The 72,089-nt window shown below is 36.6% G+C and overlaps 1 protein-coding gene across 1 annotated transcript; it reads right to left on the bottom strand.

Moving 5' to 3' along the window:
• Window positions 1–5,845: 5,845 nt before the first annotated feature.
• Window positions 5,846–46,309, bottom strand: SLC17A6 (solute carrier family 17 member 6). Its single transcript, XM_079103255.1, has 12 exons — window positions 45,541–46,309; window positions 42,631–42,883; window positions 40,997–41,115; window positions 25,419–25,533; window positions 24,385–24,472; window positions 21,981–22,067; window positions 19,092–19,234; window positions 14,507–14,656; window positions 9,771–9,903; window positions 9,227–9,337; window positions 8,705–8,832; window positions 5,846–7,937 (listed from the first exon to the last, which is right to left on the bottom strand). Exons 1-12 carry the CDS (start codon window positions 45,624–45,626, stop codon window positions 7,602–7,604), a joined length of 1,749 nt encoding a protein of 582 aa, XP_078959381.1. The 5' UTR covers window positions 45,627–46,309; the 3' UTR covers window positions 5,846–7,601.
• Window positions 46,310–72,089: the final 25,780 nt, after the last annotated feature.

Here is a 72,089-nt window from a genome sequence, read left to right on the forward strand (position 1 = left end):
CAGGGCTAATTCACACTCCCCTTTCTCATGTTACATACCATATTCTATAGGAAAATTCTCAGCTGATAGATTGGGTCAAGGTCCTGTTTGATATTTTAAAGCACCTAACTTCTCTTCCATGGTATCTATCATAGTTGTAATTGGTTTTAACTTCATTTCTTTACTGTTTATCCACATTTCATTAAGAGTTCCATGGAGACAGAGTCTATTTAGTTTCCTTTGTTCCTTGCATCTGTCACATAATATGTTCTCAATAAATATTTTTGAAAAACTAACTTACTGAATGAAAAAGTGTTTTTCAGTTATTTCAAAAACACTGCTATGAATCCCAGAATGTAAATTCAAGCTTCCTGCCCCCACCACTGGATAGCTGGGTATATTTAAATTATTTTGTATTTCAGATGGGGACACTGAGGCCCAAAGACTTTCCTTAAGATAGATAAAAGAGAAGTGGCAGATATAGGCTCAACCCCGAGCAGTCTTGCTTTTTCCTCCCACAAGGGAATTTGAGAGTTAATGTGCCTTTGGACTAATGGTGACATACTAATTTCCACCCCACACTTATGGAGATGGACTTGCCCTCCCCCCATTCCCTTTTTATAAATCTTTGAGGAGAAGTCCAATAGCCTCTGATGGAAAGATGACTTTCATCTGTGACATTTATTCTCATGCACACTTTTGTTGGCTTTGTGCAGAAGAACTTCATTTAGATTCATAAACCTGTTCATAAATGTGCATAACTCCTTTTTTACCTTGACTTTATAAAATAAAAACATTTCCCAAAGCTACTGCATTGAATTCTGTGTATTCAGAAAACTGTCAAATGTCCTTGAAGATTATGACAATATCTTCATTGGCAGCACAGAGATTAAAAACTAAACAAATTAAAAGACAGGAGAGCAATGAAACATGTTTTCAGGGAAGAGGAGAGTCATATTGACTTGCATATTTTTGTTTTTTAAAATGCAAAACCTGTAATAAAATCTATGTGTGAATTCCCAGAATAAATAAATATCGATATTTTATATTTGCTTCAAATCTTTTTTTCAAATTAAAAAATGCTATATTTGAAATGTGCTATGCTTTGCTAAATACATTTTCTCCCCTCCTCTCCAGAAGAGAGGAGTGTGTTCCTCTCCAGAAGAGAGGAGTGTGTACCTCTCCAAATCATGTTTTTTCTTTTTACTTCAAAGTATGTGGTGGTATATTTTTACAAATATATATAAATCATTATATTTTACATAAATAGTATTCTATAATATCCATTGTTCTATACTTGTTTTATATCATATGACATTTATAAAATACAAGTAAATGTTGTCAATAATCAATTGGTAGTGCTAAAAATACCTTGAGATAGTTTTCCAAATGGTCCATTATGATGGATCTGACATTGAAGACATATTTGAAGAGTTAGCACCTTGTATTTACTTAGCATAATGGGATAAAGGAATAGGCTAATGACATCTGTTAAGCAGTTGACTAATATGCAGGGTGCTGTGTTAAGCATATATGTCACTGAGTTTAAACAGAAAACGAGTTACAAATTGGGTATTAGAGTATTATATCAGAGATGGAAAATGGAGGTTCTGAGAAATTGACTCCCCAAAGTCACATAGTTATGCACACTATGAATTATAGTGATGAAAAACACAGGATCTCCAACCAGACAGCTTCTGTTCACATGGTAAGTCTATATTAAAGCTGTAGGACATTGCATACCTGACTTTCCTTCTCTGTGCCCTAAGTTCCCTCATCTATAACATTGAATTTGAGTATCTACCACAAAAGTTTATTGTGAAAATTGAATGTATATATACACCTGTTATTATTCCTAAATCCCTCATTCACATCCTTCTTTAAAATAAAATCAAAGACACATAACACCTAAACACAGAGAGTAAAAGGTAGAAAACCAACATGATAAATAAAGGACATAAAAACAACAAATGAGCCCAAAAGTGTTGAACTCCCAAGGGAAGGAGACAAAAAAGAAAACCTCAAGAGCTTCAGGACCTTTCATATCCAATTGTTGCCTGTCCAATAGTGTATCAGGAAAAATATTCTCAAACTCTTAAAAATACAAGGATTTTTATCCGATGCATAGAGGGAAAATTAATAAATCATGTCTTCAAAAATGATTTAATAAAACAAGAAAGATTTCTTCATTTTGTTTTAGCTTGGTGAAAGCCAAGGTTTTTATTGAAAGGAATGTTGCTGAGCGTGGGCAGAGCACAGAGTGATGTGTCTGGATAATACTGTTTTTAGGTGCCTGAGAAACCTTGGAGAAGCTCAGTCATTTTAAGGGAATGAATAGCATTAGACCAACCTTCACAGGTTAAGTGTTCTTGACAGCATCTGAATGAAAATTCAGGTTTGAGCTTTGGATAAGGAAGGAAAAGAAAAAGAAATGAAAATCCCTTCCAATTACATCAGTGCAAAATGGATTAAATCTCAGTAACTACTATTTGTGCTTACAATTTAAGGAGGTGACATATAGGGGAAGGGGAAAAAGGGAAAGAAAAATACACAGGTTATAAGAAGCCCAGGGGAAGAATACAACCGAGAGAAATTTGAAGAACTGGAAAACACACTTAGAGGCTTAGACCAAATTGTGAGCAGAAGGAATTCTGGTATTGGAGATAGTATATGTTGATTATTGTGAAGGCAGCCTGTCTTTGGGAGTTTTAGGTGTTAAGAAAAACCCTTTCTTAGGATTGCTAGTGAGAGCCTTATGTGCAGAAACTGCTTCTTCTGGTCATAATTGCATGACCTCATTGGGCAACTGGAAGACATAGAGACTGGATCTTTCTTCTCAGCACTGTTTCCCCAGGGCTTCAAATAGTGTAGGTGCTTAATAAGCAATTATCAAGTGAAACCCCAGGAAAGTCAATTGCCAGTAGTATTCTCTGTAGACAAACTCAGGAATAATACATCACAGATGGTAACTTGATCATTCATCATAACCATAGTTAATGTGTGCATATGCGATTTTGTATATCTCAGAGGTAATCTACACAAGGAGAAAAATGAAGGGAAAGGACTGCAAATATTAACACATATGGTTGTGAAAATACTGGTTACAGTAGCCATATATTAAAAATAGCTAAAATATTCATAACTTATGGGATGAGTAATTTAAATATAAAGTCATGTGTTGCTTAATGACGGTGATATGCTCTAAGAAACACGTTAGGTGATTGTGATATTGTCATTGTGTGAGCACAATAAAGTGTACTTACACAAGCCTAAATGTAATCAAGAAAAGCAGTCAACCAAGATATGTGATGCTGCTGCTAGAGTAACATGGTGTATTGCATGTATTGCTTAATAATAATTTTTTTTCTAAGAAAAAAGGAGTAGACTCTAAAATAACAATAAAAAGTATAAACTGATGTGGTGGCTCATGCCTATAATCCCAGTGGCTCAAGAGACTGAGGAAGGAGGATGGTGAGTTCAAAGCCAGCCTCAGCAAAACTGAGATGCTAAGTAACTCAATGAGATACTGCCTCTAAGTAAAATGCAAAGTAGGACTGGAGATGTGGCACAGTGGTTAAGTGCCCCTGAGTTCAACCTCTAGTACCAAAAAAATAAATAAATAAATAAAAAAATATATATATATACACACACACACACACATACACACACACACATATATAGAGATAGTAACTACACAGATCCGTAGAATATTAGTTAAATTTTTATACCTACTAAAACTGCAATAGGTGTGGTTACACTGGAATCACCACAAAAGTGTAAGTAAATGCTTTGGTGCTGACATCGTGTAGGCTCTGATGCTACCTGTCAAAAGAAAATTTTCAGCTCTTTTGTAATTTATGGAACCACTATTGTATTGGAAACATCTTTAGGCTACACTTGACTATGGTTGGTATCACTTACTGGAGTATTAAATGAGAGAACTCTATTCAAATAGGGAACTATACACGTCATGTTACTGAAAGGAGAAAGTAGGTTCGAACAGTAAATTAAGTATAATTTCAAATTTGCAAATTACAAAATAAAAATTTAAGTTTCCTATGTGTTTTTCATATTTTTGAAATGTTAATAATAGTCCTTATCTCAGGATAGCAAAATTATTGGTTACCTTAATTTTCATCTTTTTAAATTTTTTTAGATGTTGATAGACCTTTATTTTATTCATTTATTTAATGTGGTGTTGAGAATCGAACCCAGTGCTTCACACATGCTAGGCAAATACTCTACCACTGAGCCACAACTTCATCCCTTAATTTTCACTTTTTTAATACTGAATTCAATTTAATGAAGCTCCTTCCCACCAAATACTACATTTATATTCAGAAAGGTATTTAAAGTGACTTAAACATAAACGGAAAATGCTTTCTTGCTGTGGCCAGATTATATGTTGTCTGGTTCCATTCTTGCCTAGAGAATCTTTAAGAAGTAAATTACACTCATAGATCTGGTCTCCTCATCTAGAAAATAGAAATACTAAAAGAGAAACATGATCTTTCAATTTTACAAGGCAAATGTGGGGATAAATTGGATAAACATGTTGCAAATTGCAAAATACTAGATACCTTTAATGGTGATGAGAAAATGAAGAAAAAGGAAGAACAAAGAGTAAAAAGAGACAATGACTTTGTGTGGTTGGGTTAAGAGAAAATGAATGTAACGGTATTAATATTTGAAGACATTAATAGAGCAGTTCTTACATGAAATATGAACTTCGAGTCATGGAATTGGGAAAATTACATAGTTTGGAGTCAAGATAACTTCATTCCTGCCATCAAATTATGAGGAGATGATACATGAAGTCTCCTTTAGAGTTAGGTTGGGTCTCTTGTTTCTTTTTGCAGATGTTGATAGGAAGAGAAACCGTATCCCTTCAATTCCCACCTAATCCACCCACACATGCTTTAGGTCATTTGAGTGGTTGATACAGGGGGCAGTTATTGAAGCAATAAATACTTATTTAGTCAATTTCTTAAATGAAAACCTGGTTAAAAATAATATAAGCACATAGCTAATATAATAATTTATTTTAAAACTATAAAAATCTCTGTACCCCCAGAACAAGTGGGTTTTCCTTTGTGATCTTCAGTTTCATCATGCGTTAAAGAAGTTGTGTCAATTAGCTCATTGTGCAAATCCTTTGAGCAGTAAATTTTTTTGTGTCTCAGATTCTATCTATTCTACACACATAGATTCTATAGATTGCACTTAGATATGTAGATTTTATAGGCTGCATATAGCTTTTCTTTTCTACACATCTGTAAAATGAGGAATCAGAGCTTAATGAACTCCTTTCCAGTGGCAGACACTCAACTGGCTGCCTTGCTCACTGCCAAATGATTTGGTTAAAACATTGAAACATAATGTCATTGCTCCATTTTACCTAAGGAAAGTTATTCAGATTTTCCAAACTTCCATTTGTTTCATTTTTTAAGCTGGGAATAAATGAGTACCTACTTTGGAGGATCATTTTGGAGTTACATAAGATACTATAGAAAAATGAGTGGCAGTACCTAACATCAGTTCTGTGCGCAATGAAAATTAGGTGGTAGTCCTGAACTGACATGTTTCAAGTTTGTTTCCAAATCTTTAAATTTGGCAGCAGTTATAACAATACTGTCATTGAATGATAGAATATGACTCAGAGAACTATTTTTTAGTCTGAAACTCTCCCTACAAAACCATGTCTCACACAATCTAAAGAATGCCATATTATTTCATTAAATCCCAAATGGCTGAACAGGTTATTATTCTTCAGCCTAGACTTGGCTTCATTGGAGCATCCATCAGTCAAATTCACATCAAAGCTACCAATTAAATGAGATAAAAACAAACTAATGTACTCCTTTTTACAAAAGGATAAATAGAGCATTTTATTAACACTTTTTTTCTGCAACAAAATGAGAGTTTATGCTTTTTCTATTCATCACAACAAAAACTATGATCACATTACATCACTTTGAGACACAAAGCAAAAGATACTTTTATTTTCTTAAGGTCAAGAATGGTTTGCATTTTTGAAACAAACTTTATGGTTTATATTTGCAGTAGCAGGGCCTCCAGTCACTAGCACAATACAATGAACAGATCAAATATCCAGAATAGACAATTAAGTACAACAATATTTGGAATTGAATGGAGAAATGCATTATTATTATTTTAGAACATTATAAAGAGATTTGATGTTAACTTTTTTAAAAGAAAAAAATCATTCCAACCATCCAAAAAGCTACCACAAGCAAAATGAAGATAATATAGAGAGGAAATTTTATGCATTGCACTTATTGCTTGGTACACAAATGTTGCAATTCCTGTTGAATTATATTAAGAAATGGCAAGCAAAATGCCTCTTCCCCATCTAAAATTCTACGACTCTATGAAAGTAGAAATTGCAATTCCCTAACCCAACATTAGGTGTATGCTATTTTTGGTTTTGTGTGACAATTTTTTATAATGTTTCTGTGTGTATGGATATGTATAAGATATATAGATATATATATAGATATAATTTTAATATAATTTGTTGTCCTATATATTTAAGACAAATATCTCTTAGGTGGGAATTTAAATAATAAAATTGTCTACTTACAATATCTCTATTAAGTTTATTTTTTCATATTACATATAGCTCTGTGGCACAAGTGTCATATAGTATTTAATTATTAATAGGGATATCTAAACCATTTTCTATTCCTTTTGTTGTTAATATTGCATTATAAGGGCTATACCTTCATAGTAAATTCATTAATAGATTCTTTATGGTGTATATATTTTTTCCCTAATGCAAGTTACAACCAGTACAAAGTTGTAATAAAAAATACATTGAAGTCTATTTCTTTTCATATTTTTTTGCAAAAAAGTTATGTGATATGCTACATGAAAAGTTGAAATTTATTGAAATGTGAAGTGTTTTATACTGTTAGGTAATGAATGGAAGAACATGAAGCATACCCCTCACTTTACAAGTTTTCTTTCACAAAAATAAGTGTTTGTGCCCAAGCATTTCATATAAAACACTGCAAGATACTATTCCTTTTGAGGATCACAAAATATTCCACATTATGCAATTCTAATAATTGTTCAGTTCAACTTGCTAGTTACTAGTACATAATATACTTTCTTCAATAATTTACACATAATTGGTTTTGTCAATTTCTGAAGCAGTCAATTTGACAGTTTCATTTTTTTTAAACAACTTTCTGTATGATATCTTGCAGTACAGGGAACAAATATTTAAGTGCATTTTGCATGATCAAGTAGCTTTGGCTTCCTAACTTTTGTAGGATGAGATGTGCCAACTGTTTTAGTTGTGCTTTATTAAATGGTGATGAGTTCTAGCATATATGAATCCAATGAATACTACTTGTTTCTATAGTGAAACCCTAAATCACAAACACAAGAATGGCGGACCAGAATGGAAATGATGTAACTTCACAATTTCTACAGATTGCACTTGATGATAATTTCATGAATTTGTCTGATTTCATTTTTACAGCAAGATTTGCCTTGTTGATATGTTTACATGTTTACACCACGTTTTTAATTTTTTGTGCAATCACAATCAATTTAATCACAAACACTAAAAATAAATCCAGCAAGTAGTTTTGTTATGAATAATCATCTCGGTCCTTATAGGTATATGAGTTTTGTATTTCTTCTTGTACGAATTCCTCTTTCTTTTCCCAACCATTAGGCCAACCTCCATTGGCCTGTGTTGTGGCTCCATAAGACTTAGTGGTACCATAATTTATATAATTCTGAGTAATGTCCCCTGTTTCTTCATCAAGTTCATCTTCATGGATAAATCCACATTTTTCTTCACTTGTTTCCTCAGGGTCTGCCCAGGGTTGCTTCTCTCCTGAGGCAAATATTGCATAAAATATAACTCCACCATAGTGCACAAGGGCAGCAATCAGGAAGACATACTGCCACTCTTCACGTGACTGTAGGGACAAGACGTGGTGCTGTGAGAACAAACTCTACACGACTGAAAAGCCTAATATCTTATCTGAATGCTCTGCCATTGCAGTTCTAACTACTGGACCTGATCATGCAAAGCAAACGCTTTTATAGAAACTTTTTATAAAACTATTTCTTTCATTATTTAATTTTTTAATCTAAAACGTTCTGAAGTGAAATTTCAAATATATCTATACCCTGTTGATTTAAAAAGCATCAATATTTTATTTTCATTTCCATTGATTTACTTATCTTTTTTCTTACTCCTTTATCTCCTCTGCTAAAACATAATTTCAAAGCTCTACATGTATGTATATAAGGACAAATAGCTAATATTAACATTCTCCCATGGACAACTGCAGGAGACTCACAATTGAGGTTTACAAATAAAGCTGAGAAGTCTTCTGCTTACCTATGTGAAGAAGCTAAGGGCGATTTTTTGTCACCCCAGAAATACCAGAAATACATGTTATATACAAGGACCTGGGTACAATCCCTAGCACCACAAAAAATTTTAAAAAGAAACAGATGTTAAAAGTTGTTGGGAAATAACTTGCTTATTGATTGGGAAAGTGTGCTTTTTAAGAATTCCTAGAAAGAGATTTTCCTGTGGACCTCAATTAAACTTTCCTACTCAAATACAGTGACCGAACTGCATTCAGAAGGAGCATGCCAAGGAGGCCATAGTAACTTTTTTCCAATCATGATAAAGAGTCTTCTATAACTGAACATCTGTTCTGGTCCATCTTACCTTATTCTTTGTCATTGCACCAACAATGATAGGGCAAACCATTCCTGACAATGTGCCAACACCATTCGAAATGCCCATTAAGATACTGGCATATCTTGGAGCAATATCCAAGTGGTTGACATTGAAGCCTGAAATACACAATAAGCTTTGACTCAGGGAGTCACAGACCTCTGAGAAGTAAGTACCTGTAGAACAGCATATCACAACTCAGTACAAAGCAGGTGTTTATCACATTCTGATCGTTTAGCTCAGGAATACAGTGAGAGTGTAAAGAGTTATGATTTCTTATCCAGTATTTAACATGTAATGCTTGCTCTATAGAGTAAGGAAAGTGTTCTCTTAACAAACAACATCAAGAAAGTACATGAGGGGGAAATGAAATAGTAACAAATCTAAATAATATTTTCTACATGTTTTGACTGATACTCAATAAACAAAATTTAGACAAATGTATTTATATAATCACCAGCCAAAACCAGGATGTCACACATACAAGGAAAAAAGAGAAAAAATGTGTCTTACCAGATATAGCAAATCCGCTAAACCCCACTGCAAGTACCAAGAATGAGATGGCTACACCTCTAGTATGAGAATAGCCGACAACCAAAAGTAATGTGGCTTCCATGCCAAAACCTTCAGAAACAAACACATGGAAATATTTCAGAAACATGAATGAATTTTACCAGTGAGCAAAATTCACTAAAAATGTGCATACGTATTGACCTAGACATTCCACATCAGAAAAGTTAAATTTAATAATGACAATAATAGCAATAAATTATCCCAGATATTGCAGGTGCGTTCCTTGGGTTTTAATTTTAAAAGTACCCAAAACAACATAAAGTTTTAATGGTTGGAAAGGTTTAATTACAATTATGCAGTGAACTAAAACTAGGAGTTATAAAAATTTGAAGTAAGAAGGGAAGTAAATGCTTTAAAATGCTCAATGAAGGCACAAATTTAGCAGCAACTAATTTGTTTGGTATGTGTGAAGGAAGTTATTCACTTACATAGGTTAGAACTTACTGAACTAAACCCATATCCTTATTGGAACACATGCACTTACCACCACAGTTCATAATCTTTCTCACTGTAGTTGTTGAAAGAATTTGCTTGCTTCTTAGAAAATCTGCAATTTGTCCTCCAATAGGCACAATAATTGTCATGACTAAGTGTGGCACAGCAGAGAGCATGCCAACCTGATGAAAAACAAGAAAGGGGAAAGATGGATGTGACCATAAATATGTGGGCAATTCAATGGCCATGGTATCTGAATCCATCATCAAACCTACATAAAAGAGGAAGGCAAAACACTGGCTCTAAATGACCTCTTACTCATTCCTAGAAAAAGCAGTAACCTCCACACAATAAATAATAAAGACTAAGCAAGTTACTTTGATCCTTTCTGTTCTCTGTGAAGAAGGAAATTGTTTAGTGCTGTGTTATGACTCAGTAAATTTTGAGTTCATGAATTAACCTACCTGGCTCTTATCATTGAATGATTTACATTTGTCTATCATTTTATATTCCTACATGTGTTTTACACAAATTCATCATTAACAAGATGAGAGAAGAGGAGGAGGGAGAAACACAAAGAGAAAAAGTGCTTTTGATACACAATAAGGAGTCTGTATTTTGAAATTCATAAAGTTAAACATTTTATATTTGCATTTTAAATATTATATATAAAATCTCATTTTATAAAACATATATATACAAAATGGGATTTTATAAAACATATATATGTGTGTATACACTTTTTATAAAATGGAATTTAACTCACATAGACTAAAAGACCAGATAGTGCAGATTGATTCTTCAAATTTAGGTATTTTCTGTCAAATATCAATATGTGGAAATATTGTCAGACAGCAGTACAGAATTTCTGAGCTGATTTTATACTATTTAGCCCAATCCGAAAACAAACCCATGAGCATCAATTTGACATTAATTATTTGTAAGGTACAGTTCTCTAGGCATTATGGGGGCTTTATGGGGACAGAAAGCACAAATAAAATGTGTTTAAGAAATATTCTACCACATAAATAGATAGCAAATTTTGAATGTAACATATAAGGACGTTTCTCACTAAGTATACTTTGAAGCACAATTTGGGGCATATAATAAGTAATAGGTAAGTGTTTAGTATTTGTGCTCAAGGATGCTTTTCCAATTAAGTTACTGAAGATGTGAGACAAGAATTCTATTTTATTTTAGAATAGTGTATGGTGGAGCTTAATGATTGTTGTGATGACTAATTGAGAGAATGAAAGATTCTAAGATAACCTAACTGTTTACGCTATTTAATTCTCTCTTCTCCTGATGGAAGTCAATGATATTATTATTAAATGAAGAAATTGAGGCTTAGAAGGGTTAAATTTTTGCCAGAGGCAAATTCTAAATCAATTCTACCTAAGTTCAAAGACTGAACTTTTAACCCATATGCTTAGCACCAAATTTACTTGAGAAAGTAAAATCAAAATCAGATAATATACATGAATGATTAGTTTAGTTAAAACCTAGCATTTTGTAGGAGCTTAAAAAATGCAAGGTAAATAAACATATAAGGCAAACAGACAATAGGTGAACATCATTGCTTTTGAGGATAACATCCTAGAAAAATATAATGGTTCTTTCTAAGTTGCAGTTAGACCCATTTCAAGAAATCAATGTGTAGAAATAATCCACTGGGGAAAATAAAACATTTTTAAACACACCATATGATGATTTACACAGAATAACAGGCAATGCCTTTGATATTCATGAAGACAGGCTCAAAGGTTGGGAGTGACTACATTTCCTAAGCCTACAAAATTAGAATGCATTGTATCCCAATATTTGAGACAGCTGAAAAGTTTTTAAGTTGAAAGTTCTCTGCTATTTTCTATCTATTCAAGTAAACATTTTGATTATTTTGGATAAGAAAAGAACAAAGGTGTAATTATCATTTATTCTCTCTGAAAGGGTGTTGTAAAGCACTGTGAGAAATGCGAAGAACTACAAACTAGAGGTTCATGAGACAGAAGTTCTGAAATACTTTAGTGCACTGACTTAACATTTAAAGATATGAAATCTCTTCTCCCATAAGCAATACGCAGAGGTAGTCTGTATGTGACTTCAACAAGGACACAGAAGCTTCAAACTTCATGGAAGTTTTTCAAGTGTCTTCTCATCTTTTAGTAACTTATCATCATGAATATGCACTTGACACATGATCAGAATGATCAAACCTTTCTAAGAGTATCATGATTTATGATGATCACTCAGAAGTTTGCTAATTTTTTCAATATGGCCCAAGACGAGGCTAAATGTTTTAGTTCTCTAACTTGATATTTTATGAAAACATCAGGTCATTAGACATTGTCACATCCTCTTCATTCTTCTGGGACACAGTTTGGATGGCAACCCTCTGATACATGCTCTGGTTAGAAACTAGAAGGATGCACAGCAGCAAAGAGCACCCTTTCAATACTGTTTTTCTCTTCCCTGAAATAGGATGTTTAAAAGAAACAAATATTCTCTCTCATTTGGCTGATCCCCAAAATGTGAATTAACTTGAGCATTGGTGTTCCCCTAACGTGCCATTCTCAAAGAGACTGAAAATTCTTACATATTAGCATAAGCTAATATAATATTATATATATACATATCAGTTTAAAAACAGCACACACTTACATAGTTAACTTATATGTATATACATGTTAGTTCTAACATATAAAACTATATAATATAGTTAACTTATGCGTGTATGTATATTTATATGTATACACATATATGTATTCTGTCATAACTGAGTCAGTAGATTTGGAATGAAGATTAAGCCATTGAACTTACAGTTATATCTGTATGACACCCAATTTAATGAAGGTTTGGGAAAGCCAATTTCCATGTGAATATTTTATTTCATTTAAAATTTGCTAACCCCAATACTATGTATAACTATAAAGTCCCAATAAAAATAAATTAATTAATTAACAAATTTTTTTCAGTTTTAAAAATTGGTATCAGTACCATTATTTATACAAAAGGAAATCAAGGCTGAGAATTATTCAAAAACTACCCCAATACTGTGTACCAATTTTTCATTCTAGACCTTTGTATTCAAAGTAACATCAGCCTCAATCCAAAGTCTATGCTCTAAGTCCTTCTCACCTCTTCTGTACATTTTTAAGTAAAACATAGAGGTTTTTTTCTAGTCTAATTAAGAGATTTAGACCAATCTCTGTGTGTAGAATTTATCCATAATTTTAGCTAAAAACATAACAGGTAAATTAAATGCATCAACCCATCTGATTATGTTTAGTTTTTGCTTTTAAACATCATTGATTTTACTTATGCTTTTTGAATTAATTGGAAATAGAAGGCCACAATGACCACACAGTTTCATTAGCATCATTTGGCTCCTTCACTCTCCCACGGGAGACTAGACTTTATTAATAGCCTTTCAGTGTCATATTTGTCCTAGATTATGAAAATGGACTCACACCTCCAGCAGCCTTTGTTGAGAAGTGTAACACCTCTCAGAGTTCCCAAAGGCTACCCTGCAATGTTTGATCAGCTCCAGAGAGAAGAGCCCTGTCTAAAGCAGTCATTCTTCTCAGGGATGGAGGAAACAGTTTCCTTAGAAACAGGGATTACAAAAGAGCTCTTAAAATAGCTACTCCTAAACTAAGGTTTTCTTCAGTTCCAGGCCTCAGATAGTCTTTCAAGTAGAGACATAATATGAATAACGAGAGCCCAGCTGGACTTATGTAACGACATGAAATAAAAATGGCAAGACCATTGCCAGCACAGACGAGTGTATTCAGGACTCAGCTAAGGACTTGGCACAGAGCTGGCATTCAATGATGTGCTAAATGTTTGAATGGATCTAGGGCTTACCTGAATTTAAATAGCATAGTAAAGGGAAATGAAATAGAAATCAAATAATCAAGGTCTAAATTTGATTCTGTCACTTATTACTAGCATAGTTTTAGGTTATTTAAATAATGTCCTTAATTTCTGTTTCCCTATCAGTTGAATAGGAATGATGACAGGTTATTCAGCTGGTCAACCAAACAATATTGTTCATGAATATGAAAGAACCTTATAAGTTTTAACTCCAGATACAAATATAAAGTAGTATTTGAAGTTCATTTCAACCCTACAGAAAAGTCTGAAAATCATTGTGCTTCGTAGTTGTAAACAAATGTCTGCAGCACCAAACATTCTGTGATTTAATTGGTAACTTAGTTTTTGTCTACGCCACCAAGCTGTGAACATTTGGGGGACAGAAATCATGGTTTTATTTCTAAACAATCTCACACAAAGCTTCATATTCTATGCTCAACAAATGCTAATTAAATTATATAATGTATTAACAAAAAGAATATTCTCAGATTTTTTTAGCTAAACGTACATCTTTAATTGGACAGAAGAAATTACATAAATACAATTATGTAAGTAAAATCTTCTTGGCTTTAAGTGAAATAACTTTTTGTTTACTGTTGATTGACTTCAGACTTAAAGGAAGTTGTGTTATTAGAGTCAAAAAGCTGCACTATTGCTCAGACCAACTGAGATATAAGTACTGTACAATCAGACAATAGTTCATTTTGCCTGTATTCCCACTACTGGAGATCAATTTCTCACAGATAGCAAAGTACAGTAGTACACTCAAACACTTTACTTAGCCTCTATGTTCCAGCAGTTATTTATGGAATGAATAAAAGAATAACTCAAAAAAGTTAGAAGACTTGGCAAAAGTACTTATCTTAAATACAAAAATCATTCACTATTTAAATAAGGTTAATTTTTACATACCTTGCTGATTTCAAATCCAAAGACTTCTTCAAAATATGCTGGCTGACTAATAAGCAATAAATAAAAAGTCCAGCTTCTGCAGAAGTTTGCAACGATTATTGCATAGACTGGCATGGATGTAAAAAATTTCCTCCATGGAGTCTTGAATTTCTGAAATCCCAAAAATTCAGTTATTCTGACCATTTTTCATATTTTCTAATTTGATGGGAATAATAGGTACTGTACATTTTCAGGATGTATATGATGGGGCATGAGTAGGAGTACCAGGAGATAGTGAATTGACAATTCCAACAATCAGTTAACCTTATCTGTATGAATAATCTTTGGAAGAGGAAAATAAAATACCAAATTCTTCTTCTGGTGAAATTGTTTCACTTTAAGAATAAGCAAAATTCCATTTATAGAAAATTAAGTCCAGAAGCATAGATTCTAAAATTCTTAGCAGATTTATTTCAGCTGAATACTCATTGCAAAAATCAGTGTACCTTGTGATATCTAAAATAATTTATTTAAAATATTGCAAATTAAATGTAGTTTGGAAAAGAAATAAAAGAAAAAATTAAGAATTGCAGTATTTGAGATCCTGTCTGAAACCAATTATTGAACTACTAAATTATAAATTCTCTTGATAACTCATGGATATTAATAAGTTCTGTGACAATGGAGTACAAGGTTCTATCAAAGTCACATGGCCTGCAGCTAGGTTAAAGTATTTGACCATCACCAGCACTGTGCACATCATAACCAGTTATGTATGATAGCTTAACATTCAAAATTGACAATCTGAATATGATTGTCTTTGCTTAGGATACCTTTTAAGAAGTTAAACCTAGCATACTTAAAACTTCAAAAATATCTCTCATATTCCCAAATACTTTCTCAAAGTATTTATTTTTCTAAATTTCTCTTTAGTTGTAGATGGGCACAATACCTTTATTTGACTTATTTTTATGTGGTGCTGAGGATCAAACCCTAAACCTCACATGTGCTAGGTTGAGCCACAACTCTAGCCCCAAATACTTTATTTTGAATACCAACATACAGTTTGTAAAGAAACAATAGCCTAAAATAACGGCATTTAATTTTAGGTTGAGGTTCTCAACCTAACCAAATTACTAAAGTAGGGATAAACATTTTTGTAATGTAGACTCGTAGAACCACAGAATTCTTAATATTAATGTGACTATAATTAGCTTTTTAAATGCATTATAATCAGAAGTTACATAGTGGTGATAACAAATATATGTAATACAAAGAAGAATCAAAACAAAGCCAAAAATCTAACCTAATAATATGTAATGAGTACTATGACTTTAGACAAAATTTATAGTGACAGCACCACAGACTGATTCAAAAGGTATAATTTCAAAAATAATTCAGTATGTCTAAGGGAAATGGTGCCTGATGAGTATACACATTTCACAGATAATGATTAAAGAAAAATGTCTTCCTTGTTGTTTGTTTATGTAAGGAATGACTTCAGAAAATTAGAAGCAACTAAATTTTCCCTGCTGGAAAAGTCTTTCTTTAATTCATAGCAGAATCATCTCCCCTAAGAATTCTGTTCTTTAGTTGGTAGAGCATGTGATGAAGTGTAAGAGGAAATATATAATTTTATGCCATAAAGATCCTTGGGAGTTAGAGGTGGGTTTATGGTATTCTGACTGTGCTCCATTTATGAAATTGGCTGTTTGCTTCATAGATGTGTTTAATTTATAAAAATTCAGCAATCTGTTTAGGATTTATGGATATTTCTATCTGCATGCTACATTTAAATATTATTTTTAAGAAAAAAAGGAGATATAAGAAATGTTAAATAACCTCCTATATAATGTTTAAGAGATGTTATATAGAGGTTATAGGTTAACTACAACCTGTGATACTTAATTAGATCTGAACTCCAATAACTGTCAAAAATATGAATATAGACTGGGTATCAGAATATGGACTGGGTATTAGAAATTGGGATATGATCTAGGTATGAGATAATGTTAGGGAATAATAGCTAATTGCGTCAGCTTTGATAGTAGTACCAACATTGTGAAGAAGAATATTGTTTTTTTCTGGAGATGCATGTGAAGTATTCATGAATAAAGTGCTATACTTTGAAATTGTTCAGCAAAACAAAAGTGAAATAAATACAGCAAGACTTTAACAATTGGTACATCTGTGTGGTATATAAATCTTCCTGGGTAGGGTATCCCTAGACCCTCCTCCCCATTTTTTTCTAGGTCCTAACTGAGAAATGCATTGATCTGCTATGGTCCGGCTAGCAGTATGTTTTTCCCACAGACTAGAACTCAAGCACAAGCCTTGAACATTCCCAGGCACTGATAAAAATGTCTAAGTTAATGCCCAGAAAGAAAGTGGCCCTAGTCTTGAGCAGAATTCCTTAACCCTTACATAAACTCTACACGGAGGAGCTCACTGCAGTCATTACATAGAACACCTGTTCTCCTGCAGTCAACCCTAGCATAGGCTGCAGCCCTATGCAAGTTCACCTAATAAAGGTTTTGGATTGATCTCCCTGGTATTCAGTGCATCTTTCTTTGGAATTGTAAAAAGTTCCCATCTGTAAATCTTTAGGCCATTCCCTTGTGGGAATTCCCCTGCTATCACTCTTGGGCATCTCTATACACTGGTTAAGTGGGAGCAATCTGTTACTATTTTTTCTGCTTTGCTATTTATTGAATTTGTTTGCAATTATATGTTCAAAATAACTATAATCCAAATTCTACTTCCATTTGATTACATTTTCAAATTTACTTTGAAGCTACAGGAACACAGAAAATATCATTAAGAAGTAAAATACTGTACTTTTTAAAAGGAATAATGGGTAGGACATGGAAGTTTGGAGATTATTTTACCAAGCTACTTGCTTGTTTTGGGGAGTTTTATTTCTTAGAACTAGATTACACAGTCTAAGTTTCTGATTTTTTAAAAAATGTGTATATGATCTGGACACATGGCCTTTTAAGAACTGGTAAATTAAAGAAACATGATATATACCAGTGAGGAAATATATTGATCTAAATATTTTTGGCTAGAAATTGAGGCTCAATTCAGAAATGGTCAGAGATCAGATTCTGTTTGGCTTCTGCTCACTGTAAATAGTGGTGGTGGGTACCACAGCACTCTCTAAGTCCCTACCCTACCTCCCCGCATCACCACTTATTTCTCAAGTAGCCACCAACAAAAAGAAAATTTCAGGCCATTTACAGAAGGAAACAGAATAAGAAAAGTACTAATGCCAAATTTATCTAGTTCTTAGAATAACTAGAAATTAAGGTGGTTTTGTTGTTGTTTTGGGGTTTTTTGATTTGTTTTATTTTTTGGTTTTTTTTTTTTTGTTTTGTTTTTTGTTTGTTTTTTGTACCAGGGATTAAATCCAGGGGCATTTAACCACTAAGTCACATCCTTAGATCTTTTTTATATTACAGGGTCTTGTTGAGTTACTTAAGAGTCTCCCTAAGTTGCTAAGGCTGACTTTGAAGTCAGGATCCTCCTGCCTCAGTCTCCTGAATTGCTGGGATTATAGGTGTGTGCCAGCACATTCAGCAGGAATTTTTTAATCATGAAAATTTTGCTTCTGAAAGATTGGGATTTCATATTCACTAAAGGCCAAGGTATGCTCAACAACAATGGATGACAAGGCTTTTTGCCTAAAATATGTTAAAAACAAGGGTACTCTAACAAATAAGTGGAAAATAAGAACAAAAAATTAAACACACTTAAAGAAGGGAAATGAGAGTGTGTTTTAAAAACGTAATGCAGGCATTGGTTCTCCGTCAGAGTTCTATACTTTCCAACTCTTAAGCATAAAAATTGGAGTAACTCATTCAATGGACGTATTACTGAACATCTGTAGAAAACACGACTTTTGTTGACCACTTTTCTTCCTTTTTTAACATGAAATGGCTATTTATTAATTATTCTGCATTGTATATTAATATTACATGGGATGAATCATTTATCTTTTCCTTCCATATATGCAAATCCTAAGAAACCAAATTGTAAGAAACATATTCAAAACATTACAATATTTGACACTCATAAAAATCCTTAAAGATGACATTTTATCAATGAAAATATTAAAGTACATTAAGTATATATTCCATGTAAGCTTTCTATTTATGGCATTTTAATGCTTTACTATTTACTAAATCACATGTAACTAAATATACATGTGTAAAGCCTACATTTTGAATATTCAATATGTAAAAAATAGACCTTTTCATGGTCAATTTGAAATTTTCTATAACTTAAAATTACCAAGTATTAATGGAACTTGTTTAAATTGTGGATAACACTGAACTAAAATTTGCTGAGATTTAAATACAGCACAAGTTTTAAGATGCAAAAGATAAAGGAAAAAAAAGAAATATAGATGAAGTAGCAATCCTTCCTAAATGAATCAGGAAATATTAATGAACCCGCTCTCAAAAAAAAAGAAAGAAAGAAAAGAAAATGTGACTTTTGATACCACGTAAGTTTTACTGAATAGAGACTTATAAAATGTGTGGTTGATAAAGGAAGGTGAGATGGGGAATAATAGTAGGAATATACACCATAATAAGGTTCTTACTTCCATTGCACCTAAAAGATTTGCACTCTCTCCAATGCTTTCTTCTATGTACCTACGTTCTTCATCTGTAATGGTAGGATGTTTTGCAGGGCTCTCATAAGACACCAAAAGCCAAAACATGTACCAGACCATCCCAAAACTTCCTGGAAGAAAGATCCCAAAATAAGGAAGTCAAAGAAAGTCATTACAAATACTTCATTTAATAGTATGTGCTGAAATAAAAATATAGTCATCTCATGACAACACATTCTTTACAAAGGAGAGTTTGATTTTAAATATGGCTAATTGACTTTGGTCACTTCCTATTGTATTTTGCCATTCATCTTCAACCTTCCTGAATGCTGGTCCTGTGGTTTTATCTCTCTAGGTATTTTGAATGCACTGATAGGCAAACAAATCACTATAACTATTGAATGCTGTAGTTTGGAAGGTATTCACATGCCCAACAAGCGTTTACTGAGCATTTCCTACTCCAGAAATTCTGCCAAGTGAGAGAAATACAATGAATAAGACAAATTCTTACCCTCAAATAATTTTCTAAGGGTGAATCCTTTTCACGTTTGCCTGCTTTAAATATATGAAAGTCATCTACATTTTCAGAAAGGAAAAATGTTCATTCATCTTCTTCTCCTGTTAGCAGTTCCTAATAAACAGACTACTAAATAAAATCTAGAAGATTATTTTCACCTAAGTGGTTATCTTGCATACAAACTGGGCCTCTGTAATCAACGTGATAACACTTCACACTGTATGTGACCACATACCACACTATTTTCAGCACTACTATTGCCTATTGATCATTCTTTGCACACACAAAGTTATAAATTCAATGTCCATAAACTGTTTGCAAGTCTTTTTTCATCCCCTTCTTTATTTAGCACTCTCACCATCAAAACATGTTTTTATTGTGCAACATAAATCCATCTGCATTAAAAAAAGAAATAATTTCAAGTGATTTATTCTGTTTTCCCAGCAGCTGGGCATTTCATTTTTCCCTCATATTATTCTTTTTGTCCCTTGGGAAAAAATCTAAATGCCCTTGATCTCTCCAATGCTTTATTTTTTGCTTATCCAATCTCTAAGAAGTGTTCCATAATACCATACAGAGCTTCTGATGTGCCATGTACCTTTTAATTACCGAACATGGAAGCAAACATAATTCAGGACCAGACAGTGTGTGAAAATTTGGAATAATGTACTGGTTTTAGAATAGATCTCTCCCAGATCCAAATGCAGGTGGTGCCCCTAGTTAGCTATATAATCCAAATAGTAACTAAATCCTTCTAAACTGCCACTATAAAATGGAACATATTTCATTTTTGTAATATTGTGACAAAAAGAAGTTAATGGTGGTAATTCTTTAACTGTAATCCAGAACAGTGGAGGGGCACATGTTAAGTATCCAACAAAGGAGAGCACCCCATAATTCGGTAATAATTACCATTACCACTAACTGAATTCATTGTATGTGCCATATACTCTCTTCTAATTGCTCTGTATGTATTATCTTTTTCATCTTACTCTACTGTACAAGTTTTAACCTTGTTAATTTTAAAAATATAAATATTTAATGTGTAGCTCAAGACCCAGTTTTTCTTACAGACAGCAAGTAAGCAAGTACTATGAAATTTTCAGATTACAGCTTTGTATCATTCAATGATAAATGTTAAATTAGATAAAACTTGAAATGAAGAGACTAGATTCATGATACCCTACCTGAATTAGTATTCTCCTTCCCCATGAAAAAACAAATATAAAGATTTGAAGAGAAATGCTTATTACATTAAAGACACATCATATGTTCAAGTAAGTAATGAACAAAAAAGCACAAAGGACTTATAGGGCTTCATGCAAAACAAAACCATACGTTCTAAATAGGTTCTTTTAAAGTTGGTTAAATTAAGAACTCCTTTGAAGATCCAAGGCAAAATGTGTATTAAATTTTAATGAAAAGATTTCCCTAGAAAAAATATAACAACTACATGTTGTTGATATATTCATGTATCTAAAACCTATCTACAGAATTTGAATGACCAGAGGAGTTCCTATTATAAAGTAACATAGAACATTCTGTATTTGTTTTGATGAGAACATTTCAAAATGAGAATGAATCAGGGCAAATTTGGAAGCATCCCAACACTGTTCTATGGCATGACTTCATTAATATTTCAGATTATCATGCCCATATCCAAAGGTGATGTTAATCAGTGACAAGAGCATTGGAATTCAGCTGTCTAATATTACTATTTTCCTCGTTATTAAAAATATGCCTCTTAGAGAGACTTTAGGGTACTTTAAAGCAGTAAAATTTTGGCTTTTTGATAGAGTATTTAGACTTACAGTTTCACTTCACACTTAAACTTGGGGGCTTAATTGCTTTAAGTATGGGGAAAAGACCACTAAGATGTGCTGCCACCGGTGCTGATTTCTGATATTTCATGGCAGAATTGAATTGTTTCATTAGCACTAGCCCTATATTACACCTCCCTGTCCCGGTTTAGTCTTAAGGAGGTAGAATAGAGGAAATGACCAAGAAACAGTATCAAAACAAAACAAAACAAAAAATAGGGAGGTATGTTGCTGCTTATCTCTTTTCTTCCTATCAGATTTAAATAAAGAGCTAGCCTTTTTCTTCATAACCAAAAACATATTTCATACACTACAAAGTCTTCATCTGCAATGTGTTTGCTTTTTAAAATAAGAAAGGCAATGTAGGAAAAGTAGCAGCTATAGGATATTATTTTTAACCACAGAATATAAGGAAAGAATTCTTAAAGCAAGAACATGAGTACATACAGAAATACACTCAGTGACCTTGTTGCCTATGATTGTATTTCTTTTAGCCTATGCACATTTCTTACAACTCTACTATAAATAATTGTAACATACCATAGACATAAAATACTGAAGACCAGCCAGTGTACTGTACAAGAATACCAGCTAAAGGCATTGCAATTACAGCCCCAGCATAGGAACCTACAGTAGAAAGGGAGAGGAAAGTTAGTTAAATCAATAGAAATTCTCAATTTCATCTCATGTTCTCAGGTTGGTTAGTACAATCACACATCCATGCCCTGCTCCATGTGCACTCACTCATATACTCACACATATACTCGTGTGTGTGTGTGTGTGTGTGTGTGTATGTGCCAACATACTTATATGGGGATATAGAGTTATACAGTGAATAGCACCCACCTACCCAAGATGTAAAAGAGATTTAAAAATAATAAAAGTGCATGTTGGATGGTGTGTGTACTGCACAACTGTGTGCTGGGCTGAGAGCAGAGTGCATCAACACTAACGAAACACTGGAGATATGTTCTTGAAGGTCAGGTAAGTGTCTCCTTGAAATTGCAGAATCATGCAATTTCAGCTTTACATAGTGATTTTTAAAAATTCATTTAAAAACTTATCCAAGGCGATTGTGGAACTAATGGCTTAGATGTGTAGACAAATATGGCACTATTTATACCTTAGGATTTATGCATAAATGCTTGTAAATGCAACATTCCAAGGCAATAACACTGCTAATCTTTCATTATGGCTTATGCCTAATTTCCTATTGTTAGGATTATTTGCAATATTCCTAATTCTTGAATTTTAAGAAGGGTTTCTATTTTCTCTTTGTCTGATTTGGAAAACTGTTTTCTTGCTTTGCAGTTTTAGTTTAAAAACGGAAAACACAAGCACTTTTCAGCCAAAAAAAATAGGATCTAAGAGTAGGAAAACTTAGATCAAATTGATTGTCTTAAGGATTTAAAAGTTAGCAGTGAACCAAAAGTAGTTTCAGAATTGTTGGGAGCTGTGCCACGTTGGCGGCGCCAGGATGGTGCCTGATCACATCGGCAGCAAGGAGGTTAATTGACATAAGCACACTCAGGTGATTTTATCATCCACGCACACAGTGCATGCACATGTGTTCTCGAGCACTAATTGCCTGCTCAGAACATCTCGCCTAATCTTTGCGTAAGAGGCGTGGCCCTGCTCTCCGCCTCCTGGAGGTGATAGAAGCGTAGGTGGAGCAAGACAGAAGGAACAGCAGCCATTAGCAGAAAAGCAGTAGAAGAAGACTCACTCACGCACAGAAGCAGCTAGACACGCCACAGCAGCCATTAGCGAAAAAGCAGCTAGACACGAGGCAGCAGCCAGAGGGAAAAACACGTGGCAGTAGCTAGTAGGGACATATGCAACAGCAGCCAGAGAAGCAGAAGAACACGCGCGGCAGCAGCGAGTAGGGGCAGCAGCGGAAGGCAGATCGCAGAATGGAGAACTGAGACACATCACTAGGGCACCTTAGGTAGACGTACCCTTAGTTCACAGGATGCAGGACTTTAAGGTGTAGCAAGTCTCTTCCTCTAAGCTCTAAGCAAAGCCTGTCCTTCTCTCAACGTCTCTCTCTCTGATAAGCAAAGTCTCTCTAATAAGCAAAGTCTCTCTCTCTCTCTCTCCTCTCAAAGCAAGTAAACCTCATTTCCTCTATCCTCTATAAACAAGCAAGAAAGCAGTGCACCAAAGAGAAAGATAGAAGTAGCTCAGTTTCCACTCCACCACCCATAAGACCCGTGCAAGTTGTTGCTGCAGGCGGTGACAAATATCCATGGATTTTGGAACTGCAAAGAGCCAGCGACACAGAGTAGCCAAAAAAAGCATTGTTTTAAAAGTAGATTGATGTGTAATAAATGTTTATTAATTATCTTTCCTAAAATAGCAGTAAGTCAGTTTTATTCCCTAAAGTAAAAGTTTTAATGAACAGAAACTTATGGTAATATCACTTTGGAACTAGATGAAAATCATATTAATTTTAAAGGTTATTTTGATTTGAGTTTTTAGGTTTTATCCACTATAATTCTAGAATATAACTGCATCAAATATTGCTTCTAATAAACTATGAGACTTTAGTACCAGATAGAATTCAAAGTGAAATTAATGTTTGCAAACATAAATCCATAGATGTCATTTTTTTATACTTTCACCTTTCCAAATGTGTTTAAAATTTTGTGTTTTAAACATTTTTATGTCTAATTGTATTAAAAAGAAGTAACATTGAAATTCTCAAAAGAATAATAGAAAAATAATGTAATAAAAACCTAAGATGAAATGGATCAACTCCTAGAGGAATATGAAATGGAGGGAATAGAGGGTTTGAGGGAATAGAGGGTTTGAGGAAACCAATCATAACTGAAGAAATTGAAATGATATTCAAGAACTTAACCCCCTGCCAAATTCAGAGAGTTTTTAAAGTTGTTTACCACATTTTCAATTCTTAGCAAGGTGTTCCTAAAATTTTACTCACCACAAAAGGAGGTGGTGGCCAGTCTGCTCCTCTCCAGAGGAGGGGCCCATTTGCTCCATATCCCGTGACATGCTGGATAGGTGACACCCTGCAATGCAGAAGATAATTCTCACCATTTAGGATGCAGGGTCACGGAAAAATGAGCATGTCCCCTTGCCTAAGGCTGTTTCCTAAAGCATGGTCCAAAGATATTAAAGAAAGCTGCTACCAATGGGTCCTCATCCACTCCCTAAAAAGCTCCCATTTTAAAAGTTCAGTTCAGACCATGTACAACATGAAAGTTTTTCAGGGACCTGTTCAAATTCTCTGCACACCTCAGGTCTTTCTTCTACCTCACATTATTCTCTGATTAAGGCAAAATAAAAGACCTTATATTAATCAAGTTACATGTAATTGTGAACAGTTTATGAAATTTGGAGAAATTTTTGTGAGGTATTCAATTCAATGATTCCCCAAAAAAGGAATCTACATAAAAGAATCTGAGGCTTAGAGCCTTGGAGATCATACTTCCTGAAAGTAATGTCTAGAACTTAAGACACTTAAAATAATTAGCCTTTTTCTATTATTTTGATGCTATTTTTTTTTAAGTAAACAGAAGGTTTTTCCAGTGTCTAAATATTTTAGATTACTTATCTATTTCCACCATACTCCAAGGATAGAGAAGGGGCAATAGTTACGACAAACTCAAGTTTAAGTGATATTTTTCCAAAGTCTGCAGACATATGGAACAGAGTCAATCACTAGCATCAGAGGCCTAAAATATATATTCAATGAATTATATCAGTGGAAACTTATGATTAAGGACAAAGGAGACTTACTATAAAATGCCCAAGGACTGGGCATGCAACTCAACAGTAGAGTGCCTGCCTAGTGTGTATGATATCCTCAGTTTTAACCCCAAATATCCGATTACCTAAACTTTACAATATTATATTTTAATAAATTGTAGTACAACTTAATAAAGTATATTTATTTAGACAAAGGCAAGTTAGCAGTTCTCAATAACAATCTAATAATCTAAAATGATGCCATACCTCAACAAGTCCCTGCAATATTCTAACAAAGATAACACATCCATAATGCACTCTGGCTGCTGATGGAATTAGCATATTTAGGGTAGAGGTAAGAAGTATGGCAGCTCCAAAAACCCTGAAATAGAAAAGAAGGAACACGCTTACAGGCAGAAAGTTTAATTTCTCAGGTTGTGTTAAATATTTAATCAACGATTACAAATTTAAAGTAGTTTTTTTTTTCTGAAATAATAAAATATATTCTGGACTTGATTGGTTAGCCATTGTAAGTGAACACTTGAACTCTCTAGAAATTATACATCATTCGAATGCACAAGAAATGAAAGAAGAATCTAATAACTCTGATTATACTTCCTTTTAGTTATTTTTGTCATAAATCTAATTACAAATTGAAAATATTTAATGAGGGGCTGGGGCTGGGGCTCAGGAGTGGAGTGCTTGCCTCACACACATAAAGCACTGGGTTCGATCCTCAGCACCACATAAAAATAAATTTAAAAAAAAGGTACTGTGTTCATCTACAACTACAAATATTTTTTTAAAAGAAAATATTTAATAAATCATTGAATATGTATTTGACCCAAATCTCAGTCTATAATGTAAGTTGCTTAAGGGCAAGAGCCTGTTTTCAAATCAATTGTTTTGGTCCCAAGACTTGGCACAGTGCCTGACACACAGCTGGTAGTCACTGAGAAGTTGTTGAAATAATGATTGCATAAGTGGAGTCTGGCTTCACATTATACAACTTTGCTACTTTATAGAAACTGCATATACATAGAAATTATATAAATGGAATCATATTTTAAACGCACCATAAGCAAACTAATGATTACTTATCATAGCATGTTTTTATAATACAAATAATCATACTTAATATATCTTTCTCAATTCCACCTTATTTTTTCTTTATTTCTATTTTTTGTTGGAGGGCTGGGGTTTATTAGTTGGGAAGATCCTGTTTGAGGCACACCTCCAAGATTACACTTAACACAAAATTCAAGAAAGCATTGCTGTAAATATGGGGTTAGACACTAATGCATTTGTAAGTACAAATTATATTCCATGTCATCATTTTAAAGAGAGGTTCTGTAATTTTCACACTGTGGAACAAAAATTTCCTGCAACTGGAGAACTTAAGAACTATGCCCTTGCAGAGTTGTTTGGGGCACATACTATTCATAATGGACTGACTCTGGGGCAAGATTTATCAGGTCACACATGGGTTTCCAAATTCAGTCAGGGTTCACTGCCTCATAGACTCTCAATTTTTTTCCAGGGGAAACACTTAAATATGACTGTTAAAAACCTGGATTTCTGAGAAGGACCTTGAATATTACTAATTTGTTCCAAAAATTTGCTAGATAACTTTAGGAAGGACTGAATGGAATAGCTCTTTTATGGCTATTCATAGGTCTCATCAAATAGTGAGTGTAAAAATAATACAGACTATGTCCACTTCCCCTCTGTGGTTTCTCTCCACTGAGGTAAATCATCACTACTCAGTCGAGTGTTCTATCCCATTCTTCCTCTCTCATGTCTGTGTGAATAGATATTTTAGATATGATATCAAAAATAATTTTGCATGCTAAGATTTGAGGGGGAAAATTTCTTTTTATCCAAGTTTGCCTAACATGTGTACCTTGTTTTCTTATAAGTATTTTGAGGGTACTTTGAGTAAATTTTATTTTCTATGACTATAATCTTCCATTATCACTTTCTCTCTCCCAGTTTAAAGGGTTGTAAAACAGTACCGTCAGTAGATAAGCTGGTGAGAGATGAATTTTACTCATTCCTCATCTTAGAATCTCTCAACTTCCACAAAACTGATATTTAGGGCTAGATAATTCTTTGTTGGGGGATGCATATGGTATGACATTTAGTAGCATCTCTGGACTGTGCACACTAGTTGCAAATAGTATGTCCCTTTCCATTCCCATGTTATGACAACTAAAAACATCTCCAGCAATTGCCAAATATTTCCTGGGGGACAATATCATCCCCTCAAAGAGGTGAATCAATTATGAACTATTTGTTGAATACCCACTATAATCAAAATTAATGAGGGCTTATTTGACCTAGTGAACACCATGCTAATATTTCACATGCCATAAAATCCACAACGACCTAACAACCCAGTGACACAGGTATTTTTACTGTACATAAAGAAATTAAGTTATACATAAATGAAGTTACTTGTTCACATCGTTAACCATTTCTAAGTAAGGGATGCCTGTTTCAACTCCAGTTCTATCTTATTTCCAGGATGGTGGATTTCACCAGAAGATTTATATCTGACCATGCAATTACTACAGAGCTAGTAATGAATTTAAGGATTCTAACTATAAATTAAATAATAATATTCATACTACTATTGCTGAAATAACATGCCAGTAGATCACTTTCAATGTTTACTTTGCTCTTTCCCTAAATAGTGTTTCTAATGATCTATGATTTCATGATATCATCTAAATATCTTCAATTTAATTAATCCCTTTAGCTATGCTTTTCATTATTAGTTGCCTTTGCTTCTGAAAATAAATTGACTTTATTCTGTTTAATAATAAAAATCTACCAAAATTTGCATAACCTCATCTTAATTTTATGTAACTGCTATCCAACTTAATAACCAAGTAATTGAAATTCTGATTATCAAAAATTTTGCCACATGAAAATCCTTTATACTTTCTCTTACTGTGCAGCTAAAATTGAAGCAGCCTCCTTCCTCAACATTCATTTATACATCCACACTTCTACCCTGTGAGACTATATTTAGAGCAGAATTATGTTAGAGGGAGGGGCTAAGATTTGCAGAGCACTTACTATACTCTCTCCATCTATTTACCTCTTATAATCCACACAAAAACTCTCTGTCCTAACTTTCCTTTCATTTAACAACTAAGGAAACTGAAACAGAAAGATTGGCCAAGAAAATAGTAAGGGCTAGAGCTGAGATTTGAATCTAGAAATATCTAAATTGACAACAGGTACTCTTTCACATATAAGATGCAGATAGACACTCAGAACAGTAAGAATGACTCTGTATTCCAGAGAAAAAGAGAGCCAAGAGACAACATGTGCCAAAGGCCATCACAGAAGTACAGATAGAAATCAGAGGAGATGAAAGTTCATTTCAGTTGGGTTGACCAGGAAGCATACCTTTAACAGGAAAACTTCTAGCTAGGCCTTGGGAGATGAATATTAAAAAGAAGGAAGAAATTCCACAAGAAGGAACAGATGAGCAAAGATTCAAAAGCAGAAGAGGGTCCATCATGTACAGTGGTGCATCCTTCAACAATGGGATATGAATGCCTTGTTGGTGATTTTGTCATTGTATTCATACAAACTGAGATGGCTACAATATAATCTTATGGAGCCTTTCTTATAAATGTGGTCATCATTGATTGAAATATCATTACGCAACACACAATGTACCAGATACCAGGGCAGTATTGGAAATGGTTACATGCAGTGGAAAGGAAAAGTAAGAATGTCTAGTGCACAGTGATGAATAAGGAAGATTTGAAGACATGTAGACAGGACAAGGAGGTGAAGAGTATGGTCCAAGGTTCCAGCACATCCTGGAAATGATGGAATTTGAGGCGATCATAGAGGATGAGTAATGATTATATCCCCAACGTGAAATAAACATGAAGTTTATTAGAACTGAGTGGAGAGACCCATGAAGCTAGGAAGTCAAAGGTGAGCAAGACCCTCTCTTCAGGTGAGAAGAGGACTTGCAGAGGAACACATAGCTAAAGTCACTGACAGTAGTTAAGGGAGAAAAAGGCTGACATAGATACAGTATGGAAATTTTTCTAAGACTCTGCTTTGTTGCTTAATACCTATAAATGGTAAGCAGTTTAACCTCTCTAGGTTTCTGATTCTTTGCCCATGAAAGGAGCAGAGAGCAGCATTGTGCAATGACTAAGAACAATGACTTGAAGCTAGAACCACACTGCTTGGGCTCAAAGATCATTTCTGTCACTTATTACTAGAGTGACCTTGAAAAGTATATTTAACTTTCTGTATTCATCCTTGATTCCAAAATGGGAATATTAACAGAACCTACAGTTTATTATGGGGAAAGTATGCAGAAAAGTGTCTGGCACATCCCAAGCATTTATGGGATGTTAGAACTTGTACAATGATGGTATTAATGTATTATAGCTCTTAAGAATGCTCTGAGGCTAAATGAAAGTCTGGTTCCTGGCACATAAAAATAAATCCATAATTGTGAACCAGTCAAGTAGAAACCATAATAGTCAATGGTTATTGAATAATTAGAGTATCCAGATTCTCATTTTAAGCTAACAACAGTATTATAAAGCTTTTACTGCTAGCTTTGTTTTACAGATGGAGTAACCAAGTCCCAGTAAGTTTAAATAATTTGCCGGGTTATAGAGATAATAAACCATGATGGCTCAGTCTGGTTGTAGATGTGGACCCTAGATATATAATCAGCAAGTTCTACCATACTCCCAATTGCAATATAACTAATACTAGTACTAACCATGTAAAATACAGTGTGTGTGTATATATATATGACATAAAAACTTTGAAAAATGAAATCCCCCTTGAAATATGGAGAGTAGCAGCAGTTGAGAGTGAGAATAGCATTGTGTTACTTTGCTCTTAAATTTTGAATTAAGTGGTTAAATGAAGAGATTCACTTATTAATGTTTTGACTTTATTCTTCAATAAAGAAATGGAAAAAGTAGTAGAATTCAGTATCAAAAAGAAGTTCAAAACTATAAAATAATTTAGAACAGTGATTTGTAGACTTTAGTATGTATGATAATAAACTATGACTTTTTGAAATACAGATTTCTAGGTGTCTGAGTTTCTAATGCAGTAGGTTTGTGTGGGCCTGCCTGAGAATGGTATTTCTGACAGGTTCCCAACCAATGACAATGTTGCTGGTCCTGCTTTGAGAATCATTGTTTCATCAATGCTAGGTATTCCCCAGGTCATCACAAAAGAAGCAGGTAGGGAAGGGGAGATGGCCTAAAAAACTAGAGTCAGATATGAAAATATGGGACTTGTTTTATATTATAGAGGGAGGAGCAAAGTTATAATGCAAACACCTGCTGAAATAAAAGATGTGCTTAAAACAAAACACAAACTGAAATTAGATCAAGAGCCAAATTAAATTATTTGACCTGAGTTTGACTGTCCTCACTAATAGATTGACTGAGCAGCTCTCATGTTTTTCTTTTTTCTTCAGGAATTTTATACAACACCCTGACATAACATTAGTTAAGAATACATGTTCTTAGATACACTGTGAGAATTCAGACTCCAGTTCTAATTTCTTACTAGACATGACCCTGGGTAAATTGTCATCACTTAACTTCTCTAAGCCTTACTTTCTATGCCTGTAAAATGGAAATAACAAGTTACCAAACTTCAAAGGAATATCACAAAAATTAAATACAACAACCATGAAAGGGTACAGTGTCTTCTTTGGAATAAATGGTTTATAAATATTAGCTATCATTACATAGAAATTCCCAAACCTTTGATAAACTTCAGACAGTTATTACTCCTCATTCTTTCTTCCAGAACAGTTTTGTCCTGATTAGATAATACTGTTTCTGTGAATCTAGATACATTGTCGCTCCATATCCTACTGAAATTCTAGTAGCTTGAGGTTCATGAATATATGTAATAAGAATCCTATCTTCCCTTTTGAAGTCACACAGGATTGATGGAGATGATCCAGTCTTTTAATTTGGGCCCCAATAGTCTTTCTAAAATAGCTGATTGAAACAAATAATAATTTAAAAAATGGACAAACTTTCCTATATAAATACCTGTTTTAGTATCCCACCTTTATCCTTCAATTTCACCTCACTTATTCTCTCTCTCTCTCTCTCTTTCTCTCTCTCTCTCTCTCTCTCTCTCTCACACACACACACACACACACACCCCACACACATTCTAGCTAGTCTACCTGTGAGATATTCCTAAAGCACTATAGATCACTTAAACCAAGAGGTCACGTGATCTTCCACTCTACCCATTATTTTGTCTCTTGGAGAATGGAGTCCAGGTCTTCCTTTCTTTTATCCCCATAGTGCTAGAAGAATGCTATGGGTATAGGACACATCCTTAGGCAATGCATTTCCAATTAGTTTTGTGTATAAACCTTAACAAAGGATAATAATAAATTTGCTTCCTGAGGTATATATATGCAATAACAAATCTTTTTTCTTTTAATCTCCATTATCTCAATAACTTTTTCACTTAATTGGCCACTTATTTGCTCTTGAACTGTTGCTCTTGTATCCTACCAATTCTAGGAAAATCCGTTCCTTTCACAGAATAATTGTAGGTAAGCAACTTTGGGTTGAAATTTAGAGCACACCTGTGGATAAATCCTCACTTGAGATAGTTGCTGAGTTCAAGTACTTGGCCCAGTCTGGCCTCATCCTTAAATCTTTCAAGCAAGACTGGAATCTCCTGAAACCAACTGTGCTCTCATTACCTGTTCACCACTGAGCCTTTCTCATCCTCTGAAACCATATAGTCGGTTTCACAGAATATTGCCCAAAAATGATATCCACCATTGCAAATATTTTGTTTGTCCTCTGAACAAAAGACTTGTCTAGCAATCAAAACCTACAAACATGTAAAAGCTTAACACTGTTTCACAGTCATGCTCTTTTCTATGGTCCTACCCATCTAGTGACTAACTTTATAAAATATCACTTAAATTTATTTCATAGGATTTAATAGGAAAAATGTGTTAGTAAAGAATAATATAATTTGAAATCAGACCTCCTGGGATTTGTGCTCTGGCTATACCTCTGACCATTGAGTGGAATCTGGGAAAATAATTCTACTAATTCTATATTCAGTTCTCTCATGAGTAAAATAAGTTTCAGGATGCTTGCCTTAAATAGTCACTGTCAGGAAGAAAGACATGTACTGAAAAGTTAAGTCAGCTATGTATTTATTATTTTATGCAACTCTAATTTTATGTGCCTCCTCAAATGGAAAACTACAGCATTTAGGAAGATGATTTATAATTCATATCCTCTGCCTTTCTGCTCTCAGTTCAAATCTCTGCTGTTTAAAAAGAGGTGGAAAAATGTTGCTGAATAATCTGCTCTACACTGACTGGAAAGCTCAGTGACATTCACTGACTCCTTTTGATTTTACATAGAGTTTTAGAACTTTGTTGCTGTTATTAACTAGAGGAAAGGAATAGTCTTCCCTTCCTCATCACATAACTTAAGGAGTCACGTACTGCTTAACTCCAGCAGGCCTAAAGAACTCATTTGTAAATACTGGGAAATGATATTGGCCACATTACACTGTTATATCATGTGCATGGATGAATAGGTAACAATGAATCCACTGTTATGTATAATTAAAATGCAACATAAAATATGGAAAAATAGATAAATAAACTAAATTATATAAGGTTTAAAAAAAGGATACCACACAACCAAACCAGAGAAAAAAGGAAACATATGTGCTGTTTTTTAGATGTACTTTTACAATCTTCTTGTCTTTTATTATCCCACTGTGGAATTTTTCAGGTGTATTTTCAGTGTATCTCCATAGATTAAAGGCTAGCATATAATAATAATATATTTTTATATTATATATAATATAGTTTTATATAAGAATAAATATAATAAATATATATAATATATAGTAATATATATTATATATAAAATATATAATAAATAAATATATATTATATATTTATAATTTATATATAATATTATATTATATAATATAGTTTTATATGAGAATAAATATAATAAATATATATAAAATATATAATTATATATATTATATATATAAAATATATAATAAATATACTAAATAAATATATATATAATATAGTTTTATATGAGAATGCCATAACAAATTTGTGGTTGTAGAAGAGAGATTTAAGACCCTTGAATGTGATTAACCAATTACATATTTGTAAAATTAATCTTTGAATTTGGATTTACAAACTGGTTTTGGTTGTTTTATTTTGCTTCATTTATTGTTTTATAATCCCATCTCAATAAAGAAATTCACTTAAGATTTGATCACTCTTTTTTTCTACATAAGAGTTAATAATGAGCAGGAAAAGAAATACTACACTTTACATGAAAAAGCATTTTTTAGAAAGCAGGAAAGTTCCCTAAATAAATACTTGTCCACTTTTGGATCTTTTTGACTCTTTGGATTGTAAAGATAAGCTCTCTATCATATCAGGCAGTATATTCATATCACTATTATATATTCAAATAAAGCATCAACGAAAATTTTTAGCAGAGTACACACACTTTTTCAACAATGAAGTAAACATATTTCTTCTGCTAAATAAATCACCAAACTATATAATAATTAAATATTTACATATGTGTATTGCTGAATTGAAAATCCAAATAGTAAGTTGACTCTCAACCAGACTGATATTTAATTTTGTTTAAACTTCTTCGTATAACTGGCAGCTAAAATGCTGGCTTCAAAATTCACTCAGGGTGTGAATGCAAGTCAGAGATATGCCATCAGTAACTGGGCTAAGGGAAAAAAAAGGAATGAAATGCTAACTAATTTCTCAAATCTTTCCTTTCCCTAAGAAATGTATTATGAGCGTATGGGAACTCTTAATTTTTTTGAAGAATAGTATTATAATCTCTGTGAGATAAAATGAGGGTCATTTGCATATTGAAGTTGTTTTTCAAAATGATAAACCATTTGAAACCACTTAAAATTGTTTTCCTCATGATTTCCTCTGCTCAAATAACAAACTAAAATGAATTAAATTTGATTATTTTTAAATTAAAGTCTAATTTCTATTTGTTTTTCCTCAACTTGTTTCACACACACACACACACACACACAATTTCTTTTCCTCTTCTTTCTCTTACACATGAAATGATCAAATTTCATACAGTCACTTTAGGAACACTGGTGTGAGTGTGGTGGGGGACTCTACATAAGGAAAGAAACTAGCAGTGTTTGCAAAAGCAAATGAGACTAAACTGCTGAAAACCTGCATTGCAAACTGCCTGAAGATGAACATCAGAAGGGGCCTAATAATGAGTTAGCAATAAAATTCTCAGTCATTCCTCTCCATAACACACCAACACCCTGGAGTATCACACCCACCCCAAAAGAATTTTCCCAGAATAAGTGACAGAAACACTGGTGACTTGTCACTTCCACAGATGATGACTTTTCCCTAAGTTAATCAATCAATTTCCATTTGGGCAGTAACTTGTCACTTAACAGGAGACTAGTGTTCCTCACCCCAGGTGTGGGACTAATCCTTTCCTGGAGGGTCTACAGCAGTAGACTGATGCAGGCTGTTTAATCTATTTAATCTAATCAAATCAGGGCCTGGGTGCCTCCCTTTGTCACATCTGATGCCCCCATTCCCATATTAAAAAAGGAGTACACAGGCACAAGCCAGCGCTCCAGGTCCCTTGATACATCATTAAGTTGTAAAAATGACTTCATCACTCACGACAGAGAAATTAGAAGGCCCCAATGGTGGCATATGGCAACTGGAGAAGCGCTCTACCAGCTGCCCACCTGACTCTCTCTCCTGCAAAATCATGTCCCTCCCTCAAAAAACTGTCTCTGCACTGCGGTGGTAGACTGCTGCAGCAGCAGAAGCTAGCGCCAGGAAGGGGTGAGGGGACTGGAGAATGGTGAGAGAGAGAGGCTCATGTCAGCAAAACATGTGCAAGTCCTTGGAGACCCCTCCCCCCTCAATCCATCTATTCATCTTGAGGTAAAGGGTATTTTCTTTTGTTACAGGGAAAAATAGAAGAAGGCAGCAGCATTACCCCAGATACTAATCTGTATGGCCCATAAGGGGGTAAGAAGATAGCAGCTACATGTTTATTTGATAGGCAGGTAGGTGAGTGATAGAAAAAGTCACCTCTGGCCCTAAAGACTGTGTGCCTATAAACCATTTCCACCACTGCAGGATGGTAGACCCTTGCAGCAGGCTTTATGCTCAAAGGAAATCATTTCTCAAACAAAAGAAATTTGCAACTGTTTCTCACTGAAAGGATTAAGAACCCCCTCCTTGAAAGTATGTTGCAATAGGTGGCTAAGTAGAAAGGAAAATGAGAAATGATAGACGATAGATAGATAGATAGATAGATAGTTAGATAGATAGATAGATAGATAGATGATAGAAAGAATGAATATGTATGTGTGTATGCATATTTGCTGATGGGGCTTAGGAATTCATTTCCAATGCTTCTCCTAATAAACAAATTAAGCACATTTTTATCATTTTATTTCTGTGAAGGAAAAAGAATAGCAGTAGTAAAATTTCTTTTCTTTCTGGGCTTAAAATGTCAAATTGTTGGCATTTGAGTTGTTTGCTGAAAATATTCTTACTCCCTGAAAATTAACAGGAGATTTTTCATAATCAGAGAAGCTGGGGTATTTATCTAAATTATATCAAACTTTACCTTTATAAATGAAAATGTACCTTCATAAAGAGATGTAAAGTCATGCCTTTGGATTTGTTCATTTTAAAATACACATACTCTTTATCAATCTCTCATATCAGGGTTTTGAATTGAGTCATATTTGTCAAAATCCCAAGGAAGAATCCCTTCCTTTTTGTAAACAAAGGCCTAAACTGCTCTTAATCATGCTCAAATCTCTCTCATCTTCTTGGAACCAAAATGCCAAAGGGTGTGAGTAGAGAGAAAAAAATTCTAAATACCATGTTTTCTCCAGCATATTTTTGTACACCATTATCAATATGGAGTATATCTTTAGCAAAGAAAAAAAAAATCACCCAAGTTGTGGACAAATAATTTGGAAGCCAGTGTGCACACACAAATACAATATGTTCCTCCTGAAAAAGAAAAAGAAAAGAAAAAAAAAAAAAAAAAAAAAAAAAAAAAAACACCTAAAGAATCCCTTGGGCCTGCTAAAGGCTTCTATCTCTAACTCATGGATTCTCTCCTATATTTGGAGCATGATAGATTGTAGTCATTCATTCAGAGAGTAGGTAGCTCAGTCAGTTGCTGAAAATGAACTTTGCAGTGAAGCACACAGTCTTAGGCAGAGATGTTAAATTTCAGTATAGAAGTAGTTTGCAGCCATGCATTTCAAGATGCCTGAATTCTAATCCAAATCCCTTTGTGACCTTGGCTAAGTCACCACTTCCCTAGGGATTCTCTATTTCATTCCTAGTCTGTAAAATAGGAGGGTTAGATTAGATGTTCCCTGTCCAGCTTTAATATGGGTTCCTCTCATAGAAGTCATTGTATGCTATACATGATTCTCAGCTTCTTATTTACACAGAAATTTCTTTTTCTTGATAAAAGTCAAGTTAGAAATGCAAGAAATATCTGAAAAAAAAAAAAAAACCAAAATGTTGCCCTACAAATTGGACCTTTATAAATAAATACAGGAATAAGGGGAAGATGGTAGCTTTTTACAGAGAAGTTTAACCTCAAGCTTAAATGAATTTAAGTGTATTTATGACTGGCTTAAATTTAAAGATGCACTGAATTACTAGCACACTAGTACTACCAAAAATATTTTTTAGGATAGCTCTTTAAAAGCTTTCAAATGACATTTATGGAAATTTTAGTGAATGATAGTTTCAATTCTAAATAATACGGATGGGAGAATAATTTTTAAAAAAACAGAAATATATATAAATCAGGCCTTTCTATCACAGTGGAAATAATCCATTAGCATTACTAATACTTAAGAGAAATATGGACAAACTGAATGGACACAGGTTTTTTCATTCTGATTTTCTTAATATAAGATGGCATTAATAATGAATGATAGCATCCAGCAATTACCTGGTTCCAGACACCTCAGAAAACTACACATATTCACTAAATTAGTTGGCATGATAGCTATGAGGTAGGTACTTCACTTAGTCCTTTGTCATAGAAATACAAACTGGGGCTCAAAGGAGTTAAATAATATTTTAAGCCATTCAGTTATTAAGTAACACACTCAGGAGTCTGAACCCATCCAGTTTGACTTTAGAACCTAAATCTTAGCACTTTATCTCTTTAACCTAAAACATCTGTTGTAATGTTCATTGTATTTATTCGATAAATATTTGTCATGAACCAGGGAATCTTCCAAGATAGCCACAATATAGTAATGGACCAACTACCTATGCGTGTGCAGTTTACATTTACTGGATAAAGGAAGATCTTAGGCAAACATAACTCAGTAAAATATTGGTATGATGGGTGTAAGTCTTGCATAAAAAATGGAAGCAACATGGAGAAATCAGGAGTACAGGAGCAGGGTAGGGGAAACTATACATAGGGTTTAAGTAATATTTCCACCTGGATAAAGACAAGAATAGTCTTTGTAGATACAGTGTTATACATTAAAATCATAACGTGGACCAAATTTCCTTTGGTGTATCTGGCTTTCTTGGGTTATGCTCTTTGAAAAAAAAAAAAAAAAACAATTTTTTTTTTTCCAGTTGAACACTCACCCAGGTTCTCCACAGCAATTTAAACATGGGATAAAAACAATCCTTACCAATTTCACATTTGTAAATATCTGAATCACTATTTTCTCCCTACCCTGTATCAAAGACAACATTAATTTGCTCCAAATATCTTTTTCATCTTAAAACATTTACATAGTTTTAAAGGAGTCTTCTCTGGATTTCCCATCCATAAGGCCCTCTATGGAAGTGACTAAATTCTCCTGACAATGATGTGCAGTTTCTCTTTAAGAAAAGACAAAGGAAAAAAATTACATAAACGTCCTCCTTAGGGACCCAATTTCTTCTCTGCTGACTCCACCAGTTCCTCTTCTCAATGAGTAGGAAAGCTAAAATACTTAGAATTTGACCAATAAAAAAACCAAGAGTCTGTATTCAGACCAAAGAGTGATGCTGTCTTTGCTTAATCAATAAAAGGGAGAAGCTAAACCATTGCTACTTGTTTTTCATTGAGAAATTTGCCAGGAGTAATAGGAGACTTTCTCTCCTGAGAAGCTGTCTCTATACACCTCAGTTCCTCTGCTCAGTTCTGCCCATAACAGTGATGGCAAACACTTTCCAAAGTAAGCTCCTTTTACATCTAGAGGGAGCAGAATCTGTTCCCAGTCTTCCACTCATGGGAAATCTCATCTTACTACCAAATTACCTTTAAGGAAAAGCTTACATGAATGGGCATGCAATGCTTGTAGGTATAAGAATGGTCTCACTGTGTTGTTTTTACTGGTTTTGAAAAAAATCACATTAGGAAACATGCATTCTTCAAACTGATTCTACAAATCTCTCAGATTTCCACCTATAAAATGTCTTCTACCCTTGCCTATAATAGAATTTTAATTAAAAAAAAAGGCTTCTAAGATAAAATTCTATGGACTAGTTGAACATCCACCATCTTGCTAAAAGTAGGTGCATCTGGGATGATTAAATTATTTATGATTTTTATTATGCTTACTTCAACTATTTTCATATTTAGCACACAAGACTTTTATAATCAGAAAAGAAAATATTAGATACACTTAAGACACTTTCACAAAAGGCTTCAACTCCATTCACAACATGTAGTTTTATTTGTAAAATGAAAAAACTATGTCAAAACTCTCAGATGTATGTCTATGTGATTTTCTGCATGATCATAATATTCTACAATAATTTTTAACTTAACACAAGACAATTGCATTTAAAACTTGTTTCTTTCACTTGAATATGCATTTAAAGGGAGATAAATTTCAAAATTCAAAATTTTTTCCTTTGAGGAACATGTAGCAAAAAATATTAAGAGTACCAGTCTTTTCATTACTAAACATGATACAAATGATAGCAATGAACTTGCTTTTTTTTTTTTTTTTTTTTTTAACCAGGGAAAACCTGTTTACTGACCTCCCAGTGTTCCAAAGAGCAAAAGCTGGAGCATCCCTAGTGTTTTCTCCTGGCAGGAAAATGCTAGCATTTTAGCATTTGGCAAGCTGAATATTTTGACTCTGAAACAACGCTTAAGGGAAACACCATTATATTTCATTTGTCATCTTACTGAGTTTCTTATAACACTTTCTGGGTTTTTCTTTTTTTGAAGGGCAGGGGATCATTTTTGAGGGTGTTTTTGCTCCCTGAATTAAAAAAATATTTCATATATATGCATCTGGAGAATCTTTCAGCCAACTTTGTTTTGTTTTAGGAAGTGATTTTTAGGGAAAAAAGATTTAAAAACTAAAATTGTCACATGTTCATACTGAGTAATAATAAATGGGGTGAATATTTTCCTTAAATGTTTCTGCCTAACATCGATTTTTTCTTTGATTTATCACATTCATAAAATTTGGGTCTTTACATCAGCTACAGAGAATTATTTTCATCTTAAATTGATTTATTTTAAAAGAGGATATTTACCTCCTGCGGGGTCTGAGGGTTAATATTTCTGTTGTCAGGTAAAGAAAATATTCCGAGGCATTATTCCTAATCTATTGCACCCTCCTCTTAATTTGGAAGAACTGTCCAAAAATCTTCACTCCAGGATCACAATGCCAAAAAATAAATCCCCAAGAATTTCTCCAGAGGCGCTGGAGACGGTGGGAGGTACTAGTCAGAAAGATACCTCAAGCTAAAGGGATGGTAGGTGCCAAAAACCGCGGAGGAGGGGGCCTGAGAGATTTCAGTTAGCAATGGGAGCGGCCCGAGTACAAAGACTGGATTGTGATTAGGAAGGCTCTCTATTGTCTTCTTCCTCTAAAATGTGAATTCCGGCAAGACCTGGAAGGGTGTGTGCATTTTATGTTCTCTGTCAGCTCAACAATTCAGACTAAAGAAATTTAGTCTTGATTATCAAAATATACACAATGAAGCAAACGAAGCTGCCCCTCACTCTCCGGTGGCCGGCCTCCTCCTTGACATCCTCAACCAACAGTCCTTCCGCGTCAGGTTTTGCAGATGCCTCCGGGTAACTCCTAGAAGCTGGCGCTAGGACCCCGGCTGCAGCTACCACAGCCAAGCCGGAGGCCCAAGGGCGCAGCTGAGCGCTTTCCTCACTCCCGCCCCTAACAGCCGAGCTCATTAACAGGTGGAATCGCACCCGGGGCGCCAGGAAACCCCGCCTGCTTCGATAGACACAAGTCGATTTCTTCAGACACAAAGCATCATCTAGGCGGGCCCCAGAACCAGACATTCCATGCGGCCCTGCAGGGGATCAGCGCCAGAGGTCCGGGACTGATGATTTTTTTTTTTTTTTTTTTTTAACTTGTGGGACGCAAGGGTAAAAGCACCACACTTCACGACCCTCCACACCCGATTTGCACACCCGGGATCCCATTGTCTTGATCAGGGGGGAGGGGGAGGGGCGTAGTTCCTGGTCTGTCCACAACTCCTATTCTGCCAAAAGGTTTGTTCACCCTTTCTCGAAAAACCTGTTAAGTTACCAGAGTGGACAAATTTGCCTGCGGTCGCCTAAGCAAGCCTGTATCTTTTTGGCTCCGGAAAAAGACAAAAGCATGTCTAGCACCTTGTGCGTTTGTCAAGGCACCTGAAGACTTTTGCCTAGAGTTCCTAAGCCCGTCGGGTTACCTTCGAAAGGTAGAAACACCAAGCCCCTGAGCTACAACCCAGCCAGGCGCATTACCTGTTGGCTGCCAACCGAGACGCGATGTATCCGCCCGGAATCTGGGTGATAATGTAGCCCCAAAAGAAGGAACCGTGGATCATTCCCACGGTTTCTGGGTCCCAGTTGAATTTGGCTTTCTATAGAGGTAGAAGGTAGAAAGGGAAAGAGTAGAGTTAGTGTTGAAAATTCACTTTCAGGGGTTTGCAGGCCAAACAGCCCTCAACACGCGCGACATTTCCTGCAGTCTGAAGGCGAGATGACTTAATTTTCGTTTCCTTACAAAATTGTTCTTCTAATTAAAGAAGGTGCTCATTAATAAATTATATCGTGATAAAAACAGTGAAGCTGGGCTCTTCCTAGTTTTGCTTCCTGTCAGGCAGGTGGGAACGCCTCAAAGAGTGTGAATTCTCTATTGTCCCGGTCTTGGAAATTCGGGCTCCCTAAAAAAAAGACTGGTTAGCTAGCTATAGAGACGCCTGGCAAGGGTACTTTGGTCCCTGGCTGTCCACCAGTGAGGATGCAGTTATGACCTTGAGAATGGAGTGCAACCTTCTTGATCCAAATAAGGAAATTAAGTAAAAGGAAAGGGCAAGTCTTCCGGGGTTAAGAGAAAGGGTGTCTCTCCTAAATCGGGATGGTTCCCGCAGGAATGTCTTGCAGCCAGTTCCCCGTGAGTTTGGGGGGGGGGGGGGGTCATTGGAGAGGGAGCTATTGCTAAGGGATGTGGGTAAGGGATATATCTGAAAGTACAGATCTATCTGTGCCCTGGCCATTCTGGAAGCCCTACAAGGTGAATCTCAAAGGATACTGGGGTGACATATCTGCATCTGCAATATAAAAGGGCAGTTATGCTCAGAGAAGGGTGCTCAGGGCACCTTTTTTCTCCCGTTTAAGGAAATTTGAAACCAAACGGGTTTTGTAGGGCCTCCCAGAACCCAGTAATGCTCACGATTTCCATCCACAGAATGTTCCTCAACTTCTCCCAATAGTTTTGCAACCCGGTTATGACCAGGCTACATAGGTCCCTAAACAAAAGGAATTAGGGGGACTCTGTGACCTTGAATTGCTCCTCCAATCTCTAGGCGCCTCCGCATAAGACACACACTATAAGATTACGGAGTGGACTCCCTGTGGACCCAGGACTCCCCTGTGCTGCAGTTCCTTTCCACACTAGGAAGGTAGACCTTCCTAAAGGGCCCCCATCCAATCCTGCGGATATGCATACAGCTGATTTGATTTGTTTTGTTTCATTTTGATTTTTAAAAATGTTTGGGCAAGATCAGGAGGAATTCGGGGGAAATTATAACTAATATACTCTTTTCTTCCTAGTAAAAAGAAAATATTTCTATTTAGATTTAGCAGACATTGTAAGTTACCAACTTGTATAAAGCCAGTCTTCAGAAAAACCTAGTGAGTTGGACGTTATTTTCCACTTTGCAGACGAAGAAGGGAAGGCCCAGATACAGACACAAAGAGAGAAAGAGAAGGGGAACACTACCGCGGTTCAGTATAGAATGGCAGGACTTGAAAGGGGCTTAGAGAGCATCCCTGCCTTCCTCCTTCAGTGAAGGGAAAAAGGACTCAGTTACTGTGGCTCTGCGAGGCCAAAAGACCAGCGAGCGGGAAACCTCGAGGAACCCGCTGTCGCCCACCTCCTTGATGACTTTGCCCCCGCGGTGGATGGTGCTGTTGTTGACCATGTCCACGATGGCCACGCCCAAGTTGCAGCGAATGCCAAAGGAGATACAGAAGCCCAGGCCGCTCATGATGGCGATGATGTAGCGGCGCGGCAGGCCGAAGCACGTGCAGTCGCACAGGGGCGCCTTCTTCTCAGGCACCTCTAGAGGCTTCCCATCCTCCGTCAGCTCGATGGTCTCCCCTGTCTCTTGTTTCTTCTCCAGCACCCTGCGCGTCAGAGTAGTGGGAAGCAAGGACGCCGGGTTAGGCACCCCAGATGCCACCCAGTCGCATTTTCCAGGACCCCTTGGGGCTGTAATGAAGGGTACTGACCTCGGTCCTCCCTCAAGCTTCAGGGCCTCCCATGTTCTCTAACATTCTCAGCCCCTCGCCCGCGGCGGCGTCGCTTGAACTTTAATACCTTCAGGCCTAAGGCAGAAAATCCCCATGCTCTCGGGATCCTCCCTTCAGTTTCTGGATTCAGACATGGGTCATTGGAATCAGATTTTGGGGGAGTTTGCAGCTTGTGGGAAGGGACTAGCAGAGCGGCGTGTCCTGGGCACCTGTGTGGACGCCTCCCCACCCGCCCCCATCTCCCGGTTCCGCACTGCTTTACTCTGGCAACCGCGGGTCTTATCCAATAACCCAGTCTCCCGCGGGCTCCCTGGCTGCGGACCCGCACAGCCACAGCCTCGCAAAGCTCCACCCGCTCCTTCACAGTCAAGTTGAAGCTTTCTGGGTTGAGCATGCCTGGATCACTCCCCTCACCTAAGCCCACCCTTATACTCCACCGGAGGGCAGAAGGCCCGCGGCCACGCCGATAAGGGTCCCGAAAGCTCTCTGAGAGTGTCAATCACTTTGCTTCCCTTTCCTCCAACCCCAGGGCGCCAGTTAAATGCTTACTTCTCTGTTACGCATCTTTGTTTTATTTTATTTTTATTTTTATTCGAGTTGGAAACAAAGGCCTCCGCAGCATATGGCTGACACCTTAGCTTCCTACTGCTAGAACATGAATAATTAATTATTCACAATCTTGCGTCATTACTATCTCAGTTACAAACACTGAAAAATATCATGGGCCCATGTCCAAAGACGTAAAATGCGACTCCCAGATACACAAGGCGCCCCCATAACCACTGTTCCACACCAAGGTGAAAGATCTTACTTTTTTTTTTTTTTTTTTTTTTTTGCATAGTATTTCATAAGATTTCGCTTGTTTGATTCAATTCCTTTCGGGCTTTCGCCCTTGGGGGAAGCGGGGAAAAGGGAAGGGAAAGCCGAGTGATGGAATGGAATTACTAAAGGATGGTGCTATTGTTCTTATCCAACGTATCCGTGAAATTTGTATTAAAAAAAAAACGAGCGTGAAAAGTAACAACTTTGTATCCCCCCGAGATAGTTTTCGATATTTAAACAGTCTTTCCGTTTACAAATGGCAAATATTTTCCCAATTCACCAAGTAATTATTTTTTAATCTGGGATCTTTTAAATAATTCATGCACATTTGTGTTATTTTCACTCACAAGAGTAAATCAAATGAAAATTTTAGATAAATTCCAAGAATGCATACTTGGTATAGCTGTCCCCAGATATGAGATTACCAGAACAAATTATCGGACTTCCAAATTCTATAAACTATCACCTGAATAATAGGTCATAAAGGTATTTACAGGTAGGTTAATGCTGATCCATAAAATCTGATTTCAATGTTAGGAAACATTCAGTTTATTTATTCTGGGGGAAAATTAATCAATGTGATATTTTTGCATTGGCTTTATATGTCTATATATGCAAACCTGAACTCTGCACCTGATGGCAGCTGGGCTGGGGAAGAGCAATCCTTTTCAGGATAGCTGCGGGACTGCAGGGCCCTTGCGGTATCTGCTGCCGCATAGGTGCATGATGGTGTCTACATGAAGCCCACCAGAACTGAAGAGATTTGTAAAACTGGGAGGAACATTTGTCATTTTCTTTACATCTCTTATATTTTACAAAAGCTTCAATTTCTCAAATGTGAAAATTAGTGCTTAGAATTGTTTATCCTTCTGTGTCTCCCCTCTCTTGTTGATTTTGCTCATATTATTAACAAAAAGAGGTATTCATAAAAACTACCTGGAAGAATTTAAGATATGCAATTCACAGCATAATTAGTACAGTGACTACAAGGGGCATTAATTTTTTAAAAACCAATTCTAATACTTTCAAAGTAAATTCACTACTTATTATTATGATTTTTTGTGCAAACACTAAGATATTTCCCACGGAAGAAATAGGTTTCTAGAAGAGGGCAAATGATTAAAAATACATATACATTATTTCAGGTTCAGGGAGAAGAACTACTTTAGCTATCAATTATTGATACATTTTTATTCCTTTCCATTCAATACAAAAGGAAGATCCCATGGGAATCTACTATGATCTTGAAGCTGAGACCTTAATTTCTTTTGCCACTAGTCTTTGGAATTTCTTGGTTAATTTTTTAGAGGGTTGTATTTTGTTATTCATTTGTCTGCATCAAAGGAATCTAATTTGAGGTATTTATAAGCACCAAAAAGAAAGCTCTTTGAACAGGAAATGGTCATTTCTCACATGCAAATGGGATAAGTCCTGGGTTGGAAAGGATGAGAATTTTCAGGTACCCAGACAAAAATCACACACACACACACACACACACACACACACACACACGACACACACACACGTTCATTTAGTACAACATTCCTGCATTAATAAGCAGGTTTCCAGAGCAGCCTTGTTCCAGCAATGAGCAACAAAAAGACTTTCTGGTCATATTACGATCTCTCTAAGCAACCAAGGTTTATGGAAACTGCCCTGCAGATTTTTTCATGGTGAGCCCCAGGTAAGCATGGGTTGCTTTCTCTTACCTGTAGATCTGACCAAGGGATTTTCCAGCAAAATTCTTTAGCCCCTCTTTTCCTGGGGCCAAAATCCTTTGTTTTACCGACTCCATTCTTGCAAAGACTGGTGTCCGCTTTTGCCAGGTTTAAATAGCGAGTACTATGAAAGGCGAGGGTTGCGCATATTGCCTTAATCGCTTAAGGTAGTTGTGGGCTTTTTCTTCTCAGCGGAACGGTATTGGTGTGCCTCCAGCAAGAGTGCGAGTGAGAGGGGAGGGAGAGTGAGAATGAGAATACAACAGAATAGCCGCATGCAACCCACGGGTTTCCTAATAGGAGAGTTGGTAGATACAATCAGAAAGTCTCATTGGAAGAAAAGGATCCGGTGGCAAAGGGCGCAAGCAGTGCCATGGTATTTGGGCGGGTGCAGATGAGTCCTTGTCCTGGAAACCAGTTCACCGACAAACAATGTAAATTCCCGGTTTTGAAAGCTTATTGCAATCAAATCCGCTGTCTTTTGAACAGAGCGGCTGTAAATGTCGCAGAACCCTTGTTTAAGGGTAAAATCAAAAGAGTACTACTTTTTAAAATGGTGTCTTTGCCGTAAGGAGCCCAGCACTTTGAAAACTCATGGGAGCATCTCAGGTCCCAGGTGAGCAATGCCGCTAGTTTTTCCTCCCTTCCTCTGGTCTCCTCCCATCACGCCGGCGTAACTCTGCTCTGCGGTAGTGTCGAATTAAGATGGAGAAGGTCTGCTGCTCTTTGAGGACGTGAGTAAATAACAAACAATTCTGATTTGGGCAGCGTCCGGGAAGAATTTTTCAGAAACGGCTGACAGCGCCCGTCTGGGCAGGTCTCGACAGAGTGGTTCAGCACCACGGACAGAGTTTCAGAAAAGGGCCGCTTCTTTTGGCTAGCCAGGTTGCCAACTTTCTAGGGGAGCAGGGCGGATCGCCTTGACCAAGGACCATTCTGAGGCTCTTCAGGAACGGATGCTATGGAAACCAAGGGAAAGATGTCATCATCTTCAGAGTTTGCAGGAAGAATGTTGTATTTGATTTTGCTAGAGAGGAGGACTTATTTTTAAAAATGACAAGTTACTTCCAGTTTGCTACGTTTTGCCCAGCACGCTGATGCCAGCTTTGACAGTATTGCAGGGGAGGAAGATTACAAGATATTACACTTAGGTTTGCAATATTCCTGAGCACCTGGATTTCTTAGAACAGAAGATATCTGTATACAAAATGCATAATCATATTGTTCGGGTGTTTGATTTAATCCCTGAAAAGAGAAGTAAGGTATGTAGGTAGGTAGAAATTGAGAGAGGAAGAAACAGAAGTGTGAGTGTGTGTGTGTGTGTGTGTGAGAGAGAGAGAGAGAGAGAGAGAGAGAGAGAGAGAGAGAGAGAGAGAGAAGAGAAGAGAAAGGAAGGATGGAAGGAAGGAAGGAAGAAGGGAGGGAGGGAGGAAGGAAGGAAGGAAGGAAGGAAGGAAGGAAGGAAGGAAGGAAGGAAGGAAGGAAGGAAGGAAGGAAGGAAAATAGAAAAACAGCTATAATGTCAGAGCACTAGAAAAAATAAAAGACAATTTAATATAAATTTCTTGGAATTTTAATCTTCTTTAATTAACTAATTTACTGATGAAATTTGTACCTGTACCTTGTGGTTGTCAAGAAATTATAATTTGTTAATGTTCTGAAGATTTATTTTAATATACTTAAATTCTGTTCAAAAAATCTTTTTCCCCCTTTGAACAATTTTCTCTTAAAGCAAACTCTTGGAGAGGTATCCATGTAAGATTTTTGGTTTTACATCTATAGGTATAGCATCAATGAATTTATTTCATTAAGCAAAGCAAGACAACTGTGCTAAATTAACATGAATTATTAATGCCTTTCACATGAATCACAAACCCACAAACCTCTTAGATGCAATTCAAGCGAATGCTTATAAAACAGATTGGCCTTGAACCACATTCTCAAGGTCAAAACATTAGATGTTATTTAAGCCAAGAGGGGGAGTAGATTTTACTTGGAGACCATGGTATGAAATCTTCAGCTATATGAACCTTAATATAAAATCATAAGAACATTCCCTTAATAGTTCAAATGTTATCATGAATAGATTTGCTGAAAAGATAATTAAAAAAATCTAGAAATAGTTAAAACCATTAACTATTATCAAATTTGATAGTTTTCAAATTATATTCCACTGTGAATTATGATAAGAAAGAATACTAGAAGCATAGTTTTTTATTTTTATAAACATACATTAAAATATGTATCTCCAATGAAAGAGTGAATAAAATTTTTTATGAACTCTGGAATGACTTAAAATACTATCTACATCCAAAGAAGATCAAGTATTGAAGAAAAAATAAAGCCTCATTAAACTTGCCTCTTGCAAACAAAAGATTCAAGCTACTTGGGACTTGCCCCAAGCAGGTGCTTTAAAAATATTCACATTAAGTCTTTAGTGACTCATCCAATAAATTTATTTCATTTAGGAATATATATGATTTTGAAATTCTGGAAATTTATGCAAAATGAAAGTTATAATAAATATCTGTGAAGCTGGTATTGTGATATAAAAATGATACTCTTAAACATTCCTGCCTAAGTTTCAACCTCAATGACTAGAAAACTAAACCACCAGAAAACATGAGGGCCACATCTACCTAATCCTTTCTAAATACATTCACACACACACACACACACACACACACACACACACACACACACACGAGAAAGGAGACCAAGCAAAATAAATCCAGCATGAAAATATTGTTTCTACATTAAAATAATTATATTACATTCACCTACATTGAAATAGATATCATCTGGCTTTTTCCTCCATTCTCTAGATAGCAGTTTGAGTGCCTGAATCAAAATAATTGTAAATATTGATTTATCCATTCTAAGAATATTCACTGGGTGCCAAGAACTATACTAGGTCTGGGAATGCCCCCATGAAAGACTGCACAAGCTACACAGGAGACAGGCAAATATAGTTAAAAATAATTATGGGCAAAATGAGGCAAGTTAAATACTCAGCTTATGTATGGAAGTAAACAGAAAAGATCTCAGGATGCAACATTCCCTTGTCTGTCTTAATATTTTAAAAGAAATTTAGACCTATGAAGATGATGGCAGCCCTGTGGAACTGGGCAGACAGGGAGGGTACTGGTAGTTGAAGAGCATCCCAGCCAGAGGGGGAACTTTTAGCAAAGTCATAAAGAAGAGGAAAATGTATGTAGAAAATTACAAGAATTGTTTTTGGATCACCTGAGATTGAACCATGCTATTTGGGCTATTTTAAAATTAATAGCTGCTCCAAATGTATGAGACATAGACTCACATACCATTCACTAACCCAACAGATTTTCTTCACAAATGATCTCAAATTTCAAACATTGAGCATGAACTTTTGTGACCCTGATAAATTCATCGGACTGTTAATAGCCAAAGATATACTAGTAACTATATATGTGGTATTAATTTGTGTATACAAAAGGAATTTCTTTCTTTAGACTCTCTCCTTTATCTCAAATACCTTACATTCAATTTTAACAGTACCTCAAATCCCATGATTAGACCAACCTTTCCTCTGGGAGAATTGTGCCTCCTCCCAAGGTTTCATTGAGTATACAGACCTGCATAGCATATTACAGTTTATGAATGGCTTTCATTTAATCACTTATTCCTCATAATTTTTATACTAAAAAGTTTTATTCCCATTTTAAGGTGGAGGAAAGTGAGATTTAAGAATTGCCGAGGTCAAACGTCTGATTGTAAGCATGAGCAAGCAGCATGAGTTGCAGCCATTTCTTGCAGTTTAAGATATTGTTAAAATAGAGATTCCGAGATTCAATAGGTGTAGTGTGGGGCTCAAGATTCAGCAATTCTCACAGTTTGCAGGACAGCTAGCCCCCTTGGACCACATTTTGAATATCAACAGCTTATGCTAAGGAAGGTGAAATTAACTGGCTTTGGTTTGGTTTTCGGTCCTGCTGATTACCATTTTTGTAACATGGAATTGATTATTTAACACGAATAAACTTCAATTTTCTTATTGGCACCAATGAAGTCTTATAGTAGGTGATCTCTATTATCACTTCCACTTGTAAAATTCTATGACTTTTTCATTATTCACTCATGGAAAGTTTCTTTTCCTTTGTTTCTCCCACACTGATACTTTTCAAACATATTTGGATCAAATGGTTAATAATAAATTGAAAAAAAAAACAAAATATGTAACAATATATTTCCTTTGAAAGGTCTATGATCTTACATAAAAAGTAAACTTATTGCTGTGTGTACTTTACTATTAGTAGATGTTGAGTTTTATATGAAAAATTTCAAATAATTATATGCATATTTTTATATATTTACATAAACATGACCCAATAGCAATTAAAAATGCCTGTTTAGTTTATTTACATCCCTGTGTAAAGAAATACTTTTGAGAGATTGAAACGTCTTGCAAATGTCGCCCTCTGGTGGAAAAATATGTTAATATTTTAGAAACAATTGTGCTCCTTAATTGAGTTATTTAAATTATTTTTGTTTTCTAGTATTTGTTAAATTCAAATATACACCCTAAAAAATGAAGTCCCACTTGTGGGCAACACATTTGTGATAGTATTAAATGTAGAAATAAGTTGATTGCCTGAGAATCCTTCAGTTAACCAAAAAGTTACCACTATAAGGACACTTCATTTTATCAAGCCATAGGCATAGGAAAAGACAATGCCATAGGGAAAGATGGTTAGTTTCTAATTCCTATACATTACATTTCAATGATTTTGTATATATTTTTAAATAATAGTATGAATTTCATGTTTTCCTCCTAATCACGAAATGCATGTATATACATCTATACATAAGTTAATATTAATTAAATGTATGTGAATATATTTAAAGACATATTTATGATTATCCATAAATAATTTACAGGGTAGGGTCTTTTTAGAACAATGTAATTTTAAAAATTACCTTAACATAACTAATTCTTAGGTTATCTTGAATGCAACACTTTTTGTTGTTGTCTCAACAAATATTCACTCAATAGTTATTGCCCCTACTGTGGGCTAATCCCCATTTTTGGAGTGTAGTAAACCAATTGGTTTAGCAATAAATTTTAAGAATGAACATTCCCAAAAGGAAAACTGCTTTTAAAAGCTTTTTACAGTATGACTCTATTTGACTTTGGATTCCTAAGTAAATGTTCACTTTAATAATTGCACAAATCTTTCAGGTTTAGGCTATACAAATAAGCTCTAGGATTCATCTGCGACTTTTTTTCTTATCAAAGGTTTTTAAGTAGACAGTTTTTAGTTCAGCTTTATTTGATTTTACTTTGCAGTGTTATCCTCGGAGATATTTCTAAGAAATTATCATTGTACAGTTTCTTAAGAGCCAGAAATAGAATAACTTAGTTTGTCTTAAGAACCACATCTGTGTACATAACCAAATACTCTGCACTGCTATATTTATTGCCCCAGTATTGAATATCTTTTGTTTTCTCTGTTATCTGTCTGGTTAAAACACCAGAAGAAGGAATTTTTTATTAAGTGTACAGAGTTGCCCTCAGTATATATTTTAACTATTGAATATATATATATAATATATAAATGAAATACATCCTTTTTTGAGCATCTACTTTATTTATAATTCACAATTAGGAAGAATTATACATCTTATTTCAGTCCTTCTGTACTCAAGAGAAAAATTATCTTTTTTCACCATGCACCATTATATATTGTGAAAAAACATGTTTTAAAGTGACTGGAAACAACTGCCGGAAATAATAATGGTAATTCTTTTCTATGCCAGAAAAAGAAATTCTACATTTAAATTCTATACTCTACACGTGGCTTAATGTAGTAAATTACAGAAGGACTTTAAAATCATTGGTCTCTTTGAACTCTCAAAACATATCCTAAAACGAAAGGCTTGGTTGTATAAGAGAAGGCTGGAGGAAAAATTTCAGAATAGAAAAGCAGTGCAACTTATAAGGAAATAAAAAATATACCCTTCAAATATGAAGAACACAGATTTAGAGATAACCATGACTTATGGCCCTTTAAAGACAACTAAGTAGAATGAACCATAAATAATCTGTGACTTTTTTTGTATACAATGAAATCTAATTATAATGTTTGTCCCTCTGGGTTCCACAGAGATCCTATTTTGCTCCGACCATCCTTTGGTTACCCAAAGGAACCATACTCTTGTCATATAGACTATGGAATACAATCTTCCTTGAATGAAGGTATATAACATTATTGAAAGTTCCTACTTGGCTGTCAACACCCAGAGATTTTGTTTTAATTTCACTTTGTTTTCTAAATTACTTAAGCTATCAGAAGCAGAGGTTGGAGTCATTTCTACTTCAAGGATATTTAGGCTGATATTTTTCAAAAACTGTGATGTGTTGATCACAGTACTGACTGCCTTGTTGAAGGACTGGAGTGATCATCAAAGAATGGCTCTTTGGAGAAGGCACTGTATTTAATATAGCACTCAGTTTAATATCCATTAAATCCCATTGTTGGATAAGAGAACACTAAAGCACAAAGTAATGCAGACAAGATCTCAGATTTGAAAATATTCATTACATTTTTTCAATTTGTTGATTAATAAATTGATTAAGGGTAACTGTAAGAAAAACTGACCAAGAAAAGAGATGGACTGAAAACCTAATATGGCTAGGAAATGGGGGAAAGCCACATTATTTTCTCTTTTTGTTCTCCTCTTCAGTGACTTTATCTGATCCCAAAGTTTTAATTCCAAACTTAATGCTAATGAATCCCAAACGTTTGGTATATTCAGCCCATATCTCTCCTCTAGACTCCAGACTTACCTATGCAAACTTCTTGACATTTCCACCTGAAGCTCTAGCCTAACACATTCAAAACTGAACCCTTAATTTTACACTCACCCACAGCCTATTTCTCCCCTAGTCTTCAGTTTCACTAAATAGTTCCATCATTGACCAGGTTGTTGAGGCCATAAACTTAGAAGTCCTTCTTTTTTGGGGGGAGGGGCAGCTGGTACTAGGGATTGAACTCAGGGGTACTTGGCCACCGAGCCATGCCTTCAGCCCTGTTTCGTATTTCATTTAGGTTCAGAATCTCACTGAGTTGTTTAGTGCCTCCTTTTTGCTGAGGCTGGCTTTGAACTAACTATCCACCTGCCTCAGCCTCCCAAAGTAACTGAGATTACAGGCATGGGCCACCAAGTGTGACAGAAGTCCTTCTTGATTTATCTTTCTCGCTCATCTTCTAATTTCTAACCATCAGAAGTACTTCTTAGTTCATTTCTATTGATGTCACCATGGTCCAAGCCATCATCATCTCTTACAAGGACTATGGCAAGAGTGTCTCAACTCATCTATGGTGGACACAGCTTCCTTGGAATCACTTCAATATCCAAATAGGAATTGGTTGTGATAGGGAAGGGGATAATGGTAGCCAGAGAGGCATCCATTTTATGTTCATCACTGACTCAGGAACATCACAAACTGTAATGCATTCCCAGAACACATAGAAATAACATTGGGATCTTCCACTACTTTGGCTGATTTGTGATGTGATTTTCTCATCAGCAAACATATGGTAAGAGTTAAGACTACCTCTTGAAATACTAGCATTGGAAAACACATCAAGGTCACTCAACCCAACTACTGCATGAAGCCAAAGAGAAAACAAAGGTGCAAAGAAGTTAAATGGCTTTCTTGAATTCACCTGATTAATTAATTATATATATAATTTTTCTTTTCCAAGTTCATTTAAGATACCTTATTGCAATCTAAAAGACTATATGCATAACATTCCTTCAAAATCCTTTTCATGAATCTAATTTCTATAAGCTAAGCTTTTGATAAGAATCAAGTAGCAGAGAGTGTGAGGGTATACCTTGATTAGTACTGGAGGACACACATTGAGGTATGGATTAAGTGTAACATATTCCATAATAGTCAACTCTTGCAGAGAGTTGACATCCTTTGGTTAAAGTGAGGCCACTTCACAGCTCAAACCTCACTATAATTAAGTGCTCCTGGATATGGGTCAATATTTCCTTTAGAAAACATCTCTGATCCAATACTACACTGGACAAATATATGGTTAGGGCCCCAGTTTTCTGCTAGAGAAAAAAGCTATGGTCTTTTTAGCTTAAGAATGTTCAAATCATCCCCATCTCAGGCATAAAAACAGAACATCCACTAATGTCCAATATTAAACAGATAAATCCTGCATGATAAACTGATCAAAAAACTTAAAAATGTGCTAGTAAATGAATTGACTTTGTTTGTGTAAGAAAATTATAAGCCACTTAAAGATTAGAGGCACCTACTGAAAGTGAGAAATTTGATTTTGACAGGCTATTTTATGCCATTTCCCACTAATTTTTTCACAGCACAAATAGGTCTCAGTTTCCTCATGTATATAATAGGTCCCCAATAATACTTGCGACATAGAGTGGTGGGAAGGAGTAACTGAGATAACTCATGTAAGGGTCTTAGCATATTTCTCAATAAACATTAACACCTTATCATAAAAGGGCTAATTGTCTATTAAAATCATTCAGTTCATGACAATAAAATATTGTCATCAGTACATAGAAGTTTGAGATGAGGAATGGAACTGTATACAATTCATGCTAGGAAGGCCTAGGCATATAAACAAGCTCTAGTCAAAGTCAAGACTAAAGCTCATTGTCTAGATAGTACATGACATTTATCATCAATTCAGCAATCTTGGGGCAATGAAATTAAATAAGATGTTTTCCTCGAGGTTGGTGTCTTTCCATCTAGAAGGAAGATGATGCATTCCCAAATACAGGTCTTTCTCCTAAGAAAGAGTTTTCTTAACTAGATTAAATATTGACCATAAGGTCAAAAATTAACAAGCATTAGTCACAACAGGCTTGTCACTGGGGCTTCATTGCCCTGAATAGGCAGAGGGCTCCTGATAGCAAAGTACTAGGATCCCCCATGGTGTGAGTGATGCTCCCTCTTCCCACTCTTTCATGCTTGTGTCTTTTTGTTGACTTTGTGTTAGGAATTGACACCAGCAGAATTAGAAGCTCAAATCCAAAAACAACTGGGGTTTGGAAGACTCACAGGTATGTGGCTTGTGAGGCAAATGAGATATCTTTTTCTTGATCAAGTAATTTGATATTTTGGTTTGCAGTGAAATATTCCAATAGCTACAAATCACCTTTATTATTGAAGTCCTTACAAGAAAACTAACTTGGTCATTTTGAGTTTCTAATCTCAACCCCTTTTATCTCTTATGGAATTGATTGGTTTTGTAATTCAATTTTGATAAAGTAAATTTTCTCGGGAACCCAATTATCTCTAGAGAGCATATTAGAATGTATAAATATATACAATGCAGGAGCTGCTACATCTGAGGAATGCAGAACATGGGATGGGAACCCAAAATTATTCTGCCTGAGGAAGTGTGGGTGAACAGAGGAAGTATTAGGCAGACTATGAACAGAGGTGACATTTGAGTAGGAAAATTAGGAATAAGTACACATTCCTCAAGCAGATAAGATGGGAAAGGGAATAAATGGAATGTAAAAATATGAAGAAGTATAAGCAGGTGTTATATGTGGGGATAGAGATTGGCACCACTGGTTAACATTTTCAGGACCAGTATGACTAAATATTTAGCAGGTACTGAGACAGACACTGGCCACTGGCTGTAAGGAGCATAGAGGAGTTGGAAAGGCAGCCTGGACCCAGGAAGTGGGCTAGAAGGCCTGTGTATCATTGCTTTGGTGTGCCCATTGCTTTCTACAGACAGTATGGAGGTCACTATAGTTCTCAAGCAAAGTAATATGGTGATGAGGATCACATGCAGAAAAAAAATGCAGACAGAATTTTAGAGAATGGATTAAAGAGCAGAGCAATTGGGAGAATATTTGGTAGTCCAAGTTAGAGAAGTTGGGGGACAGGAGGGAGTAGTGATATGTCATTTTAAGAAGCCCCATTGACATATCTGGACCTATTTCCTGGCACCAGCAGATCTAGTCCGCAAGCTTCTTAACTCTTCTTGTCATCACCTGCTCTGATTTGCAAGGAATTAAAAGAAAAACACCAAAAAAATCTTAATAGGACTCTCTTTCCCAGAGCTGAAATTACTTTAGCATAAGGGCTCCTTTTAGTTTTCAGGGTCTCATCTTCTCTTCCAGAGGTTAAAAATAGAAAAAAATATTAATCCTGAGTATAAATCTGAAAAAGGATTTCCATTCCCTCCCTGTAGGTTGACAAATTTAAAGGGACCTGAAATCTAGAAACTGCCTGAGCAGTGCTCTCAGCTCTCCAGCTTGCTGCATTTTTTTGAACCAATGAAGACAGCCATGTGCTCTTTTATAGGATGGATCATCCTCGCTCAGTAGGTTCACTCTGTTTTCCTTAGCAGATGCACTGCTAACCATTTCTATTGTTATTTTAGTTTAATTGACGGTGGAGATGGAGAGAAAGGAGCCTAGTTTAGCTATTGCTTCAAAGTGAATTCACTTTCTAATGAAGCTGTTTGTTCTATTAGCTTCATTCCCTGGGCAATCCTGGAACAGCAGCATTTTCTTCCCACTGCCGGGAATGCTCTTCTGCCTAGAACTTTAGCCCTCTTTGTGCTGCTGCCTCTCTGCTAGATCCTGCCTTTAGAGGCTCACCAGTATCACCATCCAGGAGTCCCTCTGGTTGGAGGCTCTAAGGAACTTTGAGGCTTATGTTGGTTGAGTGAGTTAACTAACGCCATGTGGAAATAGTTAAACTTTGCTCCTATTACTCATCTAAAAATCTTCCCCGAGCTCTCTTAGCTATGGATCCATGGACATTAATGTGGGATAGAGGCAGGAATGGGGGACAGTAGAGGCTCTGGACCATTCAGTCTCTGTGGTTACGTAAAATAAAAGAAAACCTTAGCACTCTCTAAGGTGGGCTGGGGGTGGAATGGGGAGATGGCAGTTCTGGTTCCTTGGTGTCTCCATGAGAAACACCACCTGTGCCACAGACAATAAAAAATGTATCGGCATTCTTTAAGTCTCTTTTCCATCTTTTCTGAACTTGCTGATGAAATCACAAGTTGTCATTGTTGTCTCAGGAAGATGTTTTTAAAAATAAGAATCCCAATCTCCTCTGAGATATTACTATTTTTTTAATCTAATTCCAGAGACAAACTCCCTACCCATTTAGAATCGAAGATTTTTAGAGCCAGAAATAGTTTACTTGGGATTGCAATAGCAATCTATTATTTTCCCTACCTAGAATTCCCTCCCTTCTTGATCCTGGATTTTCCTTTGGAAAAACCGCACACCCCTCATATCCTTATTACTCCCCATTATCCATGCCTGAGCCAATTTCCATGCTTGCTTTGCTAGCAGAATCTCAATTCACAAAAAAACCAAAATACTAGCTTTTCCCAACCTCCCTTCCAGCCAAAGGTGTGTATGTGACACCCTTCTGCCCCTGGAGATCTAAAGAAATGTTTGCTGAAGGTTTCTCAGAAAGCTTTTGCAAGTCATGATTAAAGAGGACATGTGCACAGGAACTGATCCTTCCCCTGGTTCCTCCCTTGAATTCAGGCATGATGGCTGCGGCATTCTATTAGAAAGAGCAACAGATTCATGGTTCATAGACCCCGAATTTCCTTGAGTCATAATTTTAAAAAGTAACCACTTACCTCGAGGTTATTATTATGTGCGAGAAATAAATTCATGCTTGTTTAAGCCTCTGTTAGCTGTCACCTGCAGCCAAGTGTATTGTCACTGATATACCTACACTGACTTGAACAGGGAATGACCCACTAGAGAACCGCACTTCCAGGGGACAGTTTACCCCATGCCCAGCTCTCCTACATCAACAGATGTCATCCAAGAAAGCTGGCTGCCCCTACCCAACAGAATATGATATATGCCATGGGCTCATAACCACTAGTGTTGCTTCTCTTTTTTCAAACAAGTATTTCAAAAACAAGTATCCTGGTCTTTATTTTTTTTTCTCCACTAGTATTTATAATTTATGTCAATGAATGGTGAAGTGTTATTTAAGAGTTATTTACTTAAAGACTGAAGATCATGAGAGCCACACTTAATGGGATGAAGAAGAACATGTATCAGAATAAAAACTGATCATGCTGTAGCTGCAGTAAGGAGACAAGAGTTTGGGTTGTCTCTCTTTAGGGAACGAAATGACTGAGTTTTGTGTTGCACATGGAGCAGTTGTTCTATGTTGGCAGAGTACTTTCTGAATATATCCCTGTCTTTCCAAGGCCTCTGTTATCTGAGTTTATTGTCTAGTTTTACAAGAATTAGTTTATAAAAGTGTTTAAAGAACATATGCCCAAAACCCATTACCAGAATATTAAATACAGAAAGAGAAAACCTTCCATTTGTGTATTTTTGTATTTTAGACTCTAAGAACATTTTAAATGCTTTCTTACTTTAGTCAGTGATTCTGTGTGTAGGAATTTATCTTATGGAAATTCTTTTTAAACTGCTAATAGTTCAGTTTTATTTTTCTAAGTTTACCCCACTTACATGCATACTAATATTTGTATTTTGTATCTAATTAAATTATAGTTGTTTTTAAAATTACCACTACTATTTTGCATCTTTTTTTTTTTTTACTTAACAGTACATTATGGGTCTACAGGACAGTGGCACATACAGGCATTAATTTATCCTTTCTGAGAACTGCACCCATTTAAAAGCATGCCTGTGCCATGAATTAACTAACTGATCCCTTATTGATAGATATTTACATTATTTTAAAATTTTTAGATTTATGAAATATGCTGCAATGACCCTGGTCTGAAAATATATTTTCACATTTATGTGTTTGTACACCTAAATTTCTAGACACAGAGTTGCTGAGTAGAGAGAATAAACATTTAAGGTGTTAGTGGATTCTAAAAGTTCCCATTTAAATACAAAATAATCATACTGCTTCTCGGAGGCTAAGAAAATCAAACATGAAAACTTTGTTTATTTCTATAGAGAGTTTCTCTGGTCTTCTGGAGAGAGACTGGAACCTCTCAGGTTTGTTGAAAAAGCCCATAAACGAGTGAAAGAAAAGAGGTAAAGAGAGATGTACAGCCAGGCATGGTGGTACACACCTATAATCCCAGGAACTCAGAAGGCTGAGGCAGGAGGATTGCAAGTTTGATGCCATCCTCAGCAATTTAGTGAGGCCATAAGTAACTCAGTGAGACCCTGTCTCAAAATCTAGAAGGAAAAAAAAAGTAGGGGAATGGGTGGGTGGGACGTAGGTCAGTGGCCAATTTCCACTAGTTCAATTTCAAATACCAGAGAGAGAGAGAGAGAAGCAAAGTACAGTAAGCTAAGACTTCCTTGGCATGACCACAGTCCCAGAACTTTCCGGGGACTGTGCAATTCGGTGCTCCTCAGGCGGGGTCCCAGCTCCACTGAACCATCTGCCAGGTCCAGAGGGAACATCCCACCCCACAGTTTGAAGACCAAGTCCGTGCTGGTGGTCCAACCCCTCCTCACAATAAACCTGGGAGAGGCACTGAGAGGAGACTAGCCTGGACAAGGAAGCTGAGGCTGGGAGCCATGTAGTGGCTCACTCAGGGTCAACTCAGGCCTTGCTACCGACTCCCTCAGGGAGTGTCTCTGTCCAGTTCCTGTAGGGGGTGGGTGCCATGGTCTGGGGTGACCTAGGGATAGGTAGCAGGCTGAACCTGGGATCAAGGTGCTGCCACCTGGGATCAGGGTCCTGCCACCTGCTCTAGGGGTGGGCTCCTCCTCAGAATAGGGGTGCAGTTCTGGGGCTGCTATGGGTCGTGGGGAGTACATACAGCTCAGGATAACATCTGCCTCAGCTGTCCCAGGGCTAGCTGAGGGGACTCTGGACTAGGACGAGCCTCAGGGCCATCACAGAAGCAGGGCCGTCCCCCTGTGCCTCCCTACGTCCTGCACCATTGTGTCCCTGAGGCACTCCCCATCAGTTCTGTCCACCCCAGCTCAGGGCTCCTCCTCTCCTGATAGGCCTCTGAGCAGGTTTCCCCTTGCCAGCTCCCGGTCTCTTTCTGGCTTTAGGCTTTGTGGGTAATCCCTACAAGGAACTAGAAATATCATGAATGTGGGAAAGTAGCAAAGTTTCTGGAAAATCACAGAATTCCCAGAGTCCAGTTTCCCCTCTGAAGGGATAAGATGGAAGTTTCCACATCTGAGCTTCTCTTCTTTATTAGGAATCTGCCTGAAGTATGATGATGATTTTGGTTCTCCCTTGCTCAGTCACCTTCAGTGGCTCCCCATGGTCCAACAAAGTTCTCATGTAGTCTTCGAGTTCCTCCCTGACCTGGTTCCAATCTCTCCTACATTCTCACCACATCTGCCCTCCAAGACCCATTCTTCCCTCTGTGGCCCACAAATCCTCCAACCTCTGCCCCTCTGTTGGTGCTGTCCTCTAACCTAGAATGCCTAACCCTCTGCAACCAAGGGTTAGAGTACTGCTCAAGCTTTCAATCCTTTGTGCTCTTGTGGGTCTTCATATTTGTTCAACAACCTGGGCTTCTAATGCACTGTGGACTCTTGCTTCCAGTTCTTTCCCATTCTGTTTCTCCTTACTGGAACATTCCCTACTTCAGGTACCTCCCCCAACTCCTTCTCAGGGCATACAGAACCTTCCTTGACTCCTTCCTCAGTGCTCCCAGGACTTCCTGCAACTCCCCAGATGGTCTGTCTCCTGGTTCCACCAATAGTCTATGAGCTTCAGAAGGGAGGTGCATGTCTACCCTATTCACCTCTGTGTCCCCAGGGCTGGGTCCTGAGTAACTGCTCTGTAAATGTTGAATGTACTTAACCTGTATTATTCTGTCACTGGATTCAAGTCAACAACACTTCTCCCACTCATAGATGAGGAGATGAGGCCTGAAGAGCTCAGTGCCTGTCTGTGCTCACAAAGCAAGGAATGCAAATTATGTTCTGGCTCCTAATCCTAGGCTGTTCCCCTCTATCCTCCATGACCCTGAGAACCCAGCAACTGTCAAGGGTCAGTGATTGAACCTATTGGCCCTGAACATAGATTCCTGGATTCAAAACTCAGCTCTGTCATTTACCAGCTGTATGACTCTGGGAAGGTCACTTACTGCCTCTAGCCTGCCTTTTTTTCATCTTTAAAAGGGATAATTATAGTTCTCCTCTAGGGTAGCTATGAGGATCAATATGACTTGTGCTAAGAACTCAGTCTAGAGACTGGCACAGAGAACATGCCCAATGGGCAGGGTCACTCAGACTGTTACATAATCCAAATTCAAGAAGCTCATCTCATGAGAGACAGGTGCTAGGAAAAAAGAAAGACTTTATTCGGTGAGCAAAGAATGGAGAAGAGGGAGCTTTGCTCACAAATCACCTTCTCAAGTTCAGGGAGTCAAAGGACATGTTTATTCATAGGAGAGGAATAATGAGATAGAAGGGTAGGATATTAGAAAGAGGAATATTCATGTCTTTCTGGGGAATAGGTGGAGATCTTCCAGAAACTCAGGCATCACCTCTGAATACAGAGATGCCAAGCCTCTCAGCCCATTTCATTCATCCATGGGACATCTACAAGCCCTGGATGCAGGGAAGAGCTCTGAGTCTTGGCCTTCTTGGGCCCAGAACAAAGCCCCATGTATAAAGTATTTACCAAATGAATTGGTTTCAGAGTGTGGAGAACTCCTACTCTCTCTTCACTCTGACCAGTTTATGCATCGATTCATGCACTTGGCAATCGCTGAGTTCCCATCTGCCAGGCATGGCCATAGGTAAAAGTTATAAAGAAGACCAGGATGGTTGTGCAGGCCCTGCCAGGGAGCTGCCAAACTGCCATGATGCTGAGTGCCAGGCTTCTGGCTTGGGCCCCTTCCAGTCTCTGGTGGGGAAGCCCAACCAGGAGGGTCCCAGGCCATGGGACTAAGTTGTCCATGACATGAGGTTTCTAGGTGCCCAGAACCAGGAGCCAGATAGGGAGGTAAGGATTATGCTGTTTGCATGACACATCCCACACACAGGATTTCCTAATCCTTGGGCTGCCGTGCAAACCCTTCTCAAATTTCCTCTGCCACAGGAAGGCCGTTGTCAATCTGGGATCCCTGCTCATCAACCTCCTGGAAGTAGCACTGCAGCTCCCTCAGCCAGGGGTCACCCCATGGAGTCCCAGGGTTTTCCCACCCTTGTCCACTGGCAGTCAGCATACTCACTGCTGGGATTACTGGATTAATGTGTTTTCTAATTTTATAAGAAACTGCCAATCTGATTCCAAATTGAGTGCTCCATTATACATCTCCACTAGCCATATATAGAGAAAAAGTTCTAGAAACTGAAATTTCTAGACACTTGAAATTGCCAGGTGTTTTTGTTTTCTAAGTTATGTGTTGATATTCTGTTAAGATTTTAATTTTATTTTCCTAAAAATATTTATGTTGAACATTTTGATGTACATATTTGTCATGTATATGTCATCTTTGTTCAAAATCTTTCCCCATTTTTATTGAATTATTTCTTTTCTTATAGAGTTTTGAAAGTTCTTTCATCCTCTGGCTATAAGTGCTTTATATGACACAAAATAGAATGTATTTTGTTCTGCTCTGTGGTTTGTTTTTTAACAATAATTTTCGATAGTAGAAATAGTAAGTTTTAATAAATTCTTATTTGTCAAAATCTATTTTCTTTTACAGATCATAAGGATCTTTTAAAGTTTTTATTTATTTTATTTTATTTTTATTATTCTATATGACAATAGAATACATTTTGACACCTCATGTAACTTCTCATTCTTCTGGTTGTACATGATGTAGAGTTACACATGTTGTGTAATCATATATGTATAATGCAGGATCCATTCTATCTGTGTGATTCATTCTACTATCATTCCTACTCCCCCCAAACCTCCTTGTAATGATTAATTTGAATTGTCAACTTGATTGTATTAGGAGATGCTGATGATTAACAGGTTTCTGGTTGTGTCCATGAGGGCATGTCTAGGAATGATTGGAATGTGGGATAGGAACTGAAGTGGGGACCCTCCTTAAGCGTGGGTAGCACCACCCCACTGGATGGAATAAAATTTGGAAGAAAAGGAAGCAGATGCAGATGTGAGCTCCTCTCTTCTTTAAATGGGTTCTTGGTTGCTGCTTTGATAGTCTGAGAATATCAGACTCTCGCTTCTTCACTCTTCCAAAGCGGATTCTGCCAGTGATTCTCCAGGTAGTTTCCAGAAGCCTTGGTCTCAGACTAGGTAGCACTTTTGATCCTCTTGTTCTGGGGCTTCTGCCTCTTGGGCTGAGCAGCTACTGGTTCTTGCACCTCTCTAGCCTGCAGACCACCATTATGGACTATCCAACTGCTGATTGTGTAAGCCAATCTAATAAATCCCCTTTTTATAATCATACTTCCTGTTGATTCTGTTCCTCTAGAGAACCCTGACTAACTCACTCCTCCTGTCTCTTCACTTCCCTCTGTCTAATCCAAAGTACCTCTTCTCTTCCCTAGTCCCCTCACCTTATTGTGAATTAGCATGTAAGGATCTTTTTTAACAATAATCTCAATATACAACTTGTCTGAAACAAATTTATTAAGAAACATCTCAGAAAAATGGGAGAAAGGACAGAGTAGAAGGGCAGGGGGAAGTGTCCCAGGGAGAACAGTCTCTGATATCTTTGCAGGTGAGAACAGAGGAGACTCCTGATGTCCCAAGATGAAGAAGTGTTCTCAGCTGGAACTGTGTAGAGAAACCTGAGGTAGTTGGCATATGTTGCTCCTGCAGGTGTTCAGAGTCCACCTGATGGATGCCCAAGCAAGGTGTCAGGATCCACAGAGCACAGGGTCCTCTGGATATGCACTGGTTTTGTCTGTATCAGCTCTCCCCTTCATTGGAGCCACATTCAATGAATCTGGCACATTTATGACCTCTTAGATTGGAGCCACCTTACTGCTGACATGTGACATGCAACAGCATAGTTGTGGGGCACAGGTAGCCATCCTCCTAGTAACCCTCTTTCAGCACTTTCCAGTAGTATGGTGGTGCCCAGAGTCAGGCTAAATCAGGTGTAGGGGTCCTTGCAGGTGGAAGCGGAGATGAATGGCAGACTGGCTGACCTTTCCAGTGTGATTCTGCCCTGACTGGCCTCCTTAGGCAGCAGAGGCTCACAGGGCAAGGGGTTGGTGCAAACAGCCTACTCACTGAAGTTCCTCTTTGGGAAGACAGGGAATTGGAAAGATCCATGGGTCATAGGCAAGGCTTAACCCTTGGAGGCACAGGGTTCCCCTAAAACATGCAGACTGCCCCCTGGCTTTTCTGGTGTTCCAGTATGAGGTAGGTAGCCATGGCTGCATTGAACTTCTTCTTGGCCAGAGACACCAAGGTCTTGTGTAGATCATAATGCATGTAAAACAGGATGGTAATTATTTGGGGGTCTGGATGTTTGGGGAGTGCCTTACTATAATCATGGGATAAATACTGCTCAACCTGTATCAGCCAAGGGTGCTGAAGTATCTGCTGGGTTATGAGCCACTTCCTGGGGTCCAGGGTCAGTGTTTGGCTGCATGAACATTTGTGCTGTTATAGAAACATGGAAAGGAACACGGTATGCTTCAAGCATGATCTGCTTCACCATCTCCTTAGCGGTGGGTCCCATAAATGGGAGTCTCCCTGTCAACATAAAATAAAGAATGACACCCAGGCTCCAGATGTTCACTGGAGGCCCCCATAATGCTTTCCTCAGGGTAATTTTTGAGGCAAAGTATAAGAGAGAGCTCCAGAACCCATTCAGTTTCTGCCCAGGCATGACCCTGCTGCTAAATCCAAAGTCAGTAAGTTTGATGTGGCCTCTGGCATCCACCATGATGTTCTCTGACTTCAGGTCTCGGCGTACATTGCCCTTGTTATGGCAGTAGCCCAAGGCACACACTATCTGCCAGAAAAATCTGTGGGCCTCTTCCTCCTGCATGCCACCCTGTGGGATGTGGTCTGATATCTGGTCCCCACCTGCATTCTCCATCACCATGTAGATATTTCTGTGGGTCTCAACAACCTGAAATAATTGAATCACATTGGGATGCTCCAGGCTCCTCATCATATCTGGTTCAGAGAGGACTAGGAGGTTCTGCACTATCTTTGGAAGGACTTTCACTGCCACCTGTGCCCCAGTGAGGTGATGGTGGGTTGTTTTATCTGGCCAAACCTGCCATGCCCAATGTCACTCAGGACCTCATATTGGTCCCTCAGGACTGCATTCTTGCAGGAGTTGGGCCCCTGCAACACTACATTAGTCTCACATCCCTGGTTACAAATCCTAAATAGGAACTCTGCCTAAGGGTGCTAGCTAAAAAAATAATAACAAACCAAAACAACAAGTCAAAATCAAAAACAAAAATGAAACAAAACAACAAGCCCAAATCAAAGAGCCAATATCCAAAGACTATCACCAACAACTTCCAACCACCAAACACACTATCTGGGACTCTGATAGGTCACCACCAAGAGTTTCCTGTACGTGTGGACAAAAACCCAGCCACAGTCATTCTCTTATATACCGGCACTTTGAAACTTTCTTGCAATGGTACCTTGTGACATAAGAGCAAGTAATCGCTCAGTCATGCCTGGCCATAACTCCCAGTGGTCATCTCCCTTTCGGGCCTCCAGAACTTCTCCCATTTTCAAAATGGGAATAAGGGAGGACTCCATGCATTCTTTTGCTTTAGTGGGTTATGGATACTGATATTTACTTGTTTAGGAATTAATATTTGTATGGAACATCAATGTACTTTTCATTTTCAGCCTCAAAATCTGTAATAGCTTTTTGCTTTGAAAGACCACAGTATATCTACACTCAAGGTATTCAATTCCTTTTGCTTCCAACTTTGAATAACCTCACTCACATGGTGATACTATAACAATATGCTCTGTTCCCTAAGACACCATGGAGAACAATATTAACACCTTTGGGGATGAGAGGGAGGCTTAAAGGTTCACCATAATTTCTCCACGTAGTCCTGTACACAATGCATATGCAGTACATTGTGACACCAGTAACTAAGGGGGACAGGTAGAGATGTACAAGGACAGCATTTTCTGGTACTGAAGCTATGCAGCTATACGTTGACACCAGAAATGTTTCTCCATCTCATGTTAAAGGTAATGCCCAGAAGAACTGCACAGAAATTCCCAAAGGACATACCTAAAATGAATGGGATGGAAATTCAAATATTTCATGTGAAAAACCAATTAGATAGGAGAGAAGATAATTGTTAATGGATACACAGGCACAGTGAATCAGGAACTTGCCCTGCTTTCCTCATAAGGACACAGTGCTACTGAACCAGCAGCCTGTCCTCCGCTCCTCATAAGGATGCAAGTCACATGGAAACAACAGCTTGCCCTACTCCTTTATTACCCATCTTATGTAATTACATCATAATATTGCCATTTCTAAGAACAAAAGGCCTTATTCCTAGTTGTGGGATTAGAACCTATACAAATGCTTTACAAGATATAATTTAATGCCTAACATGCTCTATTGCTATTTTTCTAAGTGTTTTTATCCATAGACTTCAATTTTGTCATATGATGTTTCTACTTTAATCCATACCATCATACAAATTCCAGGGCTCATCAATGAAGTGCATGTCTTTAGTAGGTATGGTCTTGCAAAATCCTGATGCCCCATGACACAATAACCTTTTGCTTGGTCCACCTCTCCAAGATTCTACCTGTCTACATAACCACACTGAGGACCGAGCTGCCAATACATGAACACTTTGTGGGGGAACATGTACCCAAACCACAGCAACACTATTTTTTATTACACTGTTGATGTCATAAGGATCTGTTGTAATTAATATTCCATCTAATACTTGGGTTTTTTTTTTTTTGCATTTTTCTTGTTTTCTTTCTTTTTATTTGTTTTTGTTTTTGTAGTTGTAGATGGACAGTATGCCTTTATTTTAGTAGCTTTTTTTTGTATGCAGTGCTAAGGATCAAACCCAGGGCATAACATGTGCTAGGCAAGGGCTCTGCCACTGAGACCCAGTCCCAGAACTTTTTTTGTCATTTTCTTTAAAGACAACTATTTCATCTCTAAATAGAGATATTTTCCCCCTTCTTTTTAAATTTGTATGTCTTTTATTTCTTTTACTTGCCTTACTCTAGTATCTGGGGTCCCCAGTACAAAGTTGAAGAGGAGAAAAGACATTCTTGCCATGTTTTTCTTCTTAGGCAGAAAGTTTTCAGTATTTTGCCACCAAATGTGATGCTGGCGGTAGGGTTTTTACAGATGCCCTTTATTTCATTGAGCTCATTTCCTCCTACTTCTAGTTTGCTGAGAGTTTTCATTCAGAAATGGACATTTTGTTAGTCATCTTTTCATCCATCTGATGAAAATACTTGACATAAACAACTTAAGAGAAGAAAAGATTTTGGCTCATCATTTCAGAGTCCTCAGTCCTATGGTCTGCTGGCTTCATCTCTGTGGATCTGTGATGAGGCAGAGCATCATGGTAGAGAGGGCAAGGTGGAGCAGAATTGCTCATCTCATTGAGGGCAGGACACAGAAAGAGAGAGAGAGAAAGAGAGTAAGGAGATAGGGACAAGGGAGAGACCCCAAGGGCATGCCTCCTGGGACCTACTGCCTTCAATAAGGGTCCACCTCTCACAGCCTACACCTTTGAACATTGCTGCATTGGGAACAAAGCCTTTATCACATGAGACTTTGGGGCACAATCCAGATCCAAACCATAACAGATATTGAATATTGTCAAAACAGTTTTTCTGCATCTATTGTGATGCTCATATGTTTTTTCTTTAACCTGTTGATATGGTAAATTACGTTGTTTGATTTTTGCATGTTGAACCAACCTTTAATTTCTGTAATCAATACCACTTGAACCTGATGTATTGACCTTTTTATATATCCTTGGATTTGATTTGTTAACATTTTCTTCAGAATATTTTCAACTACGTTTATGAAGGATATTGGCCTGTAGCTTTATTTTCTTATAATGTCCTTGTAGTGGTTATATCAGGGCAGTGCTTATATCATACAATGAGTTGGGAAGTATTCTCTTCTATTCTTTATTCTGAAAGAATTCTTGTGGATCCATATTATCTGATTCTTGCTTGTTGGTAGAATTCGCCAGCAAAGTATCTGGTTCTGGAAGTTTCTTTGGGTTTTTTTGTTGTTGTACTGGGGATTGAACTTGGGCTGCTCTACCACTGACCTAAACCCCCAGTATTTTTGAGTTTTTGTTTTGAAACAGGGTCTTACTAAGTTGCCAAGGCTGGTCTCAAACTTGGCCTCAGCTTTCCCAGTCACTGGCCTTACAGAAATGAACGACCATGCCTGATTTGTGTGTTTATTAGAAGACTTTTCACTAAAAGTTTAATTGTTTGAAAAGATATATACAGAACTGTTCTTGTTATTTAATTCTCCTTGAATATATTTTGGCAGTTTGTGTCTTTCAGGTGATTAGTTCATTTTGTCTAACTTGCTGAATTTATGGTCACAGACTAGTTCATAATTGCCCCATAATATTCTTTTATGGCCACTCTTTCATTCCTGATATTTGTATTTTGCAGTCCTGGGGATTGAACTCAGGGCCTTGAGCATGGTAGGCAAGTGCTCTCCCACTCAGCTACATCTCCAACTCATTCCTGATACTGATAATTTGTGCCTTTCCTGTTTCATTATCTTGGTCAAGTTTATTGATTTTTTTCAATTAACAGCTTTTGGTTTTGTTGTTTTTTTGTCTAATTCTTTTGTCTGGATTTCATTTGATTTCTGCTTTTATCTTTTTTCCCCTTCCTTATGGTTGTATTTGGTTTAATTTTTTTTTTTTTTTCTTTGTAGTGCTGGTCTACGACTTCTCCTTCCTTAATTATCTAAAGTCTTTATCCCTTCTTTTCTGTTCATTTGTTTTTCTTAAATAAAATTCACATAATAAAATGTAGTGGCATTTAGAACATTTGCAATGTTGTATGATCATCACCTCTATCTAGGTCCAAGATATTTTCATCGCCCATACAGAAAACCTCATACTCATTAAGAAGTCACCTCCCATTTCCTCTCCCTGTAACACCCAGAAACCTCTAGTCCACTGTCTGTCTCTGTGGATTTACATCCTCTGAGTGTTTCATATAAATGGAATTATAAACATATAATACTTTGTGCTTGGTTTCTTTAACAAAGCACAATATTTTCAAGGTTCTTTCATATTGCAACAAGTATAAGTATTTTAATCTTTTTATTATGGTTAAGTAATACTCCATTATACAGATATACTGCATTTTGTTTATCCATTTGTCTACTTTTTCACCTCTTTCCTACTGTGTATAGTCTTGATATGGTTTGGATATGAGGTGTTCCCCAAAAAACTCATGTGTTATACAATGCAGGAATATTCAGAGGTGTAATAATTAGGTCATGATAGTTATACCCTAATTGGTAGATTAATCCATTTGATGGATTACTGGGTGGTAAATATAGGCAGGTGGGGCATGGCTGGAGGAGGTCACTGGGGCATGCCCTTAAGGATTGTATTTGTCCCTCACTCATTGCTTTCTCTCTCTCTGCTTCCTGGCTTCCATGAGCTGAGAAGCTTCCTTCCACCACACCATTCTGTCACGATGTTCTGTTTCAGCTTGGGCCCATAGCAATGGAATTGTCCAATTATGAACTGAGACCTCTGAACTATGAGCCCAAAATAAATATTTTCTCCTCCAAGTTGTTCTTGTCAGGTATTCTGGTTACAGTAATGAAAAACTAACACAATGCTACATTGCACACTCCTCTGCAAACATTTTTTTAATTCCTTTTGGTTGTACCTAAGAGAAGAATTGCTGGGTCCCACAGTAATTCTACATTTTCTTTTGAGGGGGAATACCAGGGATTGAATGCAGGGACACTGGACCACTGAGCCACATCTCCAGTTCTATTTTGTATTCTGTTTAGAGACAGCATCTCCCTGAGTTGCCTAGCATCTCACTTTTGCTGAGGCTGGCTTTGAACTAGAGATCCTCCTGCCTCAGCCTCCCAAGCTACTGGGATTACTGGTGTGTAGCACCACACTAGGCCAGGTAATTCTATTTTAACTTTTTGAGAAACTGTCCAACTAACTACATAGCACCTGCACCATTTTACTTTCTATCAGCAAAATACAAATATTCCAGATTTTTTACATATCCTCACAAATACTTGTTATTTTCTGATTTTTAAGAAAATTATGGCCAACTCAGTAAATGTAATGTTATATCTCATTGTGGTTTTAGTTTATAATTCCCTCATACTAATGATGTTTAGTATCTTTCCAAGGAATGTTGATCATTTATATTTCTTCCCTGGAGAAATGTCTATTCAAATATTTGTTTATTTTTAAATTAAATTGTTTGTCTTTTTGTTCCAGAGTTGTACAAGATGCCATAAGTTTCATTCCATTCAACATGTATATATAGAGATACATAATATATATATATATATATATACATAAAAATACAGATAAAAATACAGATACACATATTCTGGATACTTAGACTTTATTAGATATGTGATTTCCAAACATTTTATTCCATCCTGTGCTATCTTTTCATTCTCTCAACAGTGTCCTTTGGTGCATAAAAATATTTAATTTTGATAAAGCCTAACTTATCTATTTTTTCTTTGGTTACCTGTACTTTTGGTGAGACAGCTAAGAAATCATCTTCTAATTCAAAGTCTTGAATGTTATCTATGATTTATTCTATGAGTTTTATACTTTCAGCTCTTATATTCATTTCTTTGATTCATTTTGAGTTAATTATTTTCTATGGTGCAAAGTAAGTGTCCAACTTCATTCTTTTGCATTTGGATACCCAACGAATTTAGTACTACTTATTGAAAGAAAGATTCTTTTTTTTTTTTTTTTTTTTTTTTATTGAAAACAAATGGGATACATGTTGTTTCTCTGTTTGTACATGGCGTAAAGACATACCATTTGTGTAATCATAAATTTACATAGAGCAATGTTGTTTGATTCATTCTATTATTTTTTCCCTTCCCCCCACCCCTCCCACCCCTCTTTACCCTCTATACAGTAGTTCCTTCCTCCATACTTGCCCCTCTCCCTAACCCTAACTCTAACCCTTCCCTCCCCCCCATTATGTGTCATCCTCCACTTATTAGCGATATCATTCGTCCTTTGGCTTTTTGAGATTGGCTTATCTCACTTAGCATGATATTCTCCAATTTCATCCATTTGCCTGCAAATGTCATAATTTTATCATTCTTTATGGCTGAGTAATATTCCATAGTATATATATACCACAGTTTCTTTATCCACTCATCAATTGAAGGGCATCTAGGTTGGTTCCACAGTCTGGCTATTGTGAATTGAGCAGCTATGAACATTGATGTGGCTGTATTTCTGTAGTATGCAGATTTTAAGTCCTTTGGGTATAGGCCAAGGAGTGGGATAGCTGGGTCAAATGGTGGTTCCATTCCAAGTTTTCTAAGGAATCTCCACACTGCTTTCCATAGTGGCTGCACTAATTTGCAGCCCCACCAGCAGTGTATGAGTGTACCTTTCTCCCCACATCCTCGCCAACACCTGTTGTTGCTTATGTTCTTGATAATCGCCATTCTAATTGGGGTGAGATGGAATCTTAGGGTGGTTTTGATTTGCATTTCTCTTATTACTAGAGATGTTGAACATTTTTCCATATGTTTGTTGATTGCTTGTACATCTTCTTCTGTGAAATGTCTATTCATTTCCTTAGCCCATTTGTTGACTGGACTATTTGAATTCTTGGAGTAGAGTTTTTTGAGTTCTTTATAGATTCTGGAGATTAGTGCTCTATCTGAAGTATGATTGGCAAAGATATTCTCCCACTCTGTAGGCTCTTTCTTCGCATTGCTGATAGTTTCCTTTGCTGAGAGAAAGCTTTTTAGTTTGAATCTATCCCAGTGGTTGATTCTAGCTTTTATTTCTTGTGCTATGGGAGTCCTGTTAAGGAAGTCTGGTCCTAGACCAACAAGGTGAAGATTTGGACCTACTTTTTCTTCTATAATCTGCAGGGTCTCTGGTCTGATTCCGAGGTCCTTAATCCATTTTGAGTTTAGTTTCGTGCATGGTGAGAGATATGGGTTTAGTTTCATTCTGTTGCATATGGATTTCCAATTCTCCCAGCACCATTTGTTGAAGAGGCTATCTTTTCTCCATTGCATATTTTTGGCCCCTTTGTCTAGTATGAGAAAATTGTATTTATTTGGGTTTGTGTCCATGTCCTCTATTCTGTACCATTGATCTACCTTTCTATTTTGGTACCAATACCATGCCGTTTTTGGTACTATTGCTTTGTAGTAGAGTTGAAGATCTGGTATTGCAATACCCCCTGTTTCACTCTTCCTGTTAAGGATTGCTTTAGCTATTCTGGGTTTCTTATTCTTCCAGATGAATTTCATAATTGCTTGCTCTATTTCTGTAAGGTACACAATTGGGATTTTAATTGGAATTGCATTGAATTTGTATAGCACTTTAGGTAGTATGGCCATTTTGACAATATTAATTCTTCCTATCCAAGAACATGGAAG

The sequence above is a fragment of the Sciurus vulgaris genome (genome assembly GCF_902686455.1).
Source record: "Sciurus vulgaris genome assembly, chromosome: 11".
Taxonomy (NCBI): domain Eukaryota; kingdom Metazoa; phylum Chordata; class Mammalia; order Rodentia; family Sciuridae; genus Sciurus; species Sciurus vulgaris.

Bases quoted from the DNA above. Each gene is read 5' to 3' on its own strand.
- SLC17A6 (XM_079103255.1), bottom strand. From the start codon at position 45,626: ATGGAGTCGGTAAAACAAAGGATTTTGGCCCCAGGAAAAGAGGGGCTA. The intron at 24,473-25,418 runs GTATGGCATCAT...TCTGCATTGCAG, and splicing joins TATTGCAGGGACTTGTTGAG to GGTGTCACCTATCCAGCATG. The intron at 14,657-19,091 runs GTAAGAACCTTA...TTGGGATTTCAG, and splicing joins ATCTTTTAGGTGCAATGGAA to AAATTCAAGACTCCATGGAG.